Source organism: Pteropus alecto, unplaced genomic scaffold (assembly GCF_000325575.1).
Source record: "Pteropus alecto unplaced genomic scaffold, ASM32557v1 scaffold7, whole genome shotgun sequence".
Taxonomy (NCBI): domain Eukaryota; kingdom Metazoa; phylum Chordata; class Mammalia; order Chiroptera; family Pteropodidae; genus Pteropus; species Pteropus alecto.
The window spans coordinates 7934795-8006883 of NW_006494614.1; the positions used below are offsets into that span (position 1 = coordinate 7934795).

General features: G+C 33.4%; 2 pseudogenes; one reads left to right on the forward strand and one right to left on the reverse strand.

Moving 5' to 3' along the window:
• Positions 1–16508: 16508 nt before the first annotated feature.
• On the reverse strand, positions 16509–16624 carry LOC112475056 (annotated as a pseudogene).
• Positions 16625–40405: 23781 nt separating this feature from the next.
• Positions 40406–40524, forward strand: LOC112474854 (annotated as a pseudogene).
• Positions 40525–72089: the final 31565 nt, after the last annotated feature.

Sequence of the window (72089 nt, forward strand, 5' to 3'; positions counted from 1 at the left end):
CCTTATGTCTTTTTCCCCTTTTGGGAAGACCCTGATGTCTTCCCCAACTGGGAAGATTCTGACCTATGTCTTCGAACTGAAGACTAGGAGGTTATCAAGCTCCTCTTCAGTCCGGAGATGGGACCTGACTAGGGGGCTGAGCCTTGGGGCCTTACCTTATCCTGTGACCGTTCCTCGTGAGTTGGTCCATCCCTCCTATGAGTTCATTTGGGGGCTTGGCCGCCCTGGGAGTTGGGGCACCAGTCGGAAAGAGAACCCAGAATACCATCAGGTGGTACACCTCCTCGTTCGTCTAGGAGCCTCTCTGCCCTGGCCTGGCTGAGCCAATGGTCCGGTGGCTCAAAAGGCCAGCATGGTTGGAATCTCACTGGGGCCTCCAGAAATCTTGCAGAAACAAGACTAGCGAGAAACCAAGCACCACTCGGAGAGTTGGAGAACTCAGGTTTATTACGCTGACAGTCCTAGAAGAGTTAGCGCTCTGAAGATCTGGGCCCCATGCTCAGGGGTAACCTTACTTTTATAGGGCTTAACAAGTAAAGGCAATACACCTGTTATCTAGACAGAACAAGTAGAAGGGAGGGTGAGTCTTTAGTTGATTTCTAGATCACTCAGCCCTTTGGCCTACGCAGCAAGCATGTCTACAGAAGCAGAACAAATAACTGATTACAAGGTTAGCCATTTGAGTGGAAAATTCCTCTTCAATATTTTTTTTCCTCTAGAATAATACCCCAATCTATTTGCAGATAAATATATGAGATAGCAATTTTACTTAATTAAACATTTTCTCTTTTTGTTTTCCGCTCTTAAATGAGTTTGTATCAAATTTGCCCTGAACTTTCTCTGAAATGAATTGCATCATCTTCTATCTTTTCACACAGTTTTCTTAATTTCTTACCAGAGTGATTAATTTTTAACAGATTTTTATTTTTATTTGCAGCTCAGATTTATAAGATGCTGTGATAGGAATGGGCAGGGTGGAGAGGTTGATAGAGATGGTGGAGGTGTTATAAAATGATTAAAGTAAACAAAACAAAATTTAAGCAGCAATTCACATAGAAAATGAGTTCAAAGTTTTTCCTTTTTTAAATAAAGTACATAATTCAGAAAGGATGAATTCCCTCTATTCTGGTTCAAGTGGAGAAGCTTATGTTGGAAGCCATATTTTCCAGACAGCAAACACCTAAAAGTGTGTCTTTTATCTCAGCCTACAGCTGCTCTATGTTGAGCTTGACACTGTTTGTGTCTCAGTCAACTCTTTGGTTAAAGAAACTGATTTTCCTCTGCCTGTGGACTTGCTGCTGTTTTCTTAGCCCACAGTCCAAAGCTCTGCCTCAGGACATCCTTGAAATGTGTCTTACTCCAATTGTTCCACTGCAACTCAGGATACAAAAGCTGCCTAGGATACCTGATCTTATCCTTTCTCTTCTCAACCCCTCACTGTAGGATGCTTTACTACTGTAAGCATCAATTTAAGCTGGAGGCTTGTCTTTCTCAATCTTCTTGGCTGTGATCTTGTTGTGCTCATGGATAATTCTGAATAAACTACTCAGGATATCCATTATGTCCGTTCTGATATTCTCTTTATCGTTCCAAGAAGGTTGAGAATACTGGCAGGAAGTATGCAATAGTTTTGGAGAAAGAAAAATAATTTTTTTCCTTTTCATTCTCCCCTGAGCTGGAGACCACCTGAGTATTGTCTCTGTCCAATTAATTAAGCTTCAACAAAAAACCTATATTTATAAAATAATAATCTAGTTTTTTCATTAGACTATGAAATAATTCTCTAATTAACTTAGCTTCTGGCTGATACGATGCCTTGCGAATAGTAAATACTAAATAAATGTTAAATAATCCCTGTAGGAAATATGAAATAATTATTTTGGAGAAAGAAAAATATTTTTTTTTCCTTTTAGTTATCTCCCTAGCTGAAGACTGAGTATTGGCTGTTTCCAATTAATTATGCTTCAATAAAGTACTGACAACTATAAAAAAAATAATCTAGTCTATTTCATTAGACTATAAAAGGATTGTCTAATTAACTTAGCTCCTGGCTGATATAATGCCTTGAAAATAGTAAGTACCAAATAAATGTTGAATAAATAATTATCTTTTAACTTTAAATAATTTATTCTTATACAAACTTACTTTTGATACTTTTGAAGTCCTTCAAGGCAAATATTTAACTGACTGACTTTTGGGTAGCTAGTCAGACCTGAGTGACAGGGGAACAAAGGAATAGAGGCCCAGCCTAGAGACCTCCTAAAGAACATCTTACTGACAGTTAAAGAATTCCTCCTGCATTACCAGAGACAAAGGAAAGGAGGTTACAGCCTTAGCTGGCCTAATCTGGCCACAAACACATGCATAGAAAGTACTGCCTATAACTTTAGCCTCATTATACCATCATCATAATATCATGACTATGGAGGTTCATGAATCTAATTATAACAGACTGAATTCTGGGTAAGCACATGTGCTCTAAGCAAAGTTATACAGCAGCCAGGTGTCAATCAAGATGACCTCACTTGCCAAGTACCTAAGAATGTCTTTGGGACCACCCCATCATGGCTGGTTTAGGCTTGACTCATCTTCTACCTTATACTATGTTTTTAATAAATGGATTTTTCTCTTATTCACTGAGTTGAAATTCCTTTCTTTGGCAGTGTAAAGGACCTAGAGGTACGTGTTACCAGAACTCCGATCGCTCCAATAGTAACATGAGCAACAGTTGTTTTTTATCACCAATTCATTTTTCATTTGTATTTGTGTTAAATTCTCTTTGATACTGGTAACTACAGTTTATATTCAAGTTTTATTCTAAAAGCAATGCATGCATACTAAAGAAAATTTATAGTATCAAATAAAATTTTAAATCATCAATAGTCCCAAACTTAATGACCAGATATAACTATTTTGAATATCTAATATTTTTTCATCACTCTTTAGGTCTGTGTAAATATACAGATGTCTGCTCACAGTAGTATTAGATTTCAACTTCATGCCCTCCCTTTTTTTTCTGTTGTAGTTTCAGTGATTTTAAAAATTGATTGGTAATAGTTCTTATATTTTGCTTTCTCAGTACTATTTCACAAAGCACAATTTCCACACCATTAAATATTCTTCAAAAATATGGTTTTCATTGACTGCCTAATAGTCTATCCTATGGATTGCTATAATTCACTTAACCATTCGGTGGTTATTGACCATTGCTGCTTTCAAAGTTTTGCTCTAAGAAATAATGCTGTGATGAAAGTCCCTGAAAACAAATCTTTTACTGCTATTCTGATTATTTCTTTAGAAAAGATTCCTAAAAGTGGAATTAGAGGGTGAGTCTATCTTCAGACTTGTCACATATTGTTAAAGTGTTTTTCAGAAAGGTCATATTCAGTTGTACTGCCTCCAATGTCAATGTATGAGAACACTGAAGAGTTCAGAACAAGTTTCCCCTAAATGTGCCACTCTGATATGTGGATTATTATGAGCTGAAATCAATCAAGACATAGCAGACTCAAGGAAAAAACTTTTTTTTTTACCTTCCCTTAACTACCTAAAAGAATTTAGATAGGGGACTTTGCCCATGAAGAGAGCTATCACCAGAGATAACTTTTATCTGAATGGTTTACTGCATGGCATGGCAAATATCTAATTACTAAACATCTGTCCTGTGAGTTATCCTCTACTCCTTGGAAGCCCTAGGCCCCTTGTCTCATTCCTTAGTTAGGAAAGGCACATAAGCCTCAATTATTGGGCTCTCATACATACATAATTAAATTTGTTTTTTTTTCTCCAGTTAATCTGTTTTATGTCGATTAAATTATTAAACCAGTCGATAGAAACTATAAGGAAAGGAGGACAATTTTTCTGCCCCTATGATGACTATTTCACTGCATCTTTTTTTTGCTGAGATCCATAAGTATTAATTACCATCAGGGACAAGGCTATATCTGTGATGTTCTTTAGTATATCTAAAAACCAGTATGATTAGATAACCATAGTCACTCAATAATTAAGTGAAAATTAATAAATATTTAAGTTTTTAGAAGTTAAAGAGTCAGGACATTCCTTTTTTTAAAAAAAAAATATCTATTGATGCCTAATATATGACAAACACAGAGATAAAAATATATGGTTGCTGCTGTTATGGGACTTGCAATCCGATGTTGAAATTGTTACAGTCTTAATTTGAATTTTTTATTAATAGTAAGGTATTTTTTCTTCTGTATTTTTTTCTGCATTATTTATTTCATGAATTAACTTTTCATGGATTTTACTCATTTTTTTATTGACATTTTTATGTGCTCTTCTAAATATCTAGTGAGAGCTCTTTTTGTAGTATTAGCTGTTTGCCATATTTGTTGCATATAGACTTGTGCTATAGTTTAATATTTGGGTTGATATGCCAGCTAGCTATCTCATCTTGAGAAAATTAATTATGCTAAATCTTAGTTGATATTAAAATAAAATTTACCTTAAAAGATTGTTGTGATAAATTGGATAATTCACATAAACCTTTAAGCAAGGATCTTAAACAATAAGCACTCAGTACATAAATATTAGTTTTAATAGTGTTATTATAGCTATTTCTTGCTCAAATAGATTTTTCTCACATAACGATCAATTAAAAATTAATCCTTTTTTTTGTCGTTTACAAGTTATACAAACTATCTCAGTTCCTAGCTCCTTTAGTGTCTAATTTTTTCAGGGCACCCCTAGATCAAAAGAATACCTACTATTAATGTTTATTAAGTTATTAGGTCTGAACAATTTAGGAAGTATTTATGTCTTACTAACAACTTAGGTGTTTGAAAAAATAAATATAAATTTCTAATATTATTTTTTTTCTTATATAATTTCAATTACCAATGGTATGTACTTGCCTACTGAGTACTTAACAACTTCTCAAATCTCAAAATCAGATTGAACACTGTCACCTTTACTTCCTGACATATACTGAGTTGTATTTGCTTCTATCACAGCAATTATTATGATAAAAAGGTAGAATCAGTGAAACAAATGTACCTTAATTTAATGAGAAGACTGTGTACCTGGAATTAATAGTGTGTGCCAGGTCTAACAGATGTTGAATATTGCTGTTTCCCTTGAAAATTTAAAATATCCCATGATGCCCTCTCTGAGATGACTCTCTGAAAGTCTCTAGGATGATTTGTGCAAAACTTGGGAACCATGAAGTTGTATGTTTTTACATTAGCTTTTATTGTCATACATATATATTTTTTAACTTATTTTTATTTACTTTCAGTAATTTAAGAACCCATTTTTCTCTTTCAAAGCAACACTTAATCATCATTGAAAAATGTTTCCTACTTTTGGGTTTAACATTTGATTTATCATGAAAATTAAACATGGCGCCATAACATTTTCAAAGTAAGTACGATAGATAGATCAAGAAAGTGTTCAAATGCAAAAGTAAAAAATAACAAAAAACAAACAAAAAACTTACTATCAGGATTACAGTGAATCTTAAAGTGCATGCAAAAGTCTACCAAGAAAAATTAACACTCTTTTTCGTTTGTGAACCAATATTTATCAGTAATCCACTCTATGTTGAGTGCCAAATGTGGTACCACAGTAAGTCCTTTTGGACCCAAAGTCCCCTTTTCACACTCTCCTTCCTTGCAGGGAGTGATGCAGCAGAGTAAGGCCAGGGCAGAGCTTGCTCTGCGGGATAAGGCAGTATTGCTCTTGGGACAAGTCCTCACTGCAGTCCAAACAAGAGCCATGTCTCGTGCAAAGGATATGCCTGATGCTGCTATTCAAAGCAAGGGTTATGGATTAGGCAATATTAGTTAAAGGAGATATTAGGTATGCAGGTATCGTGATGAAAATATTCAAAATTCTTTATCAACTTAATTTTTATGTAGTAAGAAAGAAATGGAACGGCTACTCAAGGCTTCTTTACCTTCTTGAATCAATTCTATGAGGCTGCTCCCTTCAACTCCATAATATTCAGTCTCTGGGAGACTGTGGTCAGTGACACTGTCCTGCAAGGTAATTTTCAGAAAATTTTAAAGGAGAGTAGAACACAATAGCTGAGAAGGCATAATATATTCCTATTTTCCTTTGTTTAGGTGTTTACAGAAAGCTATTTTTTTAATGAACAATTTTGAAGTCCAGGGAATCCCAAAAGTCTTAATGCAGTTTTACGCTTTAATAACTTCAAAAGTTTAATACTACAAATTTATTTTAAAAACAACATTTGAAAGTTTAATTAGGTATAATTATTATGTTTTTTAGAATATGGAATACTATAATTTTTTGTTTAAAATTTTTGCTTTTCTTAATGTTTGTTGTTTTTAGAGAGTCTAAAACCAAGAGTTAATAGTAAAAATTTCATTAAAATTGTAAAAACTAATCAGTGCTTATTAAATGTAAGTAATGATGCTTTCAAGTGAATTCTATATAAGTTTTAGCACTTGTACATCTGAACTTACCATAGCTACACCTGTGCTAAGACTTCTGAGCCAATGTGTTTATGATCTAAGCAGGTTTTTTAATGCTTTACTAAGGTAGTCAAAACTTTGCAGCTTTTCTTGAAATATCTTTTAATTTAATGTATTTCTAACATCTTTTTCAGCATATATGATAAAAACTCTCAGTTTTTGTGAATTCTAAAAATGTAGCTTTCATAAGTGGCTTAAACTGTCAGGCTGATGGTAAAAGGTTGAAATTGGTACAGATGGATGTCAGGAGAGCGAGCTTCGGCATCAGGGTAGGAGATGGTTCCAGCAAAATAGAAAGTGGGAGTGAGGCTGGTCAGCAGAGAGTGGCCGGCTGAAGTGGCTAGGCAAAAATCACTAAAAAAAAAAAAGAAGAAGGAAATATGAAGGAGCTTAACAATCATCTGGCCCATGTCAGAAAAAATGTGCTTTTAATTGATATACATTTCCCTGTAATGTGATTTGTATTTTTAAATAAATTTCTCTGTACTTATTTTCTCAGAAGAAAGCACCAATTTTTTTATCTTTTTCTTGTAGTGACATTTGAAGTGTTGATTGAATATTTGAAAACAAATAAGACTGGTACTTTATGGAGATGATACCTCCTGAATTATTTATATACCTTTATATATATATTCATTTATATATTATGTGTATGATATACATTATTATTTTCAAGAAGTGAATTTTCACAGAACTTAAAGTACATATGGATTTAATTTAAATCATATTATATATAATTAACTAAAACAATTATACAGTGTCTGAGACAGAAAGCTAATAGTTATAAACAATTGTATAGTGTTATCAAGAATCTTATATTAAACTAAACAACCAAATGTCAAGAAAATTATTTTCCTTCTCTGAAATAGTTTACCCAAGCCTTTAATGATACATTTCCTAATAGCTTATGATATTTTTATTTGAAATATATTTATGTATTTCTCCTTTATAGATAAAACTATATTCTTTTAAATCTCAACCTGCATATTGGAATTTTAGAGAATGTGTTGAATTCAGAGGATGAGATTACTCTGAATTCTTCTATAGAATCAAAAATATACTATGCGCAAGGCAATCCAAACTTTTGATAAATGACCATACTAAATAGAGTTTGACTGTCACTTCCATGTCCTATTCTCTATCACACATCTGATATTGACATTTCCAGGGCAAATTTTCAGACTCGATATACTCTGGGTTTTATTCATTTTTTTAAGGGGAAAATGGCATATCCCTGATTCTGGTTTGATGGGTGGTTTTACAAATCAACAACGTGGAGATTTCTAGGCATATCCCACCACAATGGACACAAATATCATTTAGTAAAGTGTTGAACAAAGTAAATTATTAAGATGTAGTTTGTCCCTCTCATTTTTAAAATGAATCAGTCAGAAAATGTTTACAAAGGATGATTTCAAGTCTAGAACTCTGCTAGGTACTATGGGGAAAAGTTCCAGAACACAAGACCTCTACTGACTAGGAACTTAGGATCTTTGCAATAAAAATGTCATTCCACTTATTTTTAGCTAGTCAAATCTTACGTGGTTACTATGATTGAACCTATTTGAATTGAGATGTTGTTTGATCCCATCCAAAGCAAGAAATGACAGGAAAAACTTATAAAAGTTAACTTCTGGGCAAGATTGCATGTGAACGTTCAGATAAATTTAGTGTTTTATCCTTAATTCTTGATATAATTCTTGCAGTAATTTTCAAATATTTAGTGTTTCACAACTGAGATAGTCTGCCATTTTTCCTTTTCTTTTTTGTTTTCTATATATGTAGATGATATATATTTATATTTAAAAATACAGAAAATAAAAATTACCAAGAGAAAAAATAGCTACAGATAACTGTTTTTAAAATTTGACTACTACTTATCTATATTAATTTTCTAAAGCTGCCATAACAATGTACCACAAATTTGGTAGCTTAAAAAACAAAAATTTATTTTCTTACAATTTTGGAGGCTATAAATCCGAGATCGAGGTATCAGTTGTCTGGTTTTTTTCTGAGGTCTCTCTTCTAGGCACGCAGAAAGCCCTCTTTCTATGTCTTCACAAGGCCTTTCCTTAGTACTCGTATGTGTCTAATCACCTCTTCTTATAAGAACACTTGTCATATCAGATTAGAACCCATTCATCTGACTTCATTTTACCTTAATTACCTGTTTTAAAGGGCTTATCTCCAAATACAGTTGCATTCTGAGATATCGAGTGTTAGGACTTCAATATATGAAATTGGGGACACAATTTAATCCATAAGATCATCTACATAAGTAGATGGTTGATACATAGCTAGAACTAAACATACACATATATACCCTCCTCTCAATAAATGATTTTTATATCAATATAAATAAAAAATTAATGAAATATTTTCTTAATGATTAAATATTATAAATTATTGATTTTAACAAAATGTATTTAACCAGTTTCTCACCATTAATCTTTTGAGTTATTTCTAGTGGTTTTTTTTATTATCATTTAAATACTGCTTATAGACATTGCTCCATATGCACCTGGACAAAATTTCTTATTAATTTTATTTTGGTAAATAACTAGTAGTGGATTCTCCTGGTCAAAGAGTATGCTCTCTTTTTCCCCTTAAGAATTTTTATACTTATTGAAAAATTTGCATCAAATTTCACTCCAAGTAAGAAATACAATGCCTGTTTATTACTGTCATGCCAGCTTGTTTTGTCTATCATTTCTTTATTTTCTGACAAATGACAACTACCTGTATTTATATTTGTATTTATTGGAATTAATTTGACCCTGGGGGAGTGTGAACATTGTGTGTGTGTGTGTGTGTGTGTGTGTATGTGTGTGTGTGTGTGTGTGCGCGCGCATGCATGTTCGCACCTTATACTGACCTATACTTTTCCTTTTGTAAATGCAGTCCTCATCTGAACCCTCCCATCCCCTACCATCACAATTAAAGCTCATTATGTTCTTCAGTAAACCATTGAGCAGAACATAAGTCATTCCAATCAACACCAAAGAAAGTTTTGTAAAGTTAAATAACCCCAGTCATTTTCTTGTATCATGTGCCCTCTTAGTGACAACCGTAAATTCTATTTCTCTTAAGACATTGTACTGTGTGCAGACACAGAGCCCTAACAGAAATCCAACTAAGGATGCAGTTTGGTGAGTGTTGTGTTCCCCCATATTTTCTAAATATTAATAGTAGCTATTATTTTTAGATAGTAGCCTTTCCCTTGTGGTTTTCTGCATCTAGACATTTAAAATATTTCAACTATAAGACTTTTATGCACCATTGGTTGCATACTGTGAGGCAGTGTTTGACACTATGTGGTTTCAGGTTAATGTGGCAAATAAAGCAAAGTTTTAAATATTTTATTGTCAGTTCTCTTTTGCCACCCTGCTCATTTTCCTGCAATCCTTCATTCATATTCCAAATAAAGGTTTGTACCTTAGAGACTTGGAAAAATAGCCTAAAAATGATATCATAGATACTTGGCAAGTCTCTCAGTGGTGGTTTCTCAGAAATAAAAGAAAAATAATAGATTTCCTCAGAGATACTGACACTTCAGTTTACAGGCCATTCTTGGTTTGTTCCATTCCATATTGAATTCATGTAGGTGTTCTGTATGATCGATTTAAGTGTTCCAGACTGCTGACACCGTATGCCTTATGAGAATCTTTTTTCAAACTATTTTTCATAGATTCTGAATGAGATGAATTATACAGCACATTAAACAAAGTGCAAGATTAGGGGGGAAGAAAAAAGGAGCGAGTGCAAGATGATTCCTCTGCTTTTGAAAAAATTTAACTTTGCTCACCAAACTATCCAATTACCTGTTCAGGATCACCAATGCCCTCATCATCACAATTGTCATGCTCCATATTTATCACAGCTTAGTGCTGCAGGATAGTTCAAAATCTCTGCATATTTCTGACCAAAGTCTTTGAAGCAGTAAAATCTCCCTTAGAAAAGGGGAATGGTTTTGAGAAACACGTAAACATTTTCTAGGAGAATAATTTATTCAATCGGTCATTCACCTATTCCCATGTACAGCTACCAACTTCTAGATGTGGAATATAAACTGGCCCTCTGACCATAATGGAAACAAAGGTGCTTATTTCTACTTAAGATGAAAAAAGCATTCTTCAAACGCTTGCTGAATATGTCTTTCATTCAACAGAAATAATTAGTTTCAGTTACTTAAGATGAGTAACTTTGCTTCAAGGAAGATGTTCTATTTTCTTAATTGCATTTGAGTGCTAAACACTGTAAAGGATAAAATTCTCCGAGAATGGAACATTTTCCTTTTAACTGGCGAAAAGATAGCTTATGAAACAAGGGTCAAAAGAAATTTACAACCAGTTTAAAAATGATAGATTTTTTCCGATTGTTGATATGAACCATACTTATTCTGTAAAAATCAAATATTTTATATCCATTTAATCAAATTTGATATTTAATCATATGGGCTCAATAAGCAAAAGAAACACATGGTTAATTGCTCAGCCCAAAGTAAGTCTTGGTAAGCAAAACGACACAATATCATAAAAAAAATAATCAAACAAAACTATTCTCTCTGGACATTAGGATGCAGTCATTGTATCACTCTACAGTGTTGGGGTTTTAATTAAAACACAGATCCAGCAAATCATCATTAGTAAGAGTTGTACTGTTTCATTAGACCAAAATAAATTATCAAGTAATAAATAAATAAAACAAAAATGAAATGAGACAAAACCAATTATTTTTGTTTTAATTTTCAGCTAAACAAATAAATAAGCCAACAATGGAAGCAGTGGATGGTTAGAACTAGTATCAATTCATCATCCCTTAAAAACTGCTTCCCTTCGGAATAAGAAGTTTCATATCTGACTCCAAATGAAGTGACGGCAAGATACCAAGTTTAAAATTCTCTAACTGTCAACGGCTGTTTTACTAATTATCCAGATTCCAAGGCAATCATACAACCGTAATCATTCACCTCACGCCTGGAAACATAAGTCTTGTTCTTTTGATGAATATTTATAAGACAGTGTAAAGCAGTCTACTTTCTTTTCCCTTTAGGCAAGACAATTTGGAGTTCATCAATATGTATTACCAAGGACTTTTATAAAAGGCACTTCAAAGAAAATTCATCAGGCATTCCTTTTGTCTTGATTTCTGTTAGACTGATACTTCCTTTTGACAAGTATCAATAAATTATCCTCTGATGGCTAGAAACTTGATGTCTTATTCAGAAACTTCCTCACACAGCAAAATCTGGGCTTTGAGTTTCAAGTGAAATTATTAAGATCCTACATCTAATTTAAGGACAGAAGGAAGATATGCAAATCAAAAACAATAAAACAAACATGTATATGTTTACCCCACAGCACACAGGAGGGAGTTTTACCCTAGCTGAGTCTTTTCTTGCTGTATACAACTTGCAACTCTTCTATTGCCATGCAGACATATTTAGAATTCTTTCAGAAGCTAAAAAAAAAAAAATTAATTAATTAAAAATAAATAAATTGCAAGCCTCAATTCCTGGGAGGAACCACACCAAATAAAACAAAATTAATGTAGATATGGAAAGTAGAGAATGACAAATTATCTCTCTCCATTAATTTTCTATTGAATGGTATTGGATAAACTCACATTTCTGTAAGAGGAAAGTAAATAAATACAACTGTCTAAAATAAGAATGAAAAAAATTACTGCTCTACTTAATGAGCTTTGAAAAAAGATACAAAAATCTTTTTATTTGCATTTTTCTAAAAAACTTGGTTATTTTATTATTTTGGCAAAAAAATTGAAATACAGAAACACAATTTATATCTATTTCTTAAATAAATACATAAAATAGCATGCTGACTAAAGAACCCATCTTATTTTATGGGTTTACTCACTCTTTACAAAGTTATTGTGCTAATTATAAAAATATTTCCACATTCTAAGAAATTGTTTTGTTGTTATCTAGTACAATATAAAATAAAATATAATATCTAATTTAAGCTCAATTTTAAAAAGGGTAGCATGTGAATTTGAAAACATGCTTTGCAAACTTATTATAATATTAATCAATAAGCCATTCTGTACAAGTTCATATACACTATCAAAACATATATCTCACTTGTAAAAATATAATTAACAATGAATCAGTAATTTGGAATATAAAGTTCATTTTATAAAAACAAAGGAAAGAAAAAAAAATTACAAGCAGAATACTTGTGGCATTGAGAATGCTAGTCTCTGAGTCCTTAAGAGCTGTGATAGGTTATTTAGTGGCTTTATAAAAGGTATTGAATACAAGACTATAATTTGAAATGCTTATTTTGAATATTATTTGGTAAGAATGATAATGATGATGATGTAAGTCTGAGCTGTTTTTTCTATCTTTGCAACCCAAATATTCCATGGAAAGTGTTGCTATGTTCTTGACATAATGGCTATTAATTTCTGCCTGTAAAATAAATAGAGAGGATTCAACATCAACTATTTCTGACCATATTCCTTATTTCCTCCTACAAATTTGTTTCAAAATAAAATCTGCCCCAAGTCCCGTTTAGTTATCTTTTGTTACATAACAAGTTGTGTTACCATGTAGTGGCTTAAAACATTATTTCTATGAGTTGGAAAAACAGGAGCAGATTAGCTGGTTGGCTCTAGTTTAGGATCTCTTATAAAATTGCAACGAAAGTATTGACTAGGACTGCAGTCATTTGAAGGCTTGACCAAGGCTGGAAAATCTGCTTCCAACTCACACACGTGACTGTTGTCAGGTGGCCTCAGTTCCTTATAGACCATTGCCTGGAGACTTCAGTTTCCAACCTCATGACCTCTCCATTGGGCTGCTTGAGTGTCTTCATAACATGGCAGCTGACTTTCCTCAGAGTGAATGAGCCAAGAGAGAGACCTATTCTTTGAAGTCACCCGCTGTCACTTTCGCCATAATCTATTCATTAAAATAGAAGCAAAGCACTAGATTGAATCCGCTCAAGGGGAGAGGAATTAGACTCCATCTTTAAAAGGGATTATTATCAAAGATTTATGGACATGATTTAAAACCTCCACAAGTGTGCTTTTAGTATGTGAATCTCCCAATTGCAGGTTACGATAGTGTCCACATGTAATGAAAATACATAATAAATTCAAATTACATCCACTAGGGAGAGTTGAATTGAGTCCCTCAAATTAGTCATTACAGTATTTAAAAAATGTGAAAGGGCAATGAATTATCACATGCACTTGATATGTCATGTTTCTACGCCACGAAACTTTATTCTCATTCATTCATTCATTCATTTTTTTCATTTACAAAATATACGCACAAAGACAAGCATAGCAATGTTCCTGTGTTTTTTATCAATCTGAATAGAAAAATAAATGTTAAATGCCCTTTGCCCTCCAGGAAGATGTAATAAGGACTCATGCAAGTTTTGGGAGAGGAGGTATCCTGATAAACTGTTTAAAAGTTTTGGCTGATGCCATGAATACTAAATACTTAAAGAAGACTAAAGATAGAAGATCAATTAATAGATAGTGAAATAATTTATACAACAGATAATAAGAATTAAACCTATAGTGGTGGTCATGAAAAAGATAAAAGAAATGGATTTAAGAAATAAGATGAAGAAAAACAGCACAATTATTCCTTACTTAAGAAAGATTTCTACTCTATTTTTTCTGATTGGTGCTTAAGAAAAATTTATATATCCACTTAACAACTATAGCACCATCTTTCGCCATAATGAAGAGAAACCAGTCTTAATTCCAAATCTATGACTGAGCATTCAATTGACTCATGGCCCCTGCTGGAAAATGCACAAACATACCAATGCTCATACAAGCATGAAAGAATGACCAACCATTATAATTAGAACATTTCTGTTCTTTGTCCTTTTATATGGTTAAAAAATAAAAAGTAACTTTTGGATAAACTTTTCTGGAAGGACAGATGATATCAAACGATTAGCCAGAGTTCTTGCTGGTAGTGTTGTTATGGTAGCAGCCATATTGTCAAACATTTTCAACATACAGTAGTCTTCCCTTACCATGAAAGGATGAGTTCCAAGACTCCCAATGGATGCCAATGGAAATTGAGTATAGTATCAAATGCTATATAAATTATGTTTTTCCTAATACATACATTCCTTTTCACTTAAAGGAAACACTCTATGGCTTCTCTTGGGCGTATCCTAATTGCCAGCATCATTACTCTTATGCTTTGGAGCTATTGATAAATAAAATAAAGGTTACTTGAACACAAGCACTGCAATGCTCTCAACAATCAATCTGATAACCAAGGTGGCTACTAAGTGACTAACACATGTATAGTGTGGATATGCTGGACAAAAGGATGAGTCAGGTCCCAGGCAGGTTAGAGCAGGACTGTGTGAGATTTTATCACATTATTCAGAATAGCACACAATTTAGAAGTTATGAATTGTTTATTTCTGGAATTTTCTATTTAATGTTGTTGGACAGTGATTGACCTTGTGTAACTGAAACTGAGGGAAGTGAAACCACGGATAAAGGAACTAATGTATTCCTTGATGAATTTTTGGAATAAATGGAATGATAAGATGGAAATATGTATATAAAGTAATGTGCAGGAGAAGGACTTTGGAGTTTGACACAAAGATTCCTATTTTGGCTCCATTACTATCTAGATTTGTGATCTTGGACCTGTTACTTAAAGTTTCTAAACCATGATTTCTTTAAAGGAAATAATTAAAATTCACTCAAAGACTAAGGAGGATTAAATAAAATAATTTATGTAAATACTAAGGACAGTGCCTGACAGTAAGCACTAATAAATATTTATGACAAATCTTATCCTGTAGGTAATATTATTAGAAATGACTTGATAACATGAAACTAGTTGACTTGAATTGGGAAAGGGAGTGATGAGAATGCTCAGTGAAGCTAAGATATTGGTAGATCCAGTGAGTTGACAGCAAAACCTCTAATTGCTTTTTAGGATTCATATTACGCATTCACTGAGATTGGAGCCATGTTCACAAAAAGGACAGGATACTTAAGTTCATTGGTGTCCTGGAGCCTTCACAAAATTTGTAGAAAAAAGACATTATCTCACTCTTAGCAGAGTGGTCTCCAGTAGAAGAAATTTCTCATTCAGCCCACACTATCGACTTCAGGCTGGCCCTGCTGAAAGCAAATGAGGGAATTACCAGAGACATGGATTTTATCAGTGAGTTGTTTGTTTGTTTGTTTTTTTGCCATTAGCCAGAGATCTGAACCCTTCAAAGGTCTTGATGATTCCCAGAGAAAAGATCTTGGAAAACCTTAATCACAGTAAGAATTTTGAACAAAATCTCATAAATATTGGAATCCTCATTTAAATGTTTTTAAGCTGGGAGTCATGTGGTCAGAAGTGGCCTGATGCAGTATAACTGATACAACTGGCTGAATATCAATGACATTCAAGTGAGTGAAGCAGTAGCTCAGTGAAGGTAGCACTGACAGGAGACAGAGAATGGAAAAAGAAGAGCAGGACTCTGTATTTTGAGACTGTGTTTATGGAAGAAAGTCATTTGCCATTTGGGAAAATTTAACTATAAGTGTTATGTCATTATAGATGTGAAAAAGAGACCATCTGTGCCCCTCCACAGGATATGGTAGCTCTAAATAAAATGTTGGCACTATGCATGAAAAAGATAGCAACCAGTGATACACATGTTAAGATTTTATCACAATCAAAATAATGAACATATTAATTACCCAGAAGTTTCCTTAAGACTCTTTGTAATCTCTCACTCTTCCCTTAGTATGTTCTCTTCTAACCCCAGGCAAACACTAATTGCTTTTTGACACTATAGATTAATTTTCATTTTCTAGAATTCTACATAAATGGAAACATATAGTCTATATCATTCATCTGTCTTCTTTAACTTACTATGATAATGTGGTTGTGTTTATTGATAACCCATTCATCTATATTGTTGAGTATTCTTCTGTATGGATGCAACACTGTTTTGTTATACATTCACCTGTTTAAGGACACTTTTTTTTTCCAGTTTTGGGTTATTACATTTTTTAAATTATTTTTATTATTTATGCTTACAGTACCTGGTCTTCCTAGGTGGTCTCCCATTTAAGTACTAACCAGGCCCAAACCTGCTTAGCTTCCGAGATCAGACATCAGGCTGGTCCAGGGTGGCATGGCCGTAGACCATGGACCATGGCTCCACTGGGGCATGAACCCAGGACCTTCTGAGTGTAAAGCAGACGTGCTATATGCTACACTATGGAATCACATCCAGGTTATTACATTTCCATGAGCATTTGTGTAGAAGTCTTCATACAAATATGTGCTTTGCATGGATATAGTAAGTATATGGGTAACATTTTAAAAAACCCTGCCAAACTGTTTTTCAAAGTTGTTCTGCCATTGAAAATACCAATCAAAAGGATATGAGAGTTCTACTTTCTAATCAACTTTTAGTAGGATCAGTATTTCTAATTTTACCCATTCTATTTTGTGTGAAGTTGTGTCTTAGTCAGTTTGGACTGATTAAACAAACAGCATAGACTGAGTGGCTTAAACAATAAATAATTATTTTTCAAGTTTTGGAGGTTGGGCAGTCGAAGATCAATGTGTGAAAAAATTTGGTTCTTGGTGAGGTTTCTCTTGGTTCTTGGTTTTCAGATGGTCACCTTCTTGTATCTTTGCAGGGATTCTTATCAGGGCACTAGTCCTTTCATGAGGACTCCACCTTCATGACCTAATTACTTCCAAAAGTCCCACCTCCAAATATTAGGAATTTAACATATCGATTTTGGGGAGACACAAACATTCACTCCATAACAGGTGATATCTCATCTTGATTACAATTGATCACTTCCATAATGACAAATAATGTTGTTTTTCAATTTATATAAAAATTTATATAGAATGAGTATTATTTCTTCCTTACATATTTGGTAGGATACACCAATAAAGCCATATAGACCTGGAGTTGTTCTTGTGGAAAGGTATTTAAACTTAAATTCAATGTCTAACGGATGGAAAACCTACTCAGGTTATCTATTTCTTGGTGAAAGAGCTTTGTTAGTATTGTCTTCCAAGGAATTTGTTCATTTCATCTAAGTTTGAATTATTGTCAAAAATTTGTTCATAATATTCCTTTATTATCCTTTTAATATTGGTTGATTCTGTCACAATATCATCTCTTATTTCTTATGTAATCTGTTTCTTCTTCCTTTATTTCCCTGATCAGTCTGGATAGACCTTATCAATGTTACTGACTTTCTCAGAGAATCAGATTTTGGTTTTACTGATTTTATATTTTTTGTTATTGTTCTCTAACTTCAGTGATTTTTCACGTGGATCTTTATTATATCCTTTCATCTGTATTGATTGGGTTTAATTTTCTCTTTTTTAGTCCCCTAATTTCTTAAGGTAGAAGTAAATATCATTTACTTGAGATTTTATTTTCTAATATAGTCATTTAGAGCTATAAATTTCTTTCTATGTACTTATTGTTTTAGTGGCATCTGACAAATTCTGATATGCTCTGACTTTATTTTCATTCGGTCCAAAAATTTTTAATGTTACTTTTGATTTACTCTTTGATCCACGGGTATTTGAATGTAAGTTGTTTAGTTTCTAAATATTTGTGGATTATCCAGATATCTTTCTGTTATTAATTTCTAACTTAGTTCTATTGTGGTACAAGAACATACTCTGTATGACTTAAATCGTTTAAATTTATTGAGACTTGTTTTATAGTTGATCTTGGAAAATGTTCCATGCACATTTGAACACAATGTGAGATCTATTGTTTTTGGATACAGTATTCTAAAATTGTCAATCAGATCAATTTTATTGATAGTTTTCTTCATGGCATTTATTATCTTTCCTGATTTTCTGTCTATTTGAGTTATCAAGTATTGAGAGAAGAGTATTGAAATTTTCAACTTTAATCATGAAATTACCTCCTTCTCCTTGTAGTTCTATCAATTTTTCCTTCAAGTATTTTGAAATTCTCTTTTAGGTGCGTAAACATTTAAGATTGTTCCGCCTTCATGATAAACTGACCTCTTTACAATTATGAAATGACAATCTATATCTAAGTAATATTATTTTCTCTGTAATCAGAGGCATTGTGTAGTGAACAAAGGTGTGCTTACAATGAAGTAATCTGGACTTTTAGCAATTAGATTTAATCACAGGAAAGTCTTTACTATTGTTTCCTTTTCCTTTATTGAAAATTTGTAACTAGATAGGAATACAAACACCTTTTGATCATCTATTTTTAAAGGGGACAAAGTTAGCATGGATAAAAAAGTCTATGGGTGTCATCTCTCCAAACAAACATTTCTTTAGAAATTTCTCATAAAAATAAAGTTATATGACCTTTATATATGTACATATGTAAAATATATATATATAAATATATATATTTTTTGCTAATTCTCTACTGGAAAAGATTCAAAGAACGGGGTGAAAAAGCATAGAGATATGGAGAAATGTAAAGAGAGAGCAAGGAGTATGTCAATTGTCAAGAGAACTAACTAGGATCTTGATGTTAACTATATTAAATAATTTTAAATTGTCTTAGTTCAGTCATATTGCTAGCTCTGTTCTTGGCATCTTATCTCAGTATATCACTAACAATGATTTTTAACCCGTTGTAAGCTTCAATAGAAACTTCATTGCCATTATTTCCAGTTGAAGACAAAACTTATTACCTTCCAAAATAATTCCTTACTATCAGCTAATAATTTGATTCTTGCTTCCTTGATAAAAACAGAAGCAACTGGAAGATAATTTAATCATCTTAACAAACCTACCAATCTATCCCAACTTATACTTCCCTCTACAAATAGATGAACAGTACCAACAACTAAGCCAACAACTAAGCCAACCCTTCCAGTTGTGGCTGACATCACCTCTCTGATCTACTCAAACATTTTGAATTGCATCATCAATTCATTCTTTTTCACAAGAAAATTCCCATTATAAACAAGCATGATCTACTATTACTACAAAAAAAAAAAAAAAAAACACTCCTTGACCTCACAGCCTTTTTCAACTATATCTGCCATTTTTATTCTCTCTTTTATAGAAAAAATAATGTATTAAAAAGAGGTTTCTGTATCTGCTACCTCCAGTTCCTTAGCTCCCATTCTTTCATTATCTTCTCCAACATCTTATTCCCAACAACCCAATGAAATCCTCTCATTGAATTCTTCAGCACAAGTGATTGTTTTCCAGTCCTTCTCCTTTTTGGCAGCATTTAAAACATTAAATGCTCCCTGCTTTCTTGAATCACTGTCTTCACTTGGCTATTGGAAAAACACATCCCCAAGATTTTACTCCTACTACAAAGATCTCCTTTTTGGGAATCTTTCTTATCTTTCAAAAACACTAAATATGGGTTCTGCTGACTTAAGCATATTCATCTCTTTTCACTTTTAAGTGCCTGATCTCATTCAGGTTCCCTAATATCTCTAGCACCAAACTATCCTCTTACCTTCACATTTATGTTATTACACTATCCTGTCAATAGTTCCACTTGAATATTTCAAAACATAGGAAGTGCATCTGCACCAAAGCAGAAATGTCCATTCCTTCTTCTTCCAAGTAGCTCTTTCCTCAGTGCTCCCATCTAGGCCAGTACCTAAAAGTCACCTTGACTCCTCCCTTTCTCTCCACTTTATATTAACAACTGCTTTAAACTTTGCCACCTTCAGGATTGATTTTGAATACAAAATTTTTTGCCTTTCTACCATAAACATTGTAGGTCATCCCACTATCATCCATACCTAGACTTCCCAAACAAATGGCTAATCGATCTTCACCCTTTTTCTTTCTCCCCCTGTAGACTTTCTTCCAGGTAAGATCCAGGACTTTTTTTTTTTCTTAATGTAAATTAGATCATGGTACTTTTCTTCTCAGAATCTTTCAACAACCTCCCATCATACGTAAAGTCTACTGTCTAAAATCCATAATCTGTAAATCCTCCCTTGCTCTAATCTGTGCCCGTAATTTTAGAAGTATCTGTTCTGCGATCATATTGGCCTTCTTGTCATTCTTTATCCATTTTAAGTCCACTTCACTTGCCACTCTGACTGCCTGAAAAAATTTTCTCCCCAAATTTAAATGTTTCCTTACTTTTTAAAATTAGGTCTCGAGTCAATTATCACCACCTCAGACAGGCTTTCCCTTATCATTCTGTCTAAAAGAGCCTATTTCTGCCCTAGATATGCTTTTTAATAATACATATTACATAAAGTTATGTAAAAGGTAGATAATCAATCTCTCCTCCCTGATATTCTCACTCCCACCACATTGAAACCCCACACAGTCTTCTGATTCTGCCTTAAGTATTCTTCTTTCTCAGTCTCTAAAGCTTCTTTTTAATCTTGTTCAATCTCTTAATTTTAACACTGTCAGGATTCTGTATTTGGCCCTTTTACCTTTCACTCAACAAATCTACCCTTGTTATTCTCATTCATTACTTCTGTGTAAATTACCATTAATCTCTACTTTTATCTATGTCTTTGTTTCAGTCAAGATCTGTATGTAGGAATTCACATCTATCTATTAAATTACTTTTTAAAAGCATATCAATTTGGACTCACACAAGCACCTTAAACTCAATATATTCCAAACAGCTAATAATCTTACCCAATTCTCATTTTTCTAAACTTAATCCTTGTTCTTTTTTTTTTTTTTTTTTACCTTCATTTATACCACTACCAAGTTTCCATTTACTCAAACCACAAAACTTGGAGTCATTCTTCATTTCTCCCTTTTCCACACTTGTCAAAATCAATCAGTTGACACTTTCAAAACTTTCCACTTCTCCTTATTTCTACTTCAAATATATAAATTGAACTTTCTGTCATTTCTTGCCTGGACAATGTTGTGTATATTTTTTTATGTACATTTTCTGGCTCCCTATTCAGCTCCCATCTCTGTTTTGTTTGTTTGTTTTTTAATATAACATGCATAATTTCCTTTTGGAAACCAAGTCTCCCTTGTTGTTTAGCTATCCTTAATATGGTTAGGATCAATATGACTACCAGCTCTAGGCATCGGTACTGATTAACATACTCTCATATGCATTTCATCTCTCATGCTGCAGTGTTCAAGCAGGGCTAATAAAATAGAAATTTAGAATCATTGTTCAATCATTGCGGGAAAATGATTTTTCTCCCCAAATGTGAAGAGGTAAGTATATAATCCCAGTTACTGATGGCAGCCATCTTATATATGGAGAGGAGCCAACTGAGGAAGAGTCAACTCGTAGGGGAGGCCAGTAAAGACTCAGAGAGAAATGGAGCCTAAGCCCTGACTGAATCCATACAAAGATTCCACCTTAACACTGGTTGTGAGACAATTAATCATCTTTAAGCTACAAATGAACTTAGGTTGAATTTTCTATTACTTGGATCCAGAAGTTCTCTAATTCAATTCAACTGATCTCACATATTTTATAGTTACCGTAGACCATGGGAGTGATCTCATTCTCTTACCAGCAAAATCTAATTTTGTCAATTTTGTTACAGCTAAAAATGCTTCAGTAGATTCAGGATAAAATGCAAACTTTCTAGCATTACATACCCTATACTGTAGACTTACTGAATTTTTGCCAGTTCTCTAGACATTCCATAGTTGTCATAACATAGTACTTTCATCAATGCTGTTTATTCAAAATCTTCTTCCTCCTTGGATGCCTATCTGTTAGGCTCATCCTAAATGCAACTGCCCTGTGAAATCTTCTCTAATCCCTGAGCAGAGTTGCCAACTATCTGCTATGTATTTCCCTGTCAGATTTCTGACATGACTGAATTTATGTTTTGGCAACACCACTTTCATCCATATCTCTCTTGATATTATTGGCTTTCTTATCTTTCTCCTTAACTAGACTACCAGCAGTCTGTCTTATTCATCTTTAAATTCTAACAACATTTGTCACAGGACTAAATACTATTTCTTGAATGAGCTTAACACAGTGGTCCCTAACCTTTTTGGCACCAGGGACTGGTGCTCCTATGAGAATCTAATGCCTGATGATCTCAGGTGGAGCTGAGGCAGTAATGCTAGTGCGCTGGGGAGAGGCTGCAAATCCAGATGAAGCTTGGCTCGCTTGCCCACCACTCACCTCCTGCTGTGATGCCTCATTCCTAATGGGCCATGGACCAGTACCAGTCTGCGGCTTGAGGGTTGGGAACCACTGGCATAACAGATAAGGGCCCTGCTCCCAGTAAAATTTACATCTGAACAGTAATATGCACATAAGTCTACAAAATCAAGGTTAAAGTACTGAGGGCTATGAGAATGGCACAGGGGAATTGTCTCACAAAAGGTGGTCTCTTTCCAGTTGATATAATTAAATGAAAGACCTTTCAGATAATATACAATGAAACCCAAAAAGGACTTTTCTATCACTATCCTCTATATAACATTTCTCTATGTGTGCTAACTTCGAAGTGAAAGACCACAAGGAGAGATAAACTAGATAAAATGAATTCCTAATGTTGCGATCTCCTTGGACATGGAGGACACTTCTCTAATCTCTCTCCTGTGGGAACAGTTTCCCTGGTAAGAAAGGTTTTGGAAGGAAACTAAACTCTGGTGAGCACACAATGAAATACACAGATGCTGTATTATAGAATTGTACACTTGAAACATATAATCTTATTAACCAATGTCACTTCAATAAATTTAATTTAAAAAAATAGAAAAAAAATCAATAACAAAAAGGAACCAAAAAGAAAGCCATACAATTCATAGAATACACCTTAAATTAGTAATTGCAGTTACTCCTGAGGAGAGAGTCAGAAAGACAGAATGGTTTGTTTTTTATCACGTGCATCTATATGACTTACAAAAAAATTAAATTAAAAATTATAAATGTAAGAAAAGGAAGTTTTTCAATTTGACCAGTTTAATTATATGCCATGTAGACTATTGTCTACATTAGTATATGACAACTTAAAACCAGTGAAGGAAAATTTTAAATGACCAGTATCCCAGTGCTTTTTCCATATGCTCTTGTTACAAATACTTTTTCTTTTTCTAGATAACTTATATTTGTGTTTCTGACTATACTTCTATATGTTTAAATTGTCTTGTATACATGTAGTGGCATCAAATATCAATTCTATGTCATATTTTCCACATCCAATGGAATCAGCAAATGAAGAAAATAAAATTGTGTGGGAAAATAAGTGAAACTTTATATATGCATTTATATTATTATCCTCTGGTAAGCTACATTAAAATCTTTACAATTATTTTTAATATTTACATTATTTTTGTTTTTTTACAGTGCAGTGTATATTAGGCTGACAAACTGTGAACCTGAAAATTAAGAGTACTGTTTTTTTAATAAGGAGCATTTTGCTATTAATATTTTGGTAATTATGAGACACAGAAAATATCCCCATTTCAGTGGTGCTCAGACTCACACTTCCCTCAACTGTGTAGTGAGCAGCCTGGTGCTCTCACACTTAGTTACAATGTAAAACGTGGGAATAATGCCTGATGCTGCTTCCCTTCAAGGTGTTTTTCCAGCATCACCATCATCACTTCCCTCCCCTGACAACCCTCTTTATTACTTTATTCTCCACAGTCTATCTTAGAAGGTAATCATTTCTACATTTTCAGTTTTCTTATTTAAAATGTGCATTAAAAAGTGTATATTACATTACAAGAGTGTATGTTCTATAACTATAGACATATAAAAAAATGTATGTTCTAAAGAGCAGGCGATGTTTACATGAAATTTTGATATTAAAGAAATATAGTTGCCCCTTACTTTCATACCCTTTATTTACAGCAAATAAGGGGGATAGAAATTTCTTTTTTTTTAGTATATTTTTTCCCTTCTTTAATTCCTCCTCCCACCCCCGCCTCCACTTCCACCCTTGACCTATAGATGTTGCCGTTTCCCCTTAAGAACTGGATCTCTGAAGGCAAGGTGTCTCCTCCCACGGCTCATTGTGTGTACCTGGGGCCTGGCGCCCCTGGGGTATTGTCCGTGGCTCCAGCTGGGGTGTGAACCCAGGACCTTCTGTGTGTAGAGCAGATGTGTAAAGCAGAAATTTGAAGACTTCATTGACAAGACTCTTAAAAATTTCCACTTCACTGTTATTTTCATTTTTAATGCATAGACTTAACCAATTTTTGTATATCCAAAGCAGAGTTTTTCTAAATGTTTTTACTTGTTTTATTTTATTTTTTTTTCCTTAGACATTATGGGGGGTGGAGGGGAGGCATTCTTGGGAAGAATTTTTGCTCAAAAAAAAAAAAAATACACAAAAGATGAGCGTCACTCTGTAGAGAGTGACATCATCAAGATATCAATATTGGTTGTTCCCAACTTTGGTCCCCTTATAAGAATTCCAGCATTAACTCACCACAGACAAGACACCTCCAGGAAAAGAAAAAAAAAAAAATCCCAGAACCTGAGGGTAAGGTTGAAGCCAACTTCTGGACCACAGAGACTGAGAAGGACCCCATTCAAAGGGTGAAAGGAGTGGCTACACTCTGACCAGGTTGCCTATTTCTCAAGTTGGCACCGTGCCACACTCAAAGAATCTCCTGGAGAATTATGGCTTCTCCAGTGGGAAAAAGAGAGCCCAAGGTGGACATCCAGCTCCCCCAGCATTGAAGAATGCTTCCTGGGAAGTCCATTCAGGTCTTGTTTCACAGAGATCACTGGGAAACTCTATAGGGCTTGACCACTGTGGATCACATTGGGATGGAGAAGGGGAGTAGGGCTTACAGCAACCAGCACTCAGATCTGGCAGACTGCATTGCTCCTTGTAGCAGTATCTGAACAGAGAGCCCAGCCAGTGGCTCTGCCAGTCTGCCGAGCTGAGCTGGTGGCTTTGTCTGGCAAGAAAGCTCAGTTGGCAGTTATACCTGATTTAGGTCTCCAGCCAACAAGCAATATTGGATATGAAGCCTGTTCCATAGCTAAACCTGGGAAGCAAATCTGAAGTCAGGGAAGCAAATCTGAAGTCTTGCCCAAATGCTACGTAGGATCTCCAATCTTACTGTCTAAGAAGTCTGACAAGAGAATCTGAGAGCTGCAGAGCCCATCCTATAGCCTGGCTTGGGCAAGGTCAGCAGTCTGCCAAACTGTTAAGTATAGCCTCTGGTCCTCCATAACCAGGGAGCCTAAACAGTGACCTTCGACAGCCTCAGAAAGCAGTATATATTGTCTGGTTGTAGGGCCCACCCTACAGCCTTGACAGATGGCTGAATGCAGCCTGTGGCTTGGCCTAGCCAGGTAGTATAGTCAGTGGCCTTGCCCAATCACCAACCATAGCTTTATGCCCAACAAAGGAGTTCTGACAGTGACCACACCCAACTTCAGAGCACAGACTCTACCTCTACTCAACTGTGGAAGATAGCTAGAGGACCCCACCCCCCAACTAAAGAGCCCTGCTAGCAAACTTGCCCATCAACAGAACATAGCCTACAGCCACACACCCAATTTAGGGGCACAATCTGTGTTCCCATCTGATCATAGAACACAGACGGAGGCCTTTCCTGACTTCAAAGCCCTGCCTGCAGCTTTGCCCGAACAAAGAGTTCTGCCCACAGAACCATCTGGTCTGGAAGCACAGATAGCATCATATTTAACAATGAAAGGTTGGGAGTTTTTCCTGTAAGATTAGGAACAAGACAAGGGTACCCACTTGTACCATTCCGATTTTACATAGTACTAAGAGTCCCAGCCAGAGCAATTAGGCAAGAAAAAGCAGTACAGAGCATCTGAATCAGAAAAGAAGTAAAATTGTCTCTGTTTGCAAATAACATAATCTGATGTATAGAAAATCCTAAAGACTCAATCAAAAAAATATTAGAACTAGTAAAGGAATTCAGTAAACTTGCATACAAAGTCAACATACAAAAATCAGTAACATTTCTATGTGCTAACGATGAATTATCTGAAAAAAAGATAAAACAATACCATTTACAGAAACATCAAAAAGAATAAAATACTTATGAATAAATTTAAGCAAAGAGGAGAAAGATCTGTGTACTGAAAATTCTAAGGTGTTGATGAAAGGAATTAAGGACACAAATAAATGGAAAGATATTTTGTGTGTATGGACTGAAAGAATTAATATTGTTAAAATGTCCATACTACTCAAAGCCATCTATAGATTCAACGTAAACTCTATCAAGAGTCTAATGGTATTTTTTTACAGAAATTTAAATTTAAATAATAATAATAATTCTAAAATTCATATGGAACCAGAAAAGACCCCAAATAGCCAAAGCAGTGATAGAACAAAATTAGAGGCACTATACTTTCTGATTTCACACTATATTACAATAGTATAGTAATCAAAAAAACATGATATTATCAAGACAAACAAACAAACAAAAGCAGACATGTAGACCACTGGAATAGAATTGAGAGCTCAGAAATAAATCCATGCATATATGGTCAACTAAACTTTGACAAGGGAGCCAAGAACATTCAATGGAAGAAAGACACTCTCTTCAATAAATTAAGTTGGGAAAACTTGGTGTTTGCATGCAAAACAAGGAAACTTGACCCCTACTTTATATTACTCATAAAAAGTATTTTAAAATAGATTAAAGACTTAAATGCAAGACCTGGAATCATAAAATCCTTAAAAGAAAACAGGTGGTAAACAACTTGACATTGGTCTTGGCCATGATTTTATGAATATGACACCAAAATCACAAGCAACAAAAGCAAACAATATACAAGTAGGACTATATCAATATACAAACCTTCTGCATAACTAAAGAAATGATCATCAAAATATAAAAGTAACCTACAGAATGGGAGAACACATTTGCAAACCACATGTCTGATGAGGGGTTAATCCAAAATGTATGAGGAACTCGTACAACTTAATAGCAAATAAACAAATAATCCAATTTTAAAATGAGTAAAGGACCTCAATAGATTCTTTCCCAAAGAAGATACTCAAGTGGCCAAAAGGCATATGCAAAGATACTAAAAATCACTAATCAAAGAAATACAAATCGAAACCACAATCACCTCATACTTGTCAGAATGGCTATCATCAAAAAGACAGAACATAACAAATGTTGGTGAGGATGTGGAGAAAATAGAATTCTTTTGCACTATTGGCAGGAAAGTAAATTTTCAGAGACACTATGGAAAGCAATATGAAGTTTTCTCAAAAAGTTAAAAATATAAATACCATATGATCCAGCAATTCCACTTCTTGAGTATATATCTGAAGGAAATGAAATCACTGTCTGAAAGAAATATCTACACTCCCATTTTCATGGCAGCATTACCTACATTAGCCAGGACATTATAATAGAAATAACACACACACACACACACACACACACACACACACACACACACAGAGGAATATTATTCAGCCATAAAAAAAGAAAAGAATCCCGCTATTTGCTGACAACATGTGTGGAACTTGAGGGGGTTATGCTAAGTTAAATGTCGGACAGAAAGAAAAATACTGAATAGTCTCATAAGTGGAATCTTTAAAAACCAGGCTTATAGAAACAAAGAGCAGATTGGTGGTTGTCAAGGGAGAGTGGAGGGATATGGGAAGGGGTGGTCAAAGGGCACAAACTTGCAGTTATAAGATAAATAAGTCTGGGGGTGTAATGTACAACATGGTGACTGTAGTTAACAACATTCTATTGTACATTTGCAAATTGCTAAGGGAATAGATCTTAAAAGTGTCCACAACAGCAAAAAAAAAAAAATAAAAAAAAATGTTGCAACTATGTGAGGTGATAGATGTGTTAACTCACTTTATTGTGGTTATTTCACAATATATACATATACCAAATCATTATGTCATATACTTTAAACTTAAACAAAGTTATATATCACTTATATCTCAATAAAATCACTTATATTTCAATAAAAAAATCACTTATATTTCAATAAAATTGAAAAAAAATCTACCATCTTCTGCCTTTCACTTGTTTGGAGATTATTATCTGAGGCCAGAATATGTGGATTACTGATGACTGAAAGGGGACAAGCCTGAGAAAAAAAATCAAGCTGAGGATGATGGGGTTAAAACATAGGAAAAACCTGGTTCCTCACTGATATTGCACAGATATAGAATTAACTAACCTTGGAAACTCACGTGAGGATCTGTTATATGAGAGAAATGTGTATATAAGCTAATTGAGGCTGTTACCCGAAGTTGAAATTCTAACTGATACAAATGCTAAGAATTATACAGATATGTATGGACAGCTTAAAAAAGAATTGGGAAAGGGTATATATGCTCTATTGCTTACGTTTGTGCAGGATTGACAATGAGCTCTGGGGACTTTTGAATTACCTATCAGCAAATGGTGAAGGCTTATGTAATAGCCAATTACTGAGTGAAATCCCAGGCTATTAATTATATGCCAGAGAGGACATCCACTTTCTGATTGATTACACTCTAGGCTGGAAACTGTTCTCACCTTTTTTCTTTTGGGACTCTGCCATCATAGTGTTATTACTGCACCTGCATCTTTGTTGTCCTTTGCACAAATATTCCACGATACCATCATCATTTTTAATCATTCTCTGATTATGGGAACATGCTGGATAATTTCCAAGGCCAGAGAGGAATGTGTTGTTTCCATTAGCCTTTTCTTGCTCAGTGTTTAAAGGCAAAATAGTTAACTCTGGGCTATCCAACAGGATCACTATCAAGCATTATTTACAAGAACTGCAAAACTCATTTATTATGCACAGAAGAAACCATTAAGAAGACACTGGTCCATATGAGGTTACTGAGTGAGAAAATTAAATTGCATATGGTAATAAGTCAAGATCTCCCTCAATTTACATTTACTGACAGAATATGGGGGATTGGAAAAGTAAAACACCGTGATAGTAATGGTTCTCCATGTAACAAACTCTCTGCAACTGACAGGTATACAGAAAATAGAGGTAGCAGTGTATTTTTCATGAGGCTGATAGACTCTCAAAGCTGTCAAATGTTAACTAGTTTAACTTCTGCTCTTTGCAAAAAGGTTAATGGATACAGCACATTTTCCAATGTGACTCTGAAAAACAAAGAATTACAAATAGAATGTGGCGGTATTTGTTTTTCTTCTTTTTTAGCTTACCCCATGTAAAACCTAGAGGTTGAATGCTACATCAAAGCTTTTAGCTATCAAAAAATTGGTAGTATTCACATATGTGGGGGTGAGGTGGGGTGGTATAGAACTGATGTGCAGGGTTGTAAATGAATCTCTAGTTGTTAGTGTGTGATATTGGGGATGAACCTTTATTCATTTGAAGATGAAACCTTTAATGTTAACCTTTTGTAGGAACATGCTTTTTATTTATCATTTGTCTAGTTCAAAAATATTTTATAACTATGTATTGTAAAATTGTATCATGTGAACCAAAGAGTATGGCTAACCTATACGTACAGATTAAAATAACAAAGTTAAGGGGCAGCTTCTATTCATTCCTGGTAAGAAAGAGAATTATCAACAATATTGCCACTATTCTGCGTGGGGAAGTGAACACTGAACTAGATTCCAGACCACCCATTCCTTTGATGTTACTCATAGTTTTACCTGATCCCCTGATACTATATGTATACATTCCTAAACATCATTAGGTTTAGTCTTGTATGTTTTGGGATATTTTATTCATGGAATCATACAGTTTCTACTTTTGTGCGCCTTGCTTTATTCAATCAGCATTCTGCTTTGGAGATTTATTCTGAGGGATGGTTCATTTAGTTATCCTGGTTCTAAGAATTTGTTGCTACAGTCAGTGTTGCTTTAAACATTCTTTTGAATGTTTCCCAGTGCACTTGGGAGTTTCAACTGGGGTGATATCTAGGCGTGAAACTACTGGAGTGCAATAATTGCATGATTCATGCTAGCAACAACAAGGAATAAAAGTTTCTGAGCTGTTATTTTCAATCTTTTAAATTGTTACTACTGTGGTATATGCATATTGGTCCATATTGTAATTTTCACTTTCATTAATGTTAACTAATGAATTGAGCACATTTTGCACAAATGTATTTGTCATTTTTATTTTCTTTGTTCAGGTTCTTTTTCTATTGGAATTTCTTTTGTCCTTTTATAATTTGAGAGTGGTTCTTTAGGTATTTTGGACACTATCACATTGTTGGTTAACTGTGGGAAATGACCACTCTATGGCCATGATTTGTACTTTCACTATTTTTATGGTGTACATTAATAAACAGATATTCTTATTTTTAATGCATTCAGATGTAACAACATTTTCCTTTATGTTTTATGTTTATGTATTTTGTATTTTTAATGAAGTACAGGCCTACCTTACGTTCACTAAGATTTGTCCAATATTTCTTTTTATATTATTTTAGGTATTGTCTTACATAATCAATTTTTTAATCTATCTAAAGTTGTTTGCTTATATTTATTGATAAACAATTCCCTTCTATTATTTCTTAAATAATATATTTTTCTCACTAAATTTTAATGCCATATTTGTTATAAATTAAATTTCCATATTTATATGTGTCTATCTAGGTTTACTTTTTTGTTCTATTGGTCTGTTTTTCTATGCCTGCCTCAGTAGTATTCCGATTTAAATATTATTTTATAACGTCATCTGATAAGATGTCTTCCAATCTATTTCTTCTTCTTTGAAAGAATGTTAAATATTCTTAATTTTTTCTTTCCTTGTGCAGATTTTTAAAATATATGTTCAAGTTCCATGAGAATCACTGTTGCAGTTTTGATACGAATCAAATCATATTTGGGAAGATTGAATACGAGTCTTTCCAATTGCAGGCCTTTCTTCCTCTGAGTGTGGTCTCTCTCTCTCCCACTATTTAACCCTCCTCAAATTCTTCGATTACTTTTAATAATATTCATCAAAATATGATTTCTGAAATTCTGTTACTTTTATTTCTATTTCTAAAATATTTTGTGACTGATTAAACATGTATAATAAATATATTTTAAGTTCATATTATGAATATAAAGCAATATCTCCATTTCATCTTTTACTTGATATCGTTGCCAGTTTTATGAATCAAGTTTTTTTTTTTCAGGACATTGAAGGTATTGTTCCATTTTTTTATGACTCGTAAAGCTGTCTAGAAATCAGCTTTCCTCCCAAAAAATAACTAAATAAAATGGAGACAAGCAATCAACCGAATGCAGAATTCAAAACACTTGTTATGAGTTCAATGAACTTAAGGGAACAGTAGATGAACTCAGTGAGAACTTTAACAAAGAGATAGAAAACATAAAAGAGGAAATAGAAAACATTTTTAAAAAGTCAGAAATGAAGACTACAATAACTGAATGAAGAATACCTTAGGAAGAATTAACAGTAGATTCAATGAAGCAGAAAATTGAATCATCAGTTTAGAAGACAAGGTAGCAGAAAACAACCAATCAGAACAGCAACAAGAAAAAATAATCCAAAAAAATGAGGATAGTTTAAGGGGCTTCTTGGGCAACATTAAGCATATCAACATTCACATTGTAGGGGTATCAGAAGGAGAAAAGGGAGAGCAAGAAATTGAAAACTAATTTCAAGAAATAATGACAGAAAACTTTCTTCACCTGGTAAAGGAAACAGACATACAAGCCCAGGAAATGCAAAGCGTCCCAAATAAGATGAACAAAAGGAGGCCCACACCAAGACACATAATTAAAATGCCAAAGGTTAAAGACAAAGAGAGAACCTTAAAAGCAGCAAGAGAAAAGCAATTACTTACCACAAGGAAGCTCCCATAGACTGTAGCCAATTTCTCAACAGAAACTGCAGGCCAGAAGGGATTGGCAGGAAATATTCAAAGTGATGTAAAGTAAGGACTTACAACCGAAATTGCTCTACCCAGCAAGAGTATCATTTAGAAGTGAAGGACAGATAAAAAGCTTCCCACATAAGAAAAAGCTAAAGGAGTTAATCATCACCAAGCCAATATTACAGGAAATGTTAGAGGGACTTTTTTAAGACAAAGAAGAAAAAAGATAAAAGATAAAAAGTATGAATAATAAAATGGCAATAACTACATATCTAAAAACAATTACTTTAAATGTAAATGGATTGAATGCTCCAACCAGAAAATAGAATAGGCGAATGGATAGGAAAACAAAACCCTTACATATGCTGCCAATAAGAGACTCCAGATCTCAAGACACACCAAGACTGAAAGTAAATGGATGACAAAAGATGTTTCATGAAGGTGGAAACAAACAAAAAAATCTAAGGTGGCAATACTTGTACCAGACAAAATAGACTTTGAAACAAAGGTATAATGAGAGACAAAGAAAGATCCAGTTATCCCACTTCTGGATACTTATCTGAAGAAACTCAAAACGCTACTTTGAAGCGACAAGTGAATCCATATGTTCATTGCAGCATTATTAACAGTAGGAAAGATATGGAAGCATCCTGGGTATTTATCAATGGATTAACGGATAAAGAAGAGATAGTACATATATATACACAATGAAATATTACTCAGCCATTGAAAAGAATGAAATCTTGCCATCTGCAACAACATGGATGGAACTAGAGGATATTTTGCTGTGTGGGGTAAGTTGGACAGAGAAAAGAAAAATGTTTATGTGGAGAACAAGATAAAAAACAACCAAAAAATAACGGAAACGAGCTCATAGATACAGAGAACATGATGGTTGTCAGATTGGGGGGTAGGTGGTTGAAGGGAGATGGTTGAAGGGAAGAGGAGATTAAGAGGTACAATTAGTAGTTACAAAATTGTCCTCGGAATGTAGAGTATAGCATGGGGACTATAGTCAGTAGGATTGTAATAACTTTGTATAGTGTCAGATGGGTACTGGATTTATTGGGGATGATCACTTCATAAGTTGTATAAATGTCTAATTACTGCATTGTATACCTGAAACTAACATAATATTGTATGTCAACTATAATTGAAAAAAATATATATATATATATATAAATTTTAAAAAGAAAAAAATAAATCAGTTTTCAGTCTAATTGTTATTCTCTAGTCAAGAATTTGTCTTTTCATTTTGGCTACTTTAATTTTTTCCTACATATTTTTGTGTTTCACTATAAATAAATATAGATTTCTAGCACCTTATTTTGTTTGGGATCTTTTGGGCTTTTTAGGGTTGAAAATACCTTTCCTTCCTCAGTTCTGAAAAATTCTGTCTGTTGCATTTTCCAGTAGTGTTTAGTACTCCATTTCCATAACTCTCCCTCTGACTCTTTCAAGAGGTGTTATTAGACAAATTCTGGACTTGTCCATTTTAATTGCTCTGATTCTTAATCTCTCCTCAATACTTTGCACCTCATTTTTTTTCCTCCACGACACAATAATTGTCAGTTCTTTAGATCTATCTCCCAGTTCACCCAATGTTTGACATTTTGATATTTGACTTGGTTTTATTCCTGCCACACAGAAAGTATAAATATTAGCCTCAAACAGCCATGAGGCCTAGATTAGGAAATGAATTCTCAGGGGAGGCTTTCTTTCCTTTCATCTAGTACTAATGTCCAGAGCAATACAGATGAATATCTTTATTAAAGATACATTATTGCTGCTATTATTTTAAAAATCTCTTTCTATAAGGTGGGTTTATTTCCCTAGATCTTTCTTTCATTGAATGTGTCCCCTTTTAGAAGTCCTGACTTTGTGCAGGCTCTAGCCTGTCTTATGCCCCCTGATCACATAGCCCTTACAGGCAATGCCGTGAACCATATGACATAGGCAGATGCCCAGGCATCCACAGATTCCAATGTTCATGTACCAGAACACATGATTCTCTGGTAATTTTTGGCTCCTAAGTATTTCCCTTACTTTCTAGTCAGATTAATTATGCATTTAAGTATTTTTTAAACTGATAATTTTAGTTGTTATAAATATTTAGTCCATAGTATTTTGAAAGCAAAACTCAGATAATAATCATTTTATAGGTTCACAAATAAATACAATAGGCATTTAAACTGGAAGAGTCGCTTTCTCCTGTAGTTAAAATTTTAGTCACTTCAATTAATCACATCAATTTATTACATAAAGAGCTAAATCAATGTCTGTCTTTACGCCAGTACCATACTGTTTTAATAACTTCATGGTAGTTATGTAATTTTCTACATGTAAGTTCATTTCACCAGCAAACAGATTAGTTTCCTTTTTCCTATCTGATACAGATGCCTTTTATTTCTTTTTCTTACCTGATGTCCCTGGCTAGGACTTCCAATACTGTGTTAAACAGAAATGGTAAAAGTGAGCACCTTTGTCTTGTTCCTGATTTTAGAGAAAAAGCTTTCAGTTTTCTACCATTGAGTATGATATTAGCTATGGGTTTTTCATATATATCCTTTATTGTGTTAAGATAAGTTCTCCTTTTTGTCGATAGGTTTGTTTTTATTTTTTGTTTTGTTTTGTTTTTAATCATGAAAGGTTGTTGAATTTTGTCCATATTTTTATATGACTAGTGAGATTATTATGTGGTTTTATTCTTCATTCTGTTAATGTAATATATCATATTAATTTAATTGTGTATGTTCAACCATCCTTGTGTTCCAAGGGTGACACTCACTTGGTCATGGTGTATGATCCTATTAATGTACTATTGAATTCATCGATGGAACAGAATAGCACGGGAATTAAATCCCCACATATATGGGCAATTGATCTTCAATTAGGGTGTGAAGAAAACACAATGAGGAAAAGATACTCTTTTTAACAAATGATATTGGGAAAACTGGATATCTGCATGCAAAAGAATAAAATTGGACTCCTGTCTTATAATAGTATACACAAAAATAAACTCAAAGTGGATTAAAATCTTAAATATAAGAATTGAAAATGTAAAACTCTTAAAAGAAAAATTTAAGAGAAAATTTTCTTGACATGGGTCTTGCTTGTGATTTCTTGAACATGACACCAAAATCACTAGCAACAAATCAAAAATAGATAAGTGAGACTACGTCAACTTAAAAGCTTCTGCATAGCAAAGGAAACTATCAACAGAATGAAAAGGCAACTTACAAAATGGGAGAAAATATTTGCAAACCATTTATCTGATAAAGGGTTAATATGCAAAATATATAAGAAACTCTTATAACCCAATAGGAAAAAATGGTCAAAAACTTGAATATACATTTCCTCAAAGAAGACATACAATGGCCGACATGTATATGAAGAGATGCACAACATCACTAATCATTAAGGAAATACAAATAAAAACCACAGTGAGATGTCATCTCACATCAGCTAAGATGGCTATTAAAAGAAAAGAAAAACAAGATAAGTGTAAAAATGTAGAGAAAAATGTAGAGAGATAAGTGTAAAAATGTAGAGCCCTAATACACTGTTGATGGGAATATAAAATATACAGCTGCTATAGAAAATAGTATAAAGTTTCTTTAAGAAATAAAAACTAGAACTGCCATATGACCCAGAAATCCCACTTGAGGCATATATCCAAAAGAATTAAAATTAAGATCTCAAAGCGATAACTTCAATTCAATGTTCATTGAATTGTTCACAGTAGCCAAGATATAGAAGCAACATAGGTATATGTTGATGGATAGATGGATAAAGAAAATGTGGTATATACATGCAATGGAATATTATTCATTCTTAAGAAGAAGAAAATTTTGCCATTTGCAACAACAGGAATGAACCTAGATGACATAACACTAAGTGAAATAAGCCAGTCGCAATAAATACACTAATACTACATGATTCCAGTTATTACGAGTTAATAAAAATAGTCAAATTCATAGAAGCAGAGAAAAGAACTCATAAAAACAATGATTACCAGGGGCTAAATGTCAGGGAAAATTGGAAATTGTTCAATTGGTATACAACTTCATTTATGCAAGATTAATTAGCTCTATTTTGTAATGTCTAGAGTCAATAGTACGGCACTGTGCACCTAAAAATTTGTTGAGAGTAGATCTTATGTTAAGTGGTATTAACACACACACACACACACACACACACGGGGACACTAAAAATCTTCTGGAGTTAGTGGACATATCTATTATCCTGTCAGTGATAACAGTTTCACAGATGTTGTGTATGTCCAAATTCATCAAATTGCATTCATTAAATAAATACAGGTTTTTGTAGGTCAATTATATATCAATAAAGCTGTTAAAAAGAGAAAGCTAACTGGTTTCCACAGAATTATTTCTCTCAATCCTATAAGTGTTCTAGGATATCAGTCATCATAAATACTCTGAGGACAGAACTATATTTGCTTACTAGTGCATACCTGGTGGCTAGAACAATACCTCCCATATAGCACATTCTTTTTTCTTTTTTTAATTTTGTAGATGAAGCAACCCTTGGTTGACCTCACAGATTGCAAGGACCTTGTCAGCTTACGATTCCTTATTTTTTTATTTTTTATGCCTACAGCACTTGGTCTTCCCTAGGTGGTCTCCCACCTAAGTACTAACCAGACCCGATCCTGCTTAGTTTCCAAGATCAGAAGGGATGGGGCTTGTTCAGGGTAGCTAGCACATTCTTAAGAAAGATTTCCTGAATGAATGAATGTTGAACGCTATGTATGAGTAAATACACAATGCACTTTCATGGTGTCTTCCCCAAATACCACTTCTCTTATTTCTTCCTAATCCATATCTACCTTGCTTTCTCCTTTTCAATTTTGTACTTATCCTGTGTAGTATTTAGATATACACTAATCTGAAGAAATGGCATAAACAGCTTTTTATTCTATCATTATCTAAAAAAACATAAAATTCATAGAAATCTTTTTCAATTATTGTTATTTCCCTACTAGTTTTATTGACCCTGAAATTACCTTAACTAAAGAAGTCTTCTTTAGCTGTTGTATTTCCTCTTGATTATTTGGCTTCCCTAATATTTCAAGAAGTGCTTCGTATGCATTTCATCTAGATGATTCCTAGATAATATTGTTTTCTTCTTATCTTTCACATTATTTTTAATACATTAATATAATAAGTTATACTAAAATACTAAAATTCTGTAAGTTTTATGTTTTATTACTAACATCTTATATGACATTGAGAAAAAAAATCTCCCTTATTCTATCGATCTCAACTGTAAATATCTATTAAAGATTAACGTTTGGGTTTGAAAGTCCATGATCAAGCATGAGCATGAAAAGATATTAAATGATTCAATTTATTAATGTTGTTTAAAGTATATACTTGACTCTTTCTGAAATAGCTTTAGTGCAATTAGCACCCAGCTACCAGAAAAACACAAACTTATTCCATATGAAGTGTGTAGGACTAAAGAGATTTCCAAATTTTATATTATATTTAGCTTTGCACAATGCCTAAAATTTCAGTGTAGAAACATATTTAAAACCTTGCCCAGTAAAAACGTATTTGTATGCAAATTATACTGTACAGTGTACACCTGAAAGTGTTTTGCTTTGCATTTTTCCTAAGCCCCAGCAAAATACTTAAAGGACGTCTGAAGGATGTTTGATTTGAAAACACTTTTGAATAAGAATGTAAAATAAATTTAAAAACAATTTCTTTATGCCTGACACAAGATTGGTATGTGTCATGAAACTGGCTCAATATTCGAAAGGCATTATTTTCACTGACCTTATTAGTGTATACGATGGCCAATGACATAATTTGTTCTACATGCAAAAGGCAATGTGGAATCGTGTATATTGTTACCAACAGTTTGCATTAAGTAGCCTTTTCTTACCGGGTTAGTAATGGAAAGACCAGAGGTAGAAGGGAGTGTAGGAAAGCAGAATGGTCACTCACCTTAGGAATTAAAGTGCATGACTTAAATCTTTTCGCTGCCATCCACTAGGGGTATAATTTTGGATAAACTTTTAATTACTTCTTAAACTTGGTTTCCTTTCTCAGAGTTGTATAAAAAATATTTAAAATTAAGAAAAGTATGTTAACTGGTATAATCTAACCTTTTAAGGTGATCTTTCCAATCAATATTTATTTAAATTGAATTCAGGGGCAAGTGCTCTATCTCTAGACTAAATCTGATGGAGATGTGGTTAAATTTACTTGCATTATTCATTCTTATCCCTAGGGATTAGAGGAAATGCTGAAATATTTCAAGTTCTCCTTGTTTCCTTAAATAAAATGTAGCACACCTATGAAAATGTGAAGATGAAACCACATGTAGAGTAGCTACTAATCTATATCTGGATTATGTTAGTACTGATATGATGTTTAAAAATCAATATTTAGTATAAATTCCAGTTAAATTTTCTTATGTGGATTTTAAGAGATTTTTAAATAATTGAACAAAGAAATTTATAGTCATGGATATCACTGTATATTGATTTTGATACCTGTCATCTGTCAAATTTTATTTAGGATAACAATATATAAATGATTAAAAAAGAAAATAAATATTTTACTAAGATATTATTATTCTCTCAACTATAAACTGGGGAAAATAGATGGTTTTAATGATTTACTTTGTTGGAGTTAGTCCTTGAAAACATGAAACAAACAAGTATATTGGTTTCACCTTCAATATCCATAAGTTTTTTGTCACATTTCTAAAGACTTCACTTAAAATTAATGGTGATTTTGTATTGTCAAAAAATATATATATAATAAGTGGTAAAATAAAAAAAAATATTAATAGCCTGAAAGGCACTACTTTAGATAATGGCTGTAAATTTTAATCTCAGGCCCATTATGCACTCACATACATTCCTTTGCAAAGCCAAACTCAGTGTATTGTGTTGCACAAAACACTAGGCAAATACATCAAAAGAAGGAAAGGTTACAATATGTGGCAGTTTTTTTTTAATTGAAAGTATATATTAGATCTCCACTTCATACTTGCTCTTACTGCATGCCGCTTTAAAGCTTTTTCCTCAGAATTATGGTGTAAAGGCAGTTCATAAAACAACTAGTTGGAATTGTTATATATCATATTTGTTGGCCATAAGTAGCATTGTTACAGTAAAGATGGAAATTGATTTGAGGTGTTTCCTAGTAAATAATATATTCTTTAATTCTTCAAGGTCTCAAAATTCTTAAAGGTAATATGAATGTTGATTCCTATAAGAATAGCTTTCTGATGTTATACTAGTAGCAAAAAAAAGAAAGAAAAAAATCTTTTTTTTTTCAAGCTTAATTTAAAAAAGAAAGGTTGGCATAGAGAACTTTTTACTTAAAGAATCTAAATTTTCTCTCCACATAGGTATCTGCCATTATCATAATTTAAAAGATATAAAGTAAAATAAGATAATGTGCAGACAAAAAATGTAATTCATTTTAAGGGCACCCATCGAAGAAAAACATAAAATAAGAGATATAAAATATTACCCACAACTTCCACACCTATACACATCACATTTAATTTCAGTACCTACCCAATCCCTCACCTTTTATTCCCTTTGCACAGTCAATGGTAATAGTTAATTTCTTTGCTTTTCTAATTAGATTGTATGTTTCTTGAGATCAAGGATCTTCTTTTATTCAATTTGGTTTCCTTGTTTCTAGGTCCATTATTCAAATAGTGCGCCCAATAAGGTTTTTTAATAATGAGTAAATGAGGGAGGGAGAAGGGAGGAAAGAGAAGACAAAAAGACAAAGAAAATATAAACTGTACAAATCACATGTATTTCCCTAAGGAGATATACATAAGACATCCCAATCTAACATTCTTTATAAATTAACATTTCCACACATGGATCTGTCAAATAGTGAAACAAAAAAGGGGTGGGGGGGATGCTGCAGTGACTTGAGAAGTTTATATCTAATGGGTATAAAAAAAGTAAACACATAGTTTATAGCTATTGGATTTTTAAAAAACGATGCTTAATTGTTATTGAATATCTCCTTTTCTGGGTTATTCTACTTTTTAGCTGTAGAGGCCTCAGGCAAATGACATAATCTCTGTGATTCAGAGTCCCTATAGGCAAAATGAAGGTAAAGATATCTGTCTTCCCTATTTAAAAAGTCATGAAAATCAAATGAATTAAAGTGAAATAAGTGATGGTCATGTTCTATTAAAAATATTTGACAAGTGTCTGTGGCCATGCTACCCTGAAAGTGCCCGATCTTGTCTGATTTCGGAAGCTAAGCAGGATCGGTCCTGGTTAGTACTTGGATGGGAGACCATCTAGGAAGACCAGGTGCTGTAGGTGTTAAAAAAAAATAATTTAAAAAAAATATGACAAGTTATTGTCTATCCATCTGACTGTTTATATTCATAAGATTTCATTTATAAATTATCTAAACTCAAATAATATACTTTTGATTGTGAGATAATAGATGATAAACATTATTAAGCAATTTTTTCCTCACTAAATTAGTTCATTTTAATTTCATAAAACAAGTTAATTTAGTGATTTATTATGGTGCAAAATCTATTACAAGTGTTTCAGAGGATGGAGTTACAGAACAGAGAGCAACTATTTGGGTTACTCATAAAGCCACACCTGAGAGGAGTTGAAAAACTTCTGACATCCGATGAAATAATTTCAAATCACAGAAGATTTTATAGAATTCAACAGAGAAATCAAAGGCTCAAAGAGAGATGGCAGAAGACAAAATGAGGTGAAAATGTGATTATGAAAGGCAAACTAACAGATAGTTAATTTATCAAATAGCACACCTGTGCAGTTACTGTCATTTACATATGCATAATTGTAATATGATATTCAAGAAAAAGTAGAATGATGTGCTGAGGAATTTTTAAAGAAGCATATCTAGACTTTAAAGAGTATATAGACATTGGCAGAGTTTTTAATGAGTAGTGACTATACTGAGCTATACAGAAATATAAGAAAGAAGGAAGGAAGGAAGGAAGGAAGGAAGGAAGGGAAAGAAAAGAAAAGAAAAAAAACAAAGTGGACCTCCCAAAAGAATATATACACATACATATTAGATATATATGCCTTAATTTTTAGTGAACAGGCTTGTAAAGGAATTCAATTTGTATTTTAAAGCTCTCACTGTAAATGTTCATACACAGATAGAGTAATGAATGTATGTTTAATATATTGCCAGTATCAGGCTGCATTCACTTAATAATTTACTTAATAATTTAATTAACTGTATATCAAAATACAATAAAACATGGCAAAGTTATACTCTGTAAACCATCTGTAAAGAAAAGAAAGTTGGCCTAGCATCTAGATTCTGAGGACTCTTAAAATAAGTTGTGAATTGCCCTTTTTAATCAGGACACCGGGGAAGAGAATGATTTCTTTGGAGTGCGGGCACTTTAGAATTCCTGGTGTCAAGTGGAAGCCCACGGGTCTCAGGAGCCAGGTTCTTCTCCCTTGAAGAAGTTTCAGTGCATGCACATGAGATGCTTACATGCTCTTGAATGCAGCCTATTATAAGAACCACAAAGAAGAGATCAGTGAAAAGAATTTCTTACAGAAATAGGCATTACCCCAGGAGCCAGTTTTAGACTGAGAGTAATAGAAAGATAAAATAGAAAGGTTATGACCTTCATCCTTCATCTCCCTACAACTTGATGGCTTATTCTTGATATAAACCCTTCTGGCTAAAATATAGACTTAAAAAAACACATTAAAAAACCCAGACTTTGGTAAGGTGTGGGGAGGTGGAAGGAGGCTCCTGTGGAGCAGAACTCTGATTACACAGAGGGTGTCAGCTCTTTCTTCAGAACAAAATTGATTTTGAATTATTTACTCTTGGAGCCTGCTATCTATATCAATTCACCCTACGAACTCAACAATTAATTCAAAACATTTTGGAATCAAGAAGAAAAATACTGTTTATATTGGATCCAAAAGTTAGCTGATTATTTCTGTCTGTATGTGGTTACATCCATGCATTTTCATCTTGCTTTCATATGAAAATTCTGAAGTAACTTACTAAATGCACCCAACAAAAACAACATTCTATCTCAGTAGTATCCCAATTTTTACATAAAAAATTATTTACGTAATTCTACTCTGTTCATTATCTTACTTACCTTTGCATTTAACTCTTTCTTTAGCTATTAATTACTCTGTTATATATAGGATGCTTAACCTGTTTTCATACTTACTTGGCCCTAACTCAATTCTCTTTGTCTTCAGCTCAGTCAACTAGAGTTTGAATAAGTCAATAAACAGATGACACAAATGGGTCACTTATTTTGTCAAGAGGCTTCTTTTTCTTTACAGATAAATAAACATAAAAATAAAAAGTCTATGTAGTCCCTAAGATCATAGAGTTAATTACAGAACTGGATTACAAACAATTTTGCAAAACTATGGTGATGACTTCTACTCTGTCTAAGCCTTAGAGTTGTTTGGAAAACCAAATAAAGTAACTATATGGAAAATATCACTGAAAACTGTTCTAATTCCATTTTACATGAGACAGGGGAGTTTTCCTGGACACAGTGCTACTGTAGTAAAAAGAATGAAGAGAAGACATAGCAAAAGAAACTCAAAGGCAAAATGTTCAAAACTTTATAGACCATAATTTTTTGAAAAGTAAAACTGAAACTTCAAGCATGGCAAAACAGGACACATTTGGCTTTCATTTAATCTCATGACCATTAGGTATTCTTTTAGTACAAATTTATAGCAGAGTAAATGGATTTCCAGTAAAGCTCAAGAGATATGGACCCTGGTCCCAAGTCCACTACTAACAATGGGAATGACAATTAAGTCAATCGATTTTTCTCTGTGTGTTTCATTTGCTTCCTCTGTAAAGGAGGGCCCTTGGAATAGAAGATCTCCAAATTCTGTTCAAAAACTGTACTTTTGGAGTTGTGAAATACAGATTCTGGTTATGTGGCTCTTACCTTACATTTATATCTCACACTATAAAGAAGACATCCTCAGCCATCCAGTGAGATCGGTGAGGTGAGTCACAGGGGTTGCTAATATTCCTACAGAGACTCTGAGATCTAACTGGACAGATATTGTTTTGAATCCCACCTCTCGTACTTACGGGCCAGAGAACCTTGGATGGTATGACATTTTAAAATTTAAGATTGCTCATTTGAAATCATATTAATTGTAACCAACTCACAATATAATTGTAATGGTTGAATGAGTCCGTATGTCAGTGTCTGGCACATGGTAAGTGGACTATAAGTTTTTTTCTTGCTTACTTTCCGTTTGGGTTGGACTGACATAATAAGTAGCTTGTAGCTAAAAGATTAAAACATAATAAATGACTTGCAAAACAGTAAATTTCTGCTTTCCAGTCATAATGAATTTTACCCTTAACCCCAATACACAGATCACCTGTTTGTAATCATACTGACCTTTTTTAAACCCCAGACTAATCTCTCTTCATAGCAACATTTAAAAATAAAGTGAAATAAAGAATAGAAATATGGAATCTATAGCACCACTAAATTTCCCTTTTGAATTTCTATGAATACTTATTCCTAACGATTCCCTTGCAATTTCAGTAATTAGTATAAATGATTTAAATTAAAGTATTTTTGGCTTAATGACAATAGCTACAGCTACTATGGTTATTTATTGTATGAATTGCTGCAAACAGTTTCCACTTGTTTTCTCCCTACAGCGATGTTAATTTGTTCTGGAAGCAGCAAAAGAAAGTAGTCTTCCTATCCTATCAGCCACTCTGTTGACAAAGAATCACTTTAATTCCTTGTTGAATTTATACGAAATGCATTAGAAGAAGATTCTGTTCTTGAGTGGCTCAGTTTATTCATTCTCTGTATTTATGTATCTATTAATATACATAGGTGTCTTCAATATAATTATATAATGTGTGTACAATCTCATACACATGCACATACTTACACAAAAATAATGCTTAAAAAATAAGTTACTAAACTATAAGTGTTGATTTCATTCAAAGTATACTGGGATTGTTGACACCTAGTACACTATCTGAATTTGAGGAATCATTCTCAAAAGGGATTGAACAAATTCCAATAGACAATTTCAAGTAAGCTCATAAAAGAAAAACGTTAATTTTTTTTAATGAGTGGTACAGCTGATCCTTTCATTCAAGGTCAGATTATGAAAATGTTAAAGTGACTCATGAGGCACGAATATTCATTTTACACATAGATATACAAAGAACAATCTTTGTTTTCATATAAGTTACTGATGTGGCTGAAATCCCTCATTAAATAGAAATTTTGTGGTTGAAATCTGTTACTAGCTTATCAAAGCACCTTTCTGCTTTTACAACACATATGGCATTTGATCCAGAAAGCCACATGGGTATCCACTTTTTGGATAGGCTTTGGCACTTCTAAATACACACCCAGGACCTGTCCCTTCTGAAATTAGATTACCAGCTTGCAAGTCTGTTTTATCCATGTCCAAAAGGCCTTCGTGCAGAGTTGAGGATCCATGGGCTGGGAAAGAACAATAGCTCTGCTCCTGCCTCACAGGGTGGTTCTTCCTACGCCTCAGTAGTCTTCTCTCTCCTGAGCTGCTGAAAGATTCTAGTCTTGCTTCTTTCAAATATGTTTTCCACATTACGGTCAAATCTGATCATGTTTCTCTCTTGCCTCAAAGCATTCAAAGCCCTCAGGATAAAGTTCAAAATTATTAACATGACTGAAGAATCCTTTGGTGTTCTGTCTTGTTGTTTCTCCGCCTTATGCTCTCTGCTCCAGCCATATTGAGACAATTGCAGTGCCCAGAATTTGATATGTGTATCCTTGCCTCCGATCCCTGCACATTCTATGCTCTCTGCCCAAACTGTTAGTTCTCCTCCCTCAGCTTCCCCTAAGAGAACTCTAGCTTCTCTTCTTTGGGTCAATGTAGCCATGAATCTCTAAGAGAATCCTTTCCTGACACCTCCCAAACATTTTCTCAAGAGCTCATGATTTGTCCTTATATGATGTCATAGATCACTTACTCAGATATTATATTGTATCATAATTGCTGGTTTATTTCTTTGCTTACCCATAAGATTTCTTATAAACTCTTTGAGTGTAAGGATTATATATTATCAGCTGTTATATCTCTAGCAGAATGCTTGACATGTAATAGATGCTTAATAAATATTAATAATGAGTAAATAAAATAATTAGGGTTAGTTATGATACAAGTCATGTGCTTATGAATGTACTTATTAATTTAATTCCAAATAAGAATCTAATTTGAAAGCTAGGAAATATGATATACTCAAAAAATGAGTAATAGAAATAGTTAAAATTGCTCTATTGAATTACAAAATTTTCATCCTCTTTATAGTTTTAAATTCATTTTAATTTGAAATTCTGTTAATAAATTTTATCAACAGGAAAAAAAAATAAGAAAAATAAACCATAATTTAAAAATATTTTTTCTTTTATTTTAAGAAAAGCAAATATGGAGAAATTAGTCTTATTTCTAGTCTTTACTGATCACTCTCCATATAACTCATTTAATGACTCTATTTCAATCACTTCACTTAGCATTATAGCTACCTCTTGCTACACAACAAATTAGCCCAAATTTAAAGGTATAAAAATGGTAATCGTTTATGATCATCTCTCATAGTTCTGAGCATTGATACTGCTTAATTGGTCGTTGCTCACTATCTCTCATGTGGCTTTAGTCAGGTGAGACCTAAGTTATTTTGATGGCTTTTTCATTTTATGTCTGGTGGTGAACACTAGCCAACAGCTGGAACTTCAGTGGGAACTATCGGCCGAAATACCTACACATGGCCACTGTGTGGACTGGGCTTCCTCACAGCACAGGTCTCAAGTACAGCCAGGAACCCAGCAGAAACTGCACAACATTTTCTAACCTAGTCTCAGAAGTCATGCCTTCTAATTTCCTCTGCATTTTATTCTTTAGAAAGAAGTTTATATATATTCCCATATTTTAAAGGGAAGAGAAATGGACTCAATCTCTTAATGGGAGAAATGTCCAAAAAATTGTAGGTATATTTTAAAACCACCAAATTTTTCTAAACATCAGTCTCTAAACATACTTCTTTCTAATTAACATACTCCTTCAGGGAGACACATAGAGAGAAACCATAACTTAAAAAAATAGCAATGTTATATACCAAAAAACATTGAATTGTACAGTTTAAATGATTGAATCATATGGTATGTAAATTATGTCTCAATTATGTTGTTAAAAAATGTTCAAGAGACAGACATGGATACTGATTGCCTTTTTATTCTCACAATTCCAGAGAAAGCTGCTTGGACTCATATTCTATTTAATATAAAAAGAAATAAGACTATATATTGTGCAACCAATATATCTTTAGTGATATGGGGCTTACTGGAGCTTACTATGTACTTTATATGAGTAATTTATGTCAATTTTAGTCTCCAGAGATTTTTTTCAGGTTTCTTGTGTTTTTGTTTGTTTTGTGGACAATTATCAGAGGCTCTATATTTATACCTAAAAACTAGTAGCACTATATCTGTGCTCACACTAAGTGAGCATCATATATACCCATAGAGGACTAGCTCTAAGCCAGTAGACAAAAAACCTAATTCAGGAAGTGAATAGTTACAAATGACCTTATGCAGAAATTCTTTTTAATTTTGTATGTATAACCCATTCCTCTGTTTTATTTCTAGTGAATTCCTTCATTAAAATTCTTGGCTCCTGGACGAAAAAGTAGAAGTGAAATCAGCATATGGAAACATATATTTGAAACAAAAAGTAAAAATATAAAAACACCTGGATGTAGAAGTTTGTGTTATGATTTGTTTTCATTTCGGTCTGAGCCCAAAGAATAAAAAAATTGCCTAAGTCACCCTCCTACCTTCAGCGAGACTCAGTAAAAATTTTTCGGCTGCGTGACATTCCAAATAAGTTCTTGGTGTGATCACGCAATTATATTTCTTAGTATCTTGTTCTGATTCTATTCTAGTCTATCTCAACCTATCCCATCCGCGTCTGTTAGAGTCACCTGTCTTTAGTCCTTCCTTCAGCTAGAGTTTGGTTTGTCAGTGATTAGGAAAGATTTAATTGGTTTGATTAATCTAAATAGGCTCTTTCTTTTCCCATTCATGTCTGTTAAGAACATTAAAAAAAAAAAAAAAATGTGTCAGATATCCAGGATTCAGAATCTAGATTACCCTACTATAAATATTATACGGCCCTAATTTGGGTCTCAAAAAAGCAAATGATTAAATCAATGAAACATCTTTAAAAACATTCCAGAGGGCATAAGCCATCATAACTACTCAAAAAAAAATAGAACTTTTAAATAAAGTGACCAAAAAGCACATGTTGTCTAACCAACATGCCCCATTTGACTATTTTGGGGACATATTGGTTATATCATATTTAGTCTTGACTCTTTTAATGATGGACTTATATAATTTTTAGCCACCTTCTCTAGAAGTAAAAAATAAAACATAAAATATAGTTGTTTTAGTCTCTTTGTGATGCTATAACAGAACACCATGGACTGGCTGGCTTGTAAACAATAGAAATTTCTTTCTCAGAGTGTGGAGGCACCAGTTCAAGATCAAGTGTCTGGTGAGCAGATTCAGAATCTGGTAGGACCTACTTCCTGGTTCATAGATGGCCTTCTTTTTCAAAAGACATGGCAGAAAGAGTGAGGGAGCTCTCCGGGGTCTTTTCTATAAGGGTGCTAATCCCATTCAAGTGGTTTCCATTCTTATGATCTAATCATGTCCCAAAATATTGTCACATTGAGGATTAGGTTTCATCATACGAATTTTGATGGATACATTTGGTCTATAGTAATAGGTCAATGTGAGCCCCAAGCCTCAGGAAAGTGGGCACAGTAGCCTACTATGTATTTACCAGAGTCTCAGTGATTCTATCTTTAAAAACCTTATGTCAGAGAACCTCAGATCAGGGATAAATATCAGGTTTGGGAAAATAATTTCTTTCTTATTATCAGTCACAGTTGATAACGATACCTCCAATTTGCATCAGTGAACTACATACTCCCTCAACCCGTATATTTTGCATTTATGTATACAGTAACTATGAATTTTCCTTTCAAAATAGCTGTTCTGGAAGTGTAACTAAAAGGCATAACCTAATGAATTTCCCTAAACCTTCACCTATTAGAAGAAACAAAATTACCAGAAATTCCACCAATTAAAACTGTCTTGGTGAAATGTAAAGAAAAACATTATGAAGTCCCTCATCATAGGCCTCACACTAGGCTTGCGATAGAAAAGGAATGGATAGACAGGAAATGGAAGTTTTAGAATGTCCTACTTTCCAATGTCTCCCAAAGAGTGTTACAGAACCTGGGAAAGAATTCTCAATTTTATCAGTCATACCTCTCCTTTTATTTCAAATATTTGATATCTTTTCCAACTATTCTAAATAAAATTTGTAAATAATATAATCTACCAGTGCATACAATTTCAAAGAATCTATATAATGTTATAACATGTAAAAGAGAAATAAGAGGAATATAAATTATCAAAAAGTAATGATTTAGGTATGTTTTATTGGCTACACAAATCCCACTATTTTGGTAATGTGATTGTTATATGATAAACGATCATATTAAAGTTCTAAACAAAGTAAAGTGCAATCATCCCTAGAGTTACACAATATTTGTGTTCCAGGTAATTCAGTATACCTTATGATCATGCAAAATAAAATCACTTTGTGTTTATTGTATAAAAGAGTTATGTTCTGGTCTACAGCCATGCTACCCTGAACAAGCCTGATCCCATCTGATCTCGGAAGCTAAGCAGGATTGGGCCTGGTTAGTACTTGGACTAAAAAAATTAAAGTAAATTTGTGACTCACAAAATATCTGATGAGATATAGCAAAATCCTGCAAAAATTAAGATCATTTTGCAAGGTGAAGTTTTTTCTGTGCAATGCTGGCTAGCTAGCAACCCAGATCGCTCCTCCAAAATAGCTATCTTTTCTCCAAATTTCTGAGAACCAAAAATGCCTTCAGAATTTCAAAACATTCTTTGGAAAGTAGTACCACCATCATGATACCACATTCTAGGTTTTTCAGAGGGGTTAGTTAGTCCTCCTGTACCTAAAGTCATGCCCTGTACTGTCCTGGTCCTTCAGATCACAGGTTTCTTTACTCTGCTGACAACCAATGGTCTTACTCTCAGGCTTAGATCCTCCAGAGATTGATTGATGCACCCCATTAGTTGGTTCATCTGGTGTTTTTTCACACAGCCCCAGATATTTCAAGAGGGCATCCCTTCCCTTCTAAGGCACTACCTAAAAATCAACAAGGAGATCCATAGGTATTTCCTCATGATTTGGAGCTATCATTCTTCCTGAGGCTATTGCAGCTCTTGCGGCTCCTGTAGCTCCACCCATGGTCTCCCACGCCTTGTTCTTGAGGCTCAATCACTGGATACAGTGCACTGGATACACTGAATAAGTGCCCCTTCTCTTTCTGAGATCACATTCTCATTAAAAAGTAGACTTTATTCTAACTTTGATGTCCTCCCTGTCTCTTAATAAGACTGCATTTACTTTCCCAAAAGGACAAATCCATGCCTACTCAGGGATTGTCAAGGTGGGTCGATAGACCCTCAATAAACTTTTATTAAATACTGTATTGAATAATTGAATCTAGGATCCTGATTACCAATACTAGCCAGAAGTTTCTGCTTAGACACACAGCATTCCAGGAATACCTTCAACCTGCTCTCATTTTTCTGACATCAGCTCCAAGAGGGGGCTTTGACCTTCCAAACAAAATGTCACAATGACTTATCATATTTGGTCTGTTTCATGCATCTATTCTCTTCCCTTCCTAACATCTAAAAATAAGTTGATGCAAACTGGGAAAATGTTATACTGCTCTGTAGGCCAATCTAATCTAACTCTACTTTGCCGAAGCTCGGAACATTTCCCTTGGGAGAAAAATCTGGTCATAATTATATATGAGAACCGGAATAATTAACCATCAATAATTGCACTTAAGATTATCATGAAGCATATTCGAGACAACATGATTTACAGATTAGTTCTGTTATAGTAGTTTGGTCGTAAAACTTTCGTTATATATTTTAGTGGAATTATTTTTTGCAACTGTGACAGGAAAAGAAAAAATCTTATTCTTCAAACGATCATTTTCCCCTGTAGTCCTTTTTTTTTCTGCTTTTCTGAGGAGAAATTGCTACTCCCACCACCCCCAATACACACATATATACCTTTGTGAGTAAAGATAAATAAAGACAAGTCACACTACACACTGTTTTTGTTCTGTGACTTGAGTATATGAACATTTGTCACTTTATACTTGCTGCCTGCTGGCATGAGCAAGTGTATTTCTTAATCTATTTCACACGATTACTGCCCAAAGAGAGATCACTCTGTTTTTCCTTAATTTTGCTAAAGAGGCCTGTGCTTTTCAGGGTGGAGCTTAGACAGAAAAGCAGCAGGAAAGCCAAGTTCACTTAATGAAAACACAGCCCACAGCTCAGAGTTTCACACATCGGTGGAGCTCCTGCAGCTCTGCCGAGCTTGCTATGCAGGGGTATTAAACCTTCCCGCCAATGCTGTAGGCTCAAGTTCACAACACATTAAAAAATGAGACATTCTCATTACCTGGCATTCTACTCAACTAAATTATCAAGAGATGAGAAATAAAAGAATTTCAGTCATCTTTTCTTAAAATGAAAAAGCTAAGGCATCCATTCAAGAAATTAATCCTTTCTAAACTGCTTTTTTCAGAAGTATAAAAATGCTGATAGCAATAATAATTATAGTCATTATTTATAAAAGGCCTAGTATGTGCCATGCATAATACTTAATTCTTTATCTATATTAATTTTATTTCTTATCTCAACTCTGCAAGTCAGGTAGAATTAAATAAGAAGAGTATTTGGGGGAGAAAAGATATTCATTGTTTTTAAATTATATCTTACTTTTATCAAATTAAAATTTTAGTATACCTGAATGTTAATCTTAGCCTGATAAGAACTATAAAGCTATATTTTAAATTTTGTGTATGAGTTTTAGAGGCACATTCCACTTATGGTCAATTGCTTTAAACGAATTAGATGTGAATCTTGATATAACATTTTTGCATTTTGATTTAGATGATTAGATAATCCATTGGAGAAAAATTGAGGGACTACATGAATTAATATCATCTAAATGGAAATCCAAGCGATATAATAATTGTTTCATTTTCTTAAAAAAAATTTCACTTGACTTTCAATTGCAAAGAATAATGTGGTAGCTTAGCCTAAAGATTTCACTTGCAAATATTTTCTTTTGAAATTAGAGTTTCCTTCAATGTGATAGTTGAAGTATTTTTATTCTATATTTTATCCATTTAAAATTATTATGAAAATAAACATAAAAATACAGCTTATATTAGAAAAAAAATCTTTGAAACTAAAATTGTAGACATAAAACCGAGCACAGTAATAATATGGAAACTATAATAGGGGAATTAAAAATATAAAAATAAACTTAATTAGAAATGTATTTTCCAGTCTCTTAAAAGTTTATCTACCATCCAAGTATTCAATGGTAAGGTATTTTATTCTTTCGATGTGTTATATTATACCTTTTAGTGTTATTACTTAAGCTTTCTGTAGGTGATATGTGTGCACCATGAATTATTCCCACTACTGAAAATTTTGGAAAATTTTAAGCTAAGTCTAAAAGCACAGCAGAAATAATACTTCTTCAGATTGCACTTTCTAGAGTTCAGAATAGAGAAGGCTCTGGCTTGGGAGGCATTTCCCAAATAGCCATGGCAGAGGGCTTTTGCCCATCAGTTCTGCCCCAGTTCATATAGACATAAATGGAGGTGCCGGGACTAAAAATATCTCCCATCGCAGTGGGAGTTATGGTTATTATCATTTGTTATAATAATTTCTGGAATTTATTAGAGCCTAAGTAATTGATTATATAAACATGGCCTTTCATGCTGAAAAAATATATTACTAATTTGGAATCAGTTTGTTTGACCCTAGAATCAAAAGCAAACATTTAAAAGTCTTGTGTACAGGTAGTTCATAATGTGATACTAAGCAGAACAAGGAAAATGGAGAGAGAGAAAAAGGGAAGGAGAGAAATCCAATCCAGAATATATTATTGCACTGACCTGCCATAGGTCACTTGCACGCACCCTCACTTAAACCTTCTGGGGTACCTTAAGAAATCCGCCTCTGAACCATTTACACAGGAGACAAAAAGAAGAAGCGTTACCATGGGCTTCTGTCCCCATGGATCAAGATGTTTTCATGGACATCAGTATCCTCATACTTCCAAGCTGTTTATGGGTGAACACTAATTGTTTTCTTTAGCAGATCCTAGGAGAGCATCAAAGAAGTCCTAGGACAGGAAGCAAGAAGTATTACTGCACAAGCCTACAGTGACATATTCTCAGATTGCACCTATAAGAATCTGGATGGAGCCTATAGTTAATCACCACTGCAATGGCTGGAGTCGGAGCTAATTGTTGCATAAGAAGAGTCCAATACAATTCTTAAACGACTCAATTTCTCTTTTACTTTTTAACCAGGAGCTCACTTAAATATATATATATATTGCATAAAAAATGACCATTTGTAGCATTTGTGTCAGTATAATTGCATCATTTATGTATAAAGATGTGGCAAATAGCCAATCCCAATTGGGTCTAATGGAACATTATTAGTATCATACAATTCATATAATATAATTTGATATGATATAAAAGAGAAGCTTGTGACATAAAGCATGAGGGCTGAAACATTGCACAATGCCCTCATCAGAGTAATATCCCTTCTGCATATTTTATACTTTTTAGACATTATTCAACTTAGGATATTCTGCTTGAAATAAAAGATCAATTAAATTCATTTTTATTCCTTCTTCACATTGTGAATTTTTTTAAGTGAATGAAAGAGCAAGAGAGAAAAAAGACAAATGTGCATAAGAGGGGGGTGAGAGAAAAATTGCAAGGTTTTGCTTCGAAATTTTTTCTTGAAAAAGTGTTAAAAGTGAAATAGCACTATAAAACACTTTGCAGTCCATTCAGTTTCTTTTGGAAAATAATAGTTGGATTGAAATGAACACTTTAGAAGATACTTTATTTCTTGGCATTTAAAATCAATATTTTTCTCACTGTCATGAATATTTTTTGGAAAAGGCTTGGCAGTTATTTTTGTTCATTGTAATTGCGGCTCTACTGTAGGTGAAGATGGAACACCTTTCTCTCATTATTAAGAGCTTAGTAGCCCTGAGCTAAAGGCTGTGATTCTTCATGTCACCACGGTGGTGGCAAATAAGAAATCCCATTTAGTTTCTAGTAACCTCATTTGTCAAGAAGACTGTATTTCAAGTTTATATAGATTTAAAGCAAATAAAAACTAGACAGCTAAGTTCCTCTTTGGTCAGAAATTACATTCATCAATTAAAGAAAAGTTAAACTAATGAGGTATCATTTTTACAGCCTACTGGCCTATTTTAAATTTTATTTTTAAAAGATGTGTGGCATTGATTTAATTTTCAAATTGGTTCTCCATTAGTGATAGTTTCAATGTGCCACTAAAGTAAAAGAGCACTTACTTATGTGAGCCACATACCAAGCTGAGGAGATGTTAAACTTTCTCAACTTTACAGTGAATGTGAAAGCGAAAATATGCTAGCAGAATGTTCTGCATGGCAATTTGAAAAGGCTTTTTTAAGTAAATGCTTTGAAAATGTTCTCAATTCTTTCTTTATGCTTTCAATTTTAGCCTGAGATGATCAAGAATTTAAAAAAGGTCGTGCTCTGAGAAACTTGAAATCTGTCTCAATCTTGAAATGACAAGCCTTTCAAGCCAAATGACTTAACCCCTCAGAGAGGGAGAAATATACACTGGGTCCCTCAGTGCCTCAGATAAACTTCAGGCTTCTTACTAATGCGTGATGTGTTACTGACTTGTGTAGCTTTAAAAACCCTTTCTGAGTTGAGATTATTTTCAGTTATTTCACATTATCTTGCCTACCACCTGAAAATGCTGGACTTTCGCTTTGCATTTACTATCTGATACAATTAAAAATTCAGCAAAAGCATGAACTTGGTAATGATACAGCAAATCAAGTTAACACATGTTATCGTGACAACTCTCAACAAACCCCTACTGTCCTTTCACTTCCATTCTAATCATTGAAACAATAGATGCTACTCTTTTGACGATTATAAATATTCATAGACAAGTCATCATAAACATCATTTTTTATGTCATTTCAACATACAAAGGTTTCATATTTTTTCAGAATCTGTCAGATTTAGCTTACATTACCTTACTTTCCATTAACATTCAATTGATTTTTTCTAAGTTTCTGATCAATATTTTTAATTTTTTCCATCAAGAAATCGATCTAAATTATTCTTATGTGTACATTTGCCTGACAATATACAATGGGCAAACCAGTGGGAAAAAATCAAAATCTTCTAACTTGTCTAGTATTTGTTTCACTATCTCTCATAAACATCATATTTTATTGTCCATATATCTGAGGAAATTTGCAAATGTTTTTCTCTAATAATATTTTTGAATACATAAAAATTTCTACAGCTAGTAAAATCTTATATTCTTTTTTCAACTATTATTATTACTCTTAGAATCAAAAATCCTAGAACCAACCAGACTAGAATTTATAGCTTAAAATCTATTGTTTCTTGCAAAACATACTTAATATAGTTATGTATGAGAAGAATTCATCACTTACAGTCATGGAAATAATTTCTATGATCGACTCTCAAACTTCAGTATAAAAGCACCAGGACCTTGCCTATGATGTGAGGCTTAGGAACCACCATTTTTACTAGCTATCTGTGCGGTTAAGCAACACTTGGAGGAACAATTTTGATTACATTTACATTGCATTTTTATCTTTTTGAATATTTTTTCTTCTTTTCTAGCTTTATTAAGGAATAACTGACAAAGAACTGTTTATGTTTCAACTGTAGATATACATGTCTATCTATCTATCTAATCTATCTATCTATCTATCTATCTATCTATCTATCTATCTACATATTGTGAAATGATTACTAAGATCAAGTTGACACATCTACCACTTCATTTAAATCTTTTTTGTGTGATAAGAATGCTTAAGATCTACTCTCAGCAAATTTCAAGGATCAAATACCATATTAATTATAGTTACCATACTATACATTAGATCCCCAGAACTTATTCATTTTATAACAGAAAGTTTGTACCCTTTGACCTACATCTTCTAATTTTCCATTGCCCCTAGTCTCTGGTAACTACCATTCTACTCTGTTTCTATAAAATTAGCTTTTTTATATATATATTGTGTATATTTATCACATTTTCTTTATCAATTTATCCCTCAATCGATAGGTTGTTTCTATATTTTGGTTATTATAAATAACGATGCAGTATATATGGAAGTACAGATATCTCTGTGAGGTATTGATCCTATTATCTCTTTGATTCATAAGCAATAAAAGTGAACCACAGGAAAATATTCTAATTAGCTGGAATCTAATGTGGTTCCATAAACTAGTATCTCATTTACAGAATATTCTTTTCTAGCATTGGTGGTAGAATATACTTATAATTTTAATATTCTACCTTTAATCATTAACTATTATATTTCAAAACTTAAATCTGACAAATCTAATGTGAATTTGGATAATATCGAGAAAAGTACAATGTCCAGAATAGATAAGATGATCATTTCTCTCTTTCTGCAAATACTGGCTTTTACCTGGTGTACTGCCTTTGGTTCTAGACCTTGAGATTTATGAACAGTGACAAGTTACTCAGAGGAAAGCACCAGTGAAGCTGAAGGAACATCAGCAGTGGCATAGTCAGTAATTTTGGCTCTCGGATAAACAGCCTTAATTGTGCCCTCAAAGTGGCTTTGCCATTGATACTGTGGCTCAGAGATGGATGTTAAGAACAAGCCATGTTAGTCTGGGAGTTTGATATTTTAACTAATTTTAACTACTCTTATTATGCAGTTACTAAGCTCTCACAAGTATTTGAAATTTGATTCTCTAAATTTTGGTGATCTAGGGGAATTTGGGCTTTCTTTTATTTTGAGAAAAATGATTCATTTATTCAATATTGTAGGTCAGAATTCTGAATTACATACAACGAAGTCTTCTCTTGCCAGCTTAAACAGAGAAGAGTCTATTCAAGGATATCAAGAACTTCACAGAATTTTACCAGGGCCAGAGAGCCAGGCTGGGTGTTGCCCCATGACATGTTCTACCCTCACTGCTGCTGACAATACCACCACTGTTTGCTCCAACACAAAAGGCACTTGCGACTATATGCCCTGCTCAGGACAGCTCCAACCGCAAACTACACAGCTGCTTCTCCAATCTCTGACTGCCTAACAAAGTCTCATGTGGATACATCTGATTGGTAACATCTGTACCCTACTGCAAAGGAGGCTGGTGAAGGAGGCTCTCTGGCTTTTGCTTGGGCAAGTAAGATCATAATGCAGGAATTCCCCTAACATTATAAAGAAGATTTGAAGGTGGTGGTAAGGCTGAAACTGTGAAGAATAGTCAATATAAAGTTATATTTATTGAGTATTACATGCCAGGCTTTTTGCTTGGCTCTTAAGTATGAAGATAAATGCTCAATATTTATCTGCAATAGTTCTTAGAAATACAGTAGTTCTTATACACAGTAATTCTTAGAAATAGAGCTAAAGGTTAAAAGTCACAAGGAAATAATCTCACCTCAATACCAGTGAATAAATTTCTAATGTGTTATTTGTATTAAAAGAAACTTTTTATTATAAAAATCTCATTAAAATTTATTTAAGTTGAAAACAAAGCAGGTCTAGAAATTTTTGGACTAAAAATAAAGTTATTTCTTACAAAAATTTCAGTAACCAAGATGCTTAGCAATAAGTGTATTTTGTTATTGTAAGTTAAATATGTTTATCAAAATAGTTTTTTTAAATGTCCTAAGTTTCACTAAGTAAATACTGAACTGTCCATAAAATCAAAATGAGAATCAATGAACTTCTGATCATCAAAATAAATTGCAGTAGTTTATAAGCTTTTGTGTTAAAAAGGGAATACAAGGCTAGCAAAGCAGACAATCACTCAGAAAAAGCAGATGTTGATTCCTATTTTAATCACACAAATACTATTTGCCTGTACACACAAAAAAACTTGCTTTCAATTGCAGAAAAATTTCCAATAGTGTCATTTTGCAAATCACAGTCCCTTATTAACTGATCAAGTAATATAAGGAATGATTGAACCTCAGAGTTAAAAAAATAATAACTAAATTTTTGAGTGCTTATTATGTGATAGTTAATGTCCTCAGTGTCTTATATGTATTCACACCTTTAGTCTTTGCAAACAACTCTGTAAGTATTATTATCCCAATTTTATAGATGAGAACAAAAAGATAGAGGCAGGCAAAATAATTGCCTAAGATAGCTAGCAATTGGCAGAGCCAAGATTTGAACAAAAGAGTAGGACTCCTAAATCTGGTCTGGTTTTCATCACTGCTCTATTGTCTCGAACTTATTAACTGACTCGGCCTTCCCCAAAGGTATACCACAGCACTTGAATATGTCATGAATGAGTATGTCATGAAAGTCTGTGATTATTTCCCCTAAGGCATTGGCAGCTGTGTGTTCTCGGAGGAAAAGAAGACGAAGACCCCTACTAAGGAGATAGTATGATCTAAAAAGAGAAATTATTGTACAGCAGGTCATTGAATAACATCATTTTCATTAATATTATTTCATTATAAAATTGATGAGATGCCCTAGGAACTTAACTCTTGTTTACATCAATCGGCCATGGTAAAATTGGTTTCATTAGACCTCATTTCACTTAAAGTTGCAGAGCCTATTGAGGACGTTAAGTGAGGACTTACTGTACACTGTGGCAGCTGCAGCAAGGTTGTCAAGCACACACTGACATTATCTTTGAATCATCTTTAGGTTGAATAAAAAGTTCTCGTGGTGACTTACAGGAGCTTTAAGTTGTTATGAAGTAAACCCTCTCCATCTCCCCAAAGCTTTAGTAAACTCTGATACACAGAGGCATGTGCAAATGTTGATTCCTCAAGAACATCAAGAAAGAGTTGAGTTTCAGTGCATGGAATGGAAATAAGCCATGCAGAACAAACTTTGGAAATTAACTCAGTTTAGCAAAGATGTAGCTTTCATACAGAAAGAAAGTTAGAAACTGACTCCTGCATAAACTGATCCCATGCTTACACTAGTCCCCCACACCTTGCCTCAAGTTCCTGGAGAGTTTGGGATAAATGCACTATCTGCTGTTGTTCTAAAATAGACAGAATACCTTGATTGACTTCCAAGTTACACCTTTAATTAAATTTATTCTAAAATAAAACGAGGGGCTCCAAAAAGTACAGTACTTCCAGTTTTGAAAGAGATACTTGGAAAGCTAAGAACTTTATCCATTTGGTCTCTAAAATTTGTAAATTCTATGAATAATAAGAAAAGTTTTTGTGTACCTTGGTGTCATTTAAATCAAACATGAATTTTTTATTTTTCTTTTCTTTTGTTTTTTTTTTTTTTTTTTTTTTTTTTTTTTTTTTTTTTTTTTACCAAGAAGGAGGATTCAAACTCCGGGAGAAACTGATGATAACATCATTTCATTCAGGAAAATGCCACACATTATAAATGTACTTGTTCAGTATCCATCCAATTTGAAAAAGATCTTCCTTATTAGTGTTCATCATGAATCTTAGATCCCAGTGATGACACAGTAAAGCAGCATAACCATTACCCAAATATGACTTTGCATTTTCTCTTTTAATTAAAAAAGCAAAATCCATAATTATTTCAACTCCAGTTTAAAGTATGAACAATGAATATCTCTTAAAGAAGAACTTTGTGCGATAAAAATAACTTATTTGAATTTAGAAACAAAACTGAAATGTGAGAAAGAATTAATGGTCCTGAAAACATAAGCATATGAATACTAACAAACTGTGAAAGAAGAAAATAAAGAAGAAAAATAAGAAATAACAAAAAAAAATTTAATTACTGGTTAATCAAGGTGGAATTTTTGAAAGTCATGATACTATGTAGAGGAGCAAGTGTCCAAGATACCTGTGGTTTAAAAAAAAAAAAACACACACACAAAAATACCAGTAATAACAAGAAATGTAAATGGACTATATTTCCCAATTAAAACAAAGATTGGAAAAATTCCTGCTATGTGCTGTTTACAAGAGACATACTTGAAATATAAAATAAAAAATTTGAAGTAGTAGAAGTAAAACCTAACAGATTAGCGTAAGTAAGAAAAATTGCAGAACAGCTTTTCATAGGAAGACATGCAAAATCAATTCCAATGTGTTGTAGATCTAATTGTAGTAAATAAAAATATTTATCTGTTTCTATTTAAGATTTTAACATAGAAAAATGTACTCATAATCTTGGAATAGGAAAATACTTTTTAAAGAGGACTCAAGAAAACATTAACAGTAAAGGAGATGACACATAAATTGGATTGCATAAAAATTAAGAACCTCTATTTATCAAAACAGGTCATTAAAAGAGCAAAAAGGCAAGCCATAAATTAGAAGACATGTGTAATCCATATATCCAACAAAAGGCTTTTCTACAATTGAAAATAAAGAGAAATAATCCAATTAAAAATAAGAAAAGACTTGGGAAAGTATACCCCAAAGAGAATGTCCACACTTCAATAAACATAAGCTCTCAATATCATTAGACATTAAGGAAATGGTAACCTGAATAACAATACAATACCTTTTGACATCCACTAGAATGGCTTAAAAACTTAAAAAATCAAAAAGTGTTACAACAATGTAGAGCAACAGGAGCTATTATATACGCTGATGGAAAAGTAAATCAGTACAACTATTTAGGAAAATTCTTGGTATCTACTGAACATACATATATCTTATTACCTAGCAGTTTCATTCTTAGGTATAAACCCAAGAACAGCTCATTCATATGTACTCCAAAAATATATACTAAAAATGTTCATAGAATCATTATTTTTAATACCAAAAAATTAGGAGTAACCCAAATGTCTATCAATAATAAAATTGACAAATACAGTATGGTATTTTTATACAATAGAATACCATACGATACTGAAAAAGAATAGTTACTGCTATATACAGCGACATGGATCAAGTTTACAAATATTATATTAAGTTAAAGAAGGAAAATACAAAAAAATACTGTATCGTTCAAACAATATCATGTTAAAAAACAATCTAATTTAATCTAAAGCTTATTTATATTGACAAAAGTAAGAATAGCTGCACCTTTAGTGAATTATTATGGTTAGAAGGAATGTTAGGATGATGATACCTTGCCTTCTACCCTTTGCTAGTGCCTCCCATTGGCCAAACCATTGGGAAGCCAGAAAGCAGGGAGCAAATCAATGCAGCTGGTAGAAGTCCAGCCCACTAGGACACTGAGCAGAGCCAAGAACACTTCTGAAATGGCCAAGAGAATAATCAGCTCAGGGTGGTCCCAAAATGCACTTTCGAGCTTGTTTATAACAGTAAAAAACTGGAGGAAAAGAGCGAAAACTAAATATCTACAAGTAAGCAAATGAATAAATTATGCCTGAAATAAGCATACGATGATATATCATCTATCGCTGCAAATTAGAGCTGTAAGAATCAGAAATAACACACAAAGTAATAAACACAGAGGGAAATTCAGAAATAAAATAAAGTATGACATCGATTTGTATAAATTTTAAAACCAATATTACTATTGGTTATTGTTTGGGGTGCATTCATGTAAATAAAAGCAAGAGTAAATAAATGCTTAAGAATAATAAATATCAAATTCAGAATAGCTATTTTTTTTCTGAGGAAGTTAAGTGTGAGGTGTGATCATAGAGGCCTTGAACTATATTTGTAATGTTTTATGACTTAAGCTATGTGAGAGGTACATAAATGTTTATTGAATCACTCCTTACAGTTTTGTGAATATCTAAAAATATTTCATAATAAAAAATAAAAAAAATACACTACCACTGACACCACCACTCTTGTTATATAAGTCTGGACTCATAACACATCCTTTCTATATGGCATTACTATAAGTGGGAACAAAAACAAATTAACAATCCACATATAAAAATAATTCTCTTGACCCATCAGGCAAAGAACACTGGGCAGGCCCCATCCATAGAACACATTCTTGAACTGTTTATTCCAGGACTAGGGGCCAGTTTCAGGTGGGTTTTGTTTGTTTGTTTGTTTTGTTTATTTGTTTGTTTTTTATGAGTAACTATGCACAGTTGTGGAATCTACTTGGGGATAATAGGGTAGTGTGTGACTTTAGAACAGAGCAGAGCTAACTCGTCCACATAGAGATTTAATCCTCAACTTTGACCTCATCAACCTAATTCTCTCAGAAACTAAAACTGAACTCACTTTAGTAAATGTATATATTCTGCATAACTTTTTATGTAGTATGATATTTATATCTATATAGATATTAAAAATATCTATCATCAAATGACTATTGTGATTTATATTACTTGAAAGTTATTTAGTCTATCTGCTTTCCTTTGAGGAAGACATTTAGGTCTCCTTGCTTTCTAATCATTTAAAATTTTGGAACCTACTTCCTTAGTTCATATCCTTATCTTTCAAATTATACCTAACAGAACTGTCCTTTATTTTGTAAGCATAACAAAAACTATATGTTGTATAATCCCAGAGGCTTTCTGATGAGTCCTGCATAAGTTGAGGTCCATTTAACAAATATGATCTCATGCACTGTCAGCATATGTGCACTCACTATAATTAAAATGCAATAACAAGAAATGCAGGGCAAATGAGTTTTAAACCTCTACCGACATGTGAAATAACTTCTCCCTTCCAGGGTCAATTGAACCATATTTCTCACTTATTTTGCCCTTTGTCTCCATATAGAATCTATAATAGTAAGGGGAAAATTCCTTTTCTCATTACAGAGCAATATTATAGTAATTTAATTTCATTGCTCAAGCTAAGTACTTTTAAATATTACTATTTCTATGGCAATCCCTCTTTCATTTATTATACTGAAGAATATCTGCAGCCTTATATTCAAACTGCATCCATAATATTATCAAGTGCAAGCAAATTGTGGCTAAACCAATCATAGCGTGACAATTTTTTAATTAACATTTTAAATAATGAGAATAATTTCAGAAATCCTACCAATTTTCTCTCAACATGGAAAAAATCAGTTCAGCATGTCTCATGATCACAAAATCTGTAGATAAACATTGAAAGAAATCAGGATCTAGAAAAAAAACGAATTCAGGTTATAAATATTTGGTTCAAAATTTTTAAAATATACTTGGAATTTGGATATTTTTCTTTGATTAAGGGTTGGCATTTGTTCAGCTAAAGCATTGGGATACAGGCAGATTTTCTTCCCTCCTATTGCTTTTTATATAGCATGGACAAAGTTTCTGCTCCACAAACACCTACTGCAGCCAAAGCATTTCACTGTCTAAAATAATCTGAAGACTGAATTTATTTAGATAACATTCTTTATTCTACCAATGGAAAGCATGTTGACTTACATACATAAATTTTTCAATAAATTTTGTATTCAAATGTTTGGTACCATATAGATATATCTTTGATTTAAATGGAAAAAAAAAATCATTTCTCTTTTGTTTTTCTATGAGAAGTAACAGGACAGTTAAAAAATTTTGTTGTTATTAGGCTTTATATGTTACTTACTTACACATGAGACTTCTTTTAGAAAGAAATGAAAGAGAGAGAGGAGAAAGAGAAAGAAGGTGAATAGATTCAAACTAATTGAGATCAACACATTAGATAAATGCCACCAATAACTAATTTTATAAGAATAGTTTTAAGAAAAAAGATGGAAAAATACTATTATATTTCTTTATTCTTTTCCCATGACAATTAGTTATTCTTCATCAGCTACCACTATATTATACAATAATAATTTTAAAGAGCCTGATATTTTTTATACCTAGTAGATATATGTGATTTATAAATTAACTTAAAAAATAATGAACATTAAAAAGTTTTTAACTTTATTACAGAAGAAATGATTAGAGATGAGGAAATACTTTCATCGACTTGCTAAACTTTTCTCATATGTAATTCTTTCTTTTTGCTTTAAAACTGAAGTTCTTGGAAAGTAAATTAAGTTATTTAATTTGAAATTTTAAAGAAGACAATGAAGTTAAAGTTAACTGATAACATTTAATATGATTTTGTCCTTTATTGTGCACTCCTATTCAATTGTGTAAGCACTAAGTAAGCACTACTCCTGTGTAAGCACCACTCCGGACAGTATTACATTCTGTGTATAGTAGTCATATCCTATTTTAAATAATTCACACATTTCTCCCATGTTCAAGGCACCATACTAAAGCCAGAAAATATTCAGAAAAAAGAGACATGGTCTTGCTTGTCTACAAATAATTTATAATAAATCAAGAGAAACAAAATTTTAATGAATTGACATGCTCTAATAATATTTTAAACTATGTTCTGTGGGACTAGTAAGGGTGTAATTAATTGAGGTAAGATATGGAAGGCTTTCAGAGCAGGGCATATGTGAGCTGGATCTTGAGGACCAAGTGGGAAGGAGGGGTTTAATGCAAATGATGTTTCCCAAAGTTTAGTCATTATGAATCACAGCTAAGACCTTTGTTAGTACCTATGCTAATAGATAATTCATATTTTTCTTCATATGTATCAAGAATTATTAAATATGAAATAAATATACCTAAAAACAAAACTTCCCAGGACCTCTATAGATGAAAAACCATTTATCATCTGACAGAGAGCGAAGGTGAAGTTAAAAATTAGCTATTTTGAAAACAAGTTAAATTGTCATATTTTACTTAGCTGCTGTTATTAATAAAAACACTGAACCATCAGATGCAGTCCAGATTTTTATTCCTTCTTAAAAAGGGAATTTAACACAAGATACTGGGGCAAATTAGAGACTTGTTTGAAGAGATAACAAAAGAATGTTATCAATTCATATAATAAAAATTCATATGATAACACCCTAATCACCGATGTGATGATATTTAGAAATGAGGCTTTTAGGTGAGGTCATGAAGGTAATGCCCTCACGATGGGATTAGTGCCCTTATGAGAACAGACACAAGAGAGCTTGCTCTCTCTCTGCCAGAAGGGCACAGCAAGAAGGCAGCCATCTCGAGCCAGAAAGAGAGCTTTCACCAGAAATTGACTATTCTGGCATCTTGATCTTGGACTTTCAGTCAGAACTATGGGAAAATTTTGTTGTTGTTGTTTAGGCCAGTGATCCCCAACCTTTTCATCACCAGGGACCGGTGTTCCTATGAGAATCTAACGTCTGATGATCTGAGGTAGAGATTAGGCAGTAATGCTAGCTGGGGAGCAGCTGCAAATACAGATGAAGTTTTGCTCACTCACCAGCCACTCACCTCCTGTTGTGAGGCCCAGTTCCTAACAGGCTATGGACTCAGACCAGTCCACGGCCCAGGGGTTGGAGATCCCTGATTTAAGCCATCCAGTCTATGGGGCTTTGTTATGACAGCCCAAGCAGACTAAGATAGATGCCAAGAATATAAAAAAGGAAAATTTTTCCAAGTTGTGATACAATTTGATTTAATGTTATGTCTATTCACATAACTATCTACCTACTACGTCTATCCTGTGACAAGTGTAATGTGTCCCTCACTTTTGGAAACTCTATAACAAAAGTCCTCCTGAACATAGATACAGAGATGTGAACAAACATCCCATGGTCAAGGAAGAATAAGTAGTCTAATGTTGCAATAAGTAGCTTTTTAAGGCTTGAATTTAAAATATGTATGTGGGTGTAGTAGTAATATGAGGGTCGAGGGATTTTTCTTAGCTTAAATAATTTAGTTTACGCAACTCTATTAGTTTGCTATTGCTGCATAACAAGTCACCACAAACTAGCAGCTTAAAAAATATATACATTTATTATCTCGGTGTCTGTGGGTCAGGAGTCTAGGCACAACATAACTGGGTCCCCTGTCAGAGCCTTTCAAGGCTGCAAGATGTCAGCTGGCTGCTTTCTCATCTGGAGACTAGACTATAAAAAGAGTTTGCTCCCACACTTGTTCAAGTCATTGACCGAATCCGTGTCCCTGTGTCTGTAAGACTAAGGGTCCCAGTTTCTTGTTGGATATCAGGAAGCCTTCCTCAGCTCCTGGAAGACACGCACATGCCTAGAGATCATTGTAATTCTCAGAGGCCACTATTATTCTTTGTCATATGGGCTTTCTCACAATAGCTATCTAATTCATCAAGCCAGCAAGGAGGAGTCCCTATAGTAAGCCTGCTAGCAAGACTATATGTATATGTATATGTATATGTATATGTATATGTATATGTATATGTATATGTATATGTATATGTATATGTATATGTATATGCATGTGTATGTGTATATGTATATGCATATGCATGTGTATATGCATATGTATATGCATAGGTATATACACATATATATCTGTAATATGACATAACCATGGGAGTAACTATCATATCACCTTTGCCATATTGCTTTGATTATAAGGAAGTTACAGTTTCTGCCAGCACTCAGGAGGGAATTTTACCAAGGTATAAATACTAGAAAGTAAAGATCATGGAGGCTCACTCTAGAGTTTGTCTGGAACAGCAATGTAATGAAAATCTCTCCATCCACACACATTTAAACCCTCTTTTAACTCCATGCACTAAAAAGGAGAAAAAATTATTGTATTTGTAAATTTAAATATGAAGGAAAAAACATAAATGACAACTAATTAACCAACTCTTGATCACCAAACTACACCCCAAAGTAGAAAATTATCAGCATCTGGCTACAGCATTTATAGCTAGAAATAACTTTAATGGATATGCTGTTAATGACTCCTCCTGAGTTATGGGTAGATTGCTACTAGGCCTCCATTGTTATTTTGTTAGTATTTTATCATGAGCATATGGCAGCCCAATCTTCTGACTGGGGCTAAGCTTCCCTATACTGCTTCATCTCTCCTCCCTTCAGCCCCATCAGAGTGCTGATCATTGGTGAATCTCTTTTTGAGTGAAGCAGAAGGAGGAGAGCAAGAAGAGGAAAAGTAAGAAGAAAGAAGAGGAAAAAATGTTATATTTAGCATAGGTTGACATAAATAACAGACTAATGCCTGTTTAACTTTTCTTCATTTTAATCACAATCAGGTAATTATAAAAATAATTTTAAAAATATATCTTATGCCTTGATAATGTACGAGTAGATAAGGGCTCTGTTTCAAAAGGCTTTGAGTGCCCAGCCATAAGAATTCATCATTTGAGCAATGGCAGTGGACAGGATTCCACCAAAGACAGGGTGCAGGACAACAAAATGATGGTAGTAAGAGAAGAAGCTGACAGTAGAGACTATTTGGAAAACAACTGTAATAACACAGCCAGGAATGGTGATGAAGCCTTAGCTATCCAGTGGGAACTGAAAAGATAAAATTTGGACTTCAGCAGGGATGGGAGGATGAGAAAGGGAAAACAACCAAATATGACTGAACCAATCGGCAACTATTCATGGACTTGAAAAGAAAGCTTATACATAAAAAGTGCAAGAATGGAGTTTGAGTTGTGTCTAGGCAACTGACACCAAGCATTTTTGGAAGAAGTGTAATTTAGGAGTAAGAAAGGAGAAGGAAATCCTAACTCACTTTAAACATCTTATATTTTAAAAGGCACTATGATAGTCATAATGCATTAATAAGAATCTGAATGAATAAGAAAAGTGAAAAAGAATAGGTAAAATGATATTGGTATTAGGTGTCTCAAAGAGAAGGAAAAAGATTTCATGATATCGAAGACCTTCAGTTTCTTTCCTTTTTAATAAAATAGAGTTACTAGTTAGACCATAGATAAAGACAAAGTAGTGATCATAAATTAAGCAATGGCGGCATTTCACATATATGAAGAGAAATTTATTAAATCATGACATTTATCTGTTCACCATTTTGATAACATAGATCTATTCTATTTTTAATCCTGAATAATTTAAAAAATTACTCAACATTAAATATTTAACCTATTCAAAATTATCCTGTCCTAAATATATCAATTAAATGCATACATTATATGCAAAATCACTTTTATTAAACCAAATTAAATATTGAACTAAATTTAATAATTAAACTGGATTTCATATTAGATCAATTTAACACACAGTGTAGAAAGTTCAGTTTGTGCAAGAATGAAAGGATAACAGAAATAAATATTAGATAAGTTTAAAGAAATAAATGGCTATAAATTTAGTTAATAAAATATCCAACATAGACATTTTCAAGGTAATATTTATGTGGTATATGTATGTGTGTGGGTGTATCACTGTACTACTGATGCATGTAAAGATGTATATGTATATACATTTTTTTTTTAAACTAAAGTGAACCCTTATTCTGGAGATATATATCAAGATAATCATAACTTCCTAGAGTTCTCAGGCACCACCAAAGCGTATTATTTTCCCTCATAAAATTCAATCAAGTAGACTTGAAAAATCTAAATTACCTCTTCAATCCCTAATGAGAGCTACCAAGTTCATAACAAAATGTGAGTTGAGACTGTGTCTGAGCAATAAACTAGCTTCGTTTACTCTCCACATTTATTTATTCATCAAAAAAAAAAATCTTTTCTCATTTAACTGTGCTGGGCACTGTTCTAGGTGCTGAAGATAAGAAATAAATAAAATACAAAAGGAAAAAAGTCCCTGCTCCCATATAGATTCAATCTAGCAGGGACAGAAGGGGGAGAACCAAGCAAATGATATGTAAAGTGCCAGCAATATGATGAAAAATAAAGCCAGGTACAGGGGTAGAGACTGGCAAGGAAGAGGATGATATTTCATTTGGGGTGCTAAGGAAAGACTTTCCAGGAAGCTGATATGCGGGAATAATGAGAAGAGGGAGTGTTTCTGACCTGGAAGAAGAATTGTTAATACTTATGGCTGAAGATAACTGACTCTCATGCTTTTTACCACAGACTTTCAGGGTGGTTGCAAACTGTCCCAAAGGGAAATATTAAATCTGAACATTCAGGAAGTTTTAAAAATTGTAGACATCCAAAAAGGTCTCAAAATCTTTAACTTTCATGCAATTATCAATTTAGAAGTAAGTTCTTACATACACACACCCATGAAATTCAAAGTATAATTGTTTATACAGAATATTTAAATCAAGGCTAGATTCCAATCACTGATATATAAGATTAGTGTTACCATCTGTTTTACTTAAGGTAAACTACAACCTGCAGTCCATAATTTTTCTAAAATGCAACAGTGCTATTCTCTGCCTTTGTAAGGAAGAAACATCAAACATGATTGGAACTTCTTTGATGATTGAAAAGCTTGCAGGGCCTTGGAGTCCTCTCTTTGAACATTCATTCTCACTTGGCTAACACTGTCTGCAGAGAAAGAAAAAAAAAAAAGGATATAGGGAATCACACTGAATTTATACTAAATGCAAGACCTTAGTTGGAAGTTTGGGGCTAAAACTAAAAAAACAGTTGATTGTTATAAAATCAATTTCAGAAAAATTTCTAAATTGTACTATTGGGATCTGTGGTTACTTTGGTTTAGTGAGTTGATTTTATTATATAACAATTACCTGAGTTTATAATTTCCATTTTCAGTCTGAAAACTTTAAAATTTATAAAAGGAATCAAGCCAACAAAATTTAGCTTAAATAATAAGTTTAGGTGGCTCGATATTTTACACGCATTCTATTTTTTACTTCATTCACATCACAGCTCTTGCAAACTCATACTTGCTTCTCTGTCTCACGGAATAAGTAGAACAGTGAAAGTTAAAACTCTCTCAGTTCAGAGCTATCATCTGTGAAACTTGCTTCCCCAGGAGATGCCTCCTTCTCATTGCTATGACATTTTATCTAGCAAAACATCTCTATAACAGCTATTTGGTAGCTTTGTTTGTCCCTAACTAAAATAGTGGGAAACCAAATTTGTTCCAGTCAAATAAAAACCACTTGCCTTTACAACTTACTGTTAACACTGTAAGTTTCTTAAGGTCTCAGAACAAAGTGTTGCTTTTTTTTCTGAGTTCCCTATGCTTTAAAAGAGAGTCTGGCATGCCATAGGTACCCTCAAAATCGAATTCAACTGAACTGGACCAAAGTACCTGAAAGCAAATATGACCTCTAATGTAGGGAGGAGGCAAGAGAATTAAAATGTTAATCAAGCTACATTCAGAGACTGCAATATGCTGATCAGCCCTGCAGTGAGGCCTGGAGGACACTTTCAGAACAAAGGAAGATTTCTTCTGCGATTGCTAAAAACTCATTCTCCACACTGTGAAGGAGAAACAGAAAACACAGTCTTTAAGTGTCACCCTAGACAAAATAAAATCAATCATTCCCTGTGGCTAAAACCAAAAGGAACCTATAGAATAAAGGCTGGGAACTGCCAGCAGGCCTTTTCATGCTACATATTTTTACCTTTTCACACTACATACTCTTCCCCTTACTATATGTCCATATCAAAGGAAATGGGTTAACAAAGTCTTAAACTATAACCACCAGGAACTAAAGAATGATATATAAACTGAATTCCCCAAATATTCCAGGTCCCTCTCACTCTCTGCCTCTGAGAGGAGACCACATTCTATGGAGTGTTACCTCTTTTCTAATAAACTTTCCTTTTGACTCTAACGTTGGCATATGTGTTGAATTTTTCTACACTCTCCACCAAAGGAGCCTCTTCTTCTCTCCATACAGGACTTAGTCTCCTCCCACTCAGAGGAATTTGCCCTGTCTTGAATCACCTCCACTTCTTAAATCCCCATCACTTGTGCTCGACATGATTTTGGCACAACGACATTCAAAAGCATTTGTCTTATTGTATATATCCTAGTACTCATCATTTTATCTCAATTAAAAAAAATTTAATGAAAGTAGTAAAACATGTCCTAAATTTAAATATATCTTAGTTATTGCTCCCAAAACTGTCTTCTCTTTTTTTTTTTTTTAACTTCCCTTGATTTAGCTTGCAAAGAATAAAATGCATACCTGTCTATAACTTACATTCATGCTCTCCGCTACACACTAAAATTACATTTAGGTGATTTTGTAGAATAATTCTTGATATCAACTAATACCCAAACTAAAAAACAACAAAAAAATTTTATTCAGAATTACATTGCAGTGTTCCTGATCATTGTCATGTACATATTTTTAAAAGATAGCATCCATGTGTGATTTTCTTCCATTGTATTCTTGTAATATGTAAGACAATATTATACTCATGGTATTAAAACACGAAAGAGAGATTTAATCATGCAACTTTGAAGGTGAAATAATTAGTTCTCTTTTGGAGTTTTAAAAGAATTATTAATTACTGTATTTGATGATATTTTCACAATACTTTGGTACTATTTAGCACTAACCAGCATGATTTTAAATACTAAATTCTTACGTTAGTAGAATATGAGAGATTTGAACTTGCTGTTATCTGATTCTAATATAAGTAATTGATTAGAATAAAAGTGAACCAAGTTAGGATACACATGTTTTTTCTTTTCTTTTCTTTTCTTTCTTTTCTTTTCTTTCTTTTCTTTTCTTTCTTTTCTTTTCTTTTCTTTTCTTTTCTTTTCTTTTCTTTTCTTTTCTTTTCTTTCCTTTTTACTCCTCAATTTAAAAAGGAAGTTGGATCAGAGCCATGATTTCCTTTGAAAATGGGAAAATGACTTTTGGAACATCAAGTGGGTAGAAACAGAATACTGATTCGATAATTAGACACTTAAAATCATTTGCTAAGCTGACATTTTAAAAGCAGATTATGATTTGATTTTCTACCTGTATCCACATGCTGCTGTTTATGTGAGGTTTCTACATTCCTTTGCATTTTCCTAGATAACTGGCAAGTCCCAAGACCATGTCCTGCAAAGACTTCTTTGTGTTACCAAATATCAGCCTTTTTCACAGAACAAAGTCACAGTTACTGGCACAAAAGTGGTAGGAAGGAAAAACATAAGATATACCAAACAGCAATGGCATAATTCTTCTTTCTTTAGTGTAGTATTGAATCATTGCTGTTGATTCTCCACAACTTACCTTAAACAGGTTTACACATCCACACCCTTTGCCATGACTTGATAGTTTCTCTACTAGAGGCAGAACATATTTCTCTGTTCTACTGATGTTGGGATTGATATGATATACTTGGTCAATGGAATGTGAGAGAAGTGAGAACATCCCAGTTCCAAACAAAGGTCACAGAAGACATCAAGTATTTGTGCTTATCTTCGTTCACTACAACAATTCGTTGTGCTGAGAATGAATCTCACATAGCTACTGATTTATAAAGAATAAAAAGTATATGGAGCAGACTTAACTTCGGCATGGACACGAGATGACCAGTGTCCCAAAACAGGACTGCATGTGTTGACCCTCAGGATGAGGACTAAGAAAATGAATACTTATTGTTATATATCACTGAGTTTGTGTTTTTAGTATGTAGCATTGTTGCAGCAATAACTGACTAGTGTCTTATTAAGATCCTCCCCTCTCCTAAAAATACAGAACAGAAATGCTTCTCCGAAACAATAGCTAATTTAGTGATACAATAAAGGTAGTCAGTAATTTTAATAATAAAAACTATAGCATTTTTCCTTAAGTTCCAAATGATCTCTGTGAGCAGCCCCAAATAGAAAAGACTAAAACAGTTTTGACTAAAATACCTATCTGAGCCTAAAATAAAAGCTTGAGTTATAGGTTTATTTATGAACAAATATGCGAGGGTAATTGTTTCTCATTCTCTGGCATCTATAATTATGATTTACAAGGTCTGTAAAAAACATAAATTAAGACAGACTAGTTTGGCTGGAAAGAATCT